The sequence below is a fragment of the Dreissena polymorpha genome, chromosome 2 (genome assembly GCF_020536995.1).
Source record: "Dreissena polymorpha isolate Duluth1 chromosome 2, UMN_Dpol_1.0, whole genome shotgun sequence".
NCBI classification, from domain to species: Eukaryota; Metazoa; Mollusca; class Bivalvia; order Myida; family Dreissenidae; genus Dreissena; species Dreissena polymorpha.
The window spans coordinates 73433992-73498914 of record NC_068356.1 but is presented as its reverse complement, the minus strand read 5'-3'; the positions used below and the strand labels follow the sequence as shown (position 1 = coordinate 73498914).

Sequence of the window (64923 nt, the reverse complement as noted above, 5' to 3'; positions counted from 1 at the left end):
CAGCCTATTGAACACTTTCAGTTACTGTGTGTGAACATTATAAGTAAATAAAGTTTAATGATGGGTAGGAGTTTATTTTTTAGATATTTAGTAAGCTTTCGTGTATTTTTTGTTCTTTCTTTTAAGTGAGAAGTGTAATTTTCATTGAAGTCCTGCTCTGGGAAAATAGGGCTTAATTGTGTGCTGAAAGTGTCTTCCCAGATTATCCTGTGCATAGGCTAAACAGAGACACACTTTCCGTTTGACTTGTTTCCTTGTTAAGAAAGAAATTCTTTAACCGAAAAATTCCATAAAAGCAGGAAGTTTCATACCTGATTATTCTGCACCATACTTTGCACACGTGCATTTAGCCCCATTTCCCAGAGTGCAATTCATTAAGATGGCAGCCATCCAGAAATAGAAAGCCAAAGAGACCTAATAAGACAAAAGAATAAAGTAAGTGGAGAAACATTACAAAAACCAGTGTACAACCATGTTTGCATGTTAGACCAAGATGCGTTGTTAGGGTAGCTTTGTAAGTTAGAACAAACTTCTTGTAAGAAGTGCTAAATCAAGCCAAAGAAATTGTTAAATACTTGTATTACATAAACACACTCCGAATAAGTTTAAACTGTACTGCAGTTAGGATGTGAAGTTACTAATTTTTAATGAATAATGGGTATATAGTAGTTGGGCATTATTATGATATTAGTAAGATATGAAGATATGATCTTTATAGTTGTATTGAAGAAGATAGTTCTCTGTGATTAAAAAATCTCTCTGTTATTTGTATGGAAACACAATTTTTGTTTTTTCGTTTTCTATTAAATTGTTAAGAAAAATACTCAATAGTGAATTTAATTTAATGGTTTATGTTTCCGAAGTGTTTAAACATTTTTCTTAAACAAAAGCCTTATTTCGGTACTTCAGAATCACAAAAGATAACGTTTGTTGTTATAATTCTGTATTTGTTGATAACAGGGTTTGCTTACATTTTTGTTAAGCTTGCCAGTGATTTCGAGTTACCATACCCCCAACAACATGTTATTAAGTGTAGATGGGAACGATGTTGACACTTTTGATAAGTTGTGTCTTTCAATAGAAATGAGTCTGGGAAAACTGAGTATCATACATGTGCGTAAAGTGTCATCTCAGATACGCCAGTGCGGATTTTAAGAATTTAGAAAAGACTTCCTTCATACGTAAATTGCATAAAAGCAGGAAGTGTTGCTCCTGATTAGTCTGTGCGAACTGCACGAGGTACAATAGTGGCGACACTTGACGAACATGCATTAAGCCATGTTTTCTCAGAGCGCAACTTATTGATTTCGGCAGTTTAAAATGGTCATCTCTGGTGAGGTCCACTACATGAGTCGCAGTTAATAGGTCTTCCCAACATAGCCTAGTACTTCCAAGGATGCTGACGCGATACCGCCTCTGTACGCTGGCCGCTTTTAAGCTAAAACGAATAGGGTAAAGGCGATTATTTTCCACGTTGAAAAATTGACTGTTTTTTTTACCTCTAGGATCTTTGTGGAAACTGAACTAAAGTATATTCACGATTCAAGAAAGACACTCCTAAATAGCATGCAAATTTGCTTCGTTGGTTACCTAAATTTTCTTTTTATTTCTGAAACAACATTTTAAAAGTTTTAAAGAATTAACGTGTATAGAATAAATGAGTATATTTCATCGGGATTCACAGACACTTGAATAATGAAAGCGACTGATTCACTGGTTTGCAAATTTAAAAAAAATGTGTCAAATTCAAAAAAAACATTTTCTGATTGATAAACGTGTCGTTTGTTTTTCGTGTTTAGAGATGACCGTTAAATACTAGTATATTCTATTGCAAGATTGCGGAAAACAAATGGGTTGCTCTATGTAAACATGGGTTTTAATGCAGACTAACCACAGACAACACTAATTCCGCTTTCTATTTTTCGTGTAAGTAAAGAGATTCTCTTTTTGTGCAAAAAATCCGGTGCATGCGGTAAGTGCCGTCGCTGATTAGGCCATTGTGGACTGCACAGGCTAATCAGGGACGACACTTTACGCACTTGCCATTAAACTCCCTTTTCACAGAGCGTTGCTCAATGCACCGTGCTTACAACTTGAAGATCATGAAAATTATCTCACGAATGTAAGGAATTCCAAATGAAGATTCTGTTTGAAATTTTGGTTATTATAATTGATAATGATATTTTTCATTTCATTTTCATTTTGAACACACTGATGACATGAGACGCGTTCTAGGGGAACTGTGCTTCATGTATATGACTAAAGTGCCGACCCAGATAAGACTGTGCAGTTCGCATACGCTACCGTAATTACTCTAAATTTTCGGATGCTAAATTTTCAAGAAACCCCTTTTTGGGGGCAAAATATTTTCTTTTCGTGACTTAATTTTTGAACATACGGGTTTTCGTCCAAAACTAAGTACTCTTTATTTCAGACAAGTATATTTTCAGCGCTATTTGACCAGATTTCTGCCCTGTTTTCGCTTACTTCTATCATGCGTTTTTATGACCGGCTAGGCTGAAAAAAAAACCTCACATTACATTGCGTTATTGTGTAATAACCATGTTTACCGGTTATACACACTTGTTTCACCTTAAGAAATATTATGTGACAAATACTAAACGCTCCAAACGTAGTGCAGCCCTATTCCGAGTCATGAACAACTGAAGGCCTTAGACAACGACCGATGAAAACAAAGAATTCATAGTTTGTAGAATTGTATTTTTATTGTGTTAATTACAGGTTCACACTAGAGTATCGGTAAGTCAAATGTTTCATCTTTTAAGCTTTATGTAAAAAAAAAATAATGCATGGGATTTGTTTTTAATAAATTGAAAATATACATAAACGTTATTTATACTATACGACTTGGTATTTTACAATCACGTGATATTATTAGTCGTTGATACAATGAACGCTATAAGCATAGTGCAATACCCTAATCCGATCGCCTATGCAATACCTTTAGAGTGTGTCTTAATGTTCTGACACCTAAGTATTTGTATCTAGATTTTCGGACAACTGTATTTTTTTATTTATTTTTCTGTAATTAAAATATTCGAACACGACAAAAGTAATTAATTTAAGTGTCCCAAAACTTAGAGTAATTACGGTAGTCTGCGACAGCACTTTCCGCGTAGACATGATTTTTGTTTACAACATAGTTCCTTTAAACGAGAAATTTCGTAAAGGCGACAAGTGCCTTCTCTGATTAGTCCGTGCGTACTGCACATTTCAGTCTGGGACGGTACATGCATTTAGCCCAAATAAAATCACCATTGTGCCTGTGCGACTTTGCTTGATCTTTTTTTGTCAAAAGGCTAGTTTCGTCTTATTCCGATCTTGATGGTAATGACAACATACGCTGATGACATATGTACATTTTCAAGTACATGAGTGATGCCTTCTGTGTTATTACCATTGGATTTTGTTCACCATGCTCGGTTGGAATCCAACACTTGAGCATTGCTCAATTGCAACCGTGCTTACAACGTGAATATTCTGTTTGAATGTATGGTCATTATAATTGATAATGAATTTTCATTTCATTTGAACACGCTAATGATATGAGACGCTTTTTGGGGGAACTGTGCTTCATGCGTATGCCTGAAGTGCCGTCCCAGATTAGACTGTGTAGTTCGCATCCGCTTGCCGTAATAACTCAAAGCCGTCGAATGCCATCAACCCGCTCCAAGGTGACTCCGACTTAAATCTGTTGTTTTTGTTTCGGATAATCTTACGGCAAAATAAGAAGACACCAAAAAATGCTTAATGGCAATATTTTGTTGTCAATTAAGGAATTACATTTTATCGGAAATCGGACATGAACAGTATCGATCGGAATTTATATGTACAAATGAGTCGTGTTCTGAGAAAACTGGGCTTAATGCATGTGCGTAAAGTGTCGTCCCAGATTGGCCTGTGCAGTCCGCACAGGCCTATCAGGGACGACACTCCGCTTTTATGGTATTTTTCGTTTTAAAGGAAGTCTCGTCTACAAGAAAATCCAGTTAGGCGGAAAGTGTTGTCACTGATTAGCCTGTACGGACTGCACAGGCTTATCTAGGACGACACTCTACGCACATGCATTAAGCCCAATTTTCTCAGAACAAGCCACATATGTATAGGCTAATAACTTCTAAAGAACATAGAAAGCACCAACACAAGTATTGCTATGCTGACGTTTTATTAAAGGGAAGTAGAATACATAAAATGTAAATACATTTCTATACTTAATCATGGTGACAGAACTAAGCTAATGATCAACAGAGAATTTCTACACTTTTAATATTTGTATCAGAGAATACTTTTTGATGTTTACATGCCCACGTATTAAAAACTCCAATGCCGCATACAGTTCAAATTAATTGATGTATGTACATATGTATGCACAGTATTTAAGCAGAATTTTGGCTAAGGACGACTGTTTTTTATCTTTGTTGTTCATGCGGTCTTTATGTACAAGTTATATTAGTACAAGAACGGGCAGATTAGATATGGTCGGGTATAAATTAGTTTTTTTAGAGTATTTTAAATGACAATTTACGTGGCTTTTATCGTGTATTCTCTGATGTCCCAATACTGTGAAACCCTAATACAATTGGTTAAATAAACATTATTTTTGAGATTGTCATTACCAAATTTTTAAGAAATATAGAGCACGTGCAAAGGTGTCGGCATAACGTTGTAAGATGCAATTTGGACAGACGAATCGAAACTATATGTTGGCTACCGTCGAGGTCATCGGTAGCTCGCAACTCGTCGTTTACGGGGGAGTTAGAAGGTAGACGTATTAATATAAAGATGGGGGGGTGGTACGAGTAGGAGTAGGGTACGTAGTAGTAGTAGTAGTAGTAGTAGTAGTAGTAGTAGTAGAAGTAGTAGTAGGTGAGCCGAAATCATCAGGGGCGTCCAGACATAGCTTTTTTATCGGCCGGCCTCCCACGAATTTGCAGGGAACGGTTGCGTTGTTGTACACCCAGCCCTGAGGGGTTTCACACAGGCAGTACTTGTCGCGGCACTCGATATTACTTTCTTGCCCACAGCAGTCGTACGTGTGACATTTGATGCCCGCCTTTCGGTCGCATGCGTTTGAAGAGCGGACACCGTCCTCGACGCATTTATCGCCAAACGCAACTACGAGAGAACAATTGGCATGAAATGAAAATCATAGGAGCCTCGTTCTGAGAAAACTGGGCATAATGCATGTGCGTAAAGTGTCGTCCCAGATTAGCCTGTGCAGTGCGCAGAGGCTAATCAAAGACGACACTTTCCGCTTTACGCACATGCATTATGCCCAGTTTTCTCAGAACGAGGCTCATATGTCAATAGGACGTTTTAAGAATTTGATAAAACACATACAACTATACAACCAGAATATATCGCGTAAAAACGATATCCCTTAATAAGTAACACTAATAAGAAACAGAGAAAGTGTTGATCTTATTATGAAAGGATCCAGACTTTTGAACAAAGAACGAATTTGTCGGTATAAACTATGCTGACCTATATAAAATACATTCTTAATAACGTGATATATGAACTACATGTTTCAGTATTTGAATGAAACTTCCATCGGTGCATAAAATAGACCGGCGTTGTGCTTACATTTCGAGTCCATGTTTTTTTGTTTTGTTCAAAGATATATATATAGTTTATAGTGTTATGTTGTCGACCTGTTGTCAGGTCTTAATCAAGGCAACATAGATGTTTTTAGTGTTTGAGATTTTTAGTCTTTAATATTGATTTCAGAAATGCCGTGTCATGTGATATCGGTGTTTTGTAAGTATGTGGTCCTCGCTGCCATTGCGGTAAGTAGCAACTGATACATACAAACTGTTGGTTTTAACCCAGTTTAGGAATTTTGTTAGTAAGCGAACGCTTAAAAGTATATTACACATGTCTAAGATAAAAACGTATGTAATGGTTATGCTACATGGGAAACAGCTAGGGTATGGCATGTGATAAACCTTATTATCGAACGCTTACCGTACGACACGTGTACTATTTTGTTAAAGCATCATAGTGTAAAACATATAGCGCTTACTGGTTGGTACGCAAAATCCTTCTTCGTTGCACGCCTCTCCCTCCGGGCACTCAGTAGCACCTTAAAAAAAAGTATAAATCAGAGTAATCCAGGGCCCGTATTCACCAACCACCTAAGGGAAAAAAAATTACCTAAGGTTGTCATTTTGCCTTAGGTTTTTGCTGTTTTTCCCTTAAATTTAAGGAAATGCCTTAAGTCATATTCATCATAACGCGTAGTGATGTAAACTTGAATTATAATACAGTTGTAACTGTCGCGGCCGCATCATGCGGCGTCTCATCAGGGTCTGCGCTGTTTGCTTAAATTAATTTCTGTAAGAAATATTTTAAATAAAGAAATAAATATACTATACATCCCTAAATTTGGAAATAAATTGATCCAATTATGAAGGATGGGGAGTTCACTAGGCTTAAATGGGTTAAGTAAATTTACTCAAGATGACGACGTAAGCAACGTTATAAGTGTACATACAGGCCCGGCCCAGCTCAGCCGTGTATTATCCTCTAAGTAATACATACATCCATCGCTACATGGCGTGTCCTCCTGACATGGTTTTGCGGCACACTGGCACACAAGTGCAAGGAGAATGCAGTTTACCTGTAAAAGCCGAGAGAAACTGTCGCGTGATTTCGTTCTAGAACCATTTTTCAACTTAAACTTCAAGTTAAACTTAAATATCAAGACATATAATTCAACTTTGTTACAATGGAAAATCCAAATTTGACATATACTTGGACACAGTTTTTTGTATTGTATACATTTGTTTTCTCCTTGATGTATTGAACAATAATGTCTTCCTCAATATCAAATGGGATTGCAGAAATACATAGATTATGACCTGTTAGATTTTTTTGTTTGAATATTGGCCTAGTTACATGGCAACCGAAATGAAATATAGCAATATTACTATTGTGAATCAAGTCAGTGTTTTTAAATAGCAATAATAAGTACTTTTAGGACTAGTTCTCAAATACCAATTAGTATGCCTGGTTTTGTGGCAGAGACGCCGCGTTTCTGCTGTCAGTAATACAAAACATGTAGACGGTTGTCTACGAACGAAAACAAAGTGGCATTTGTAAACAAGCGACTTTTTATAAAGAATATAATCTCAAATAAGCATTTTTAAAATACACGTTTATCACAAAATTATGTTTTAATATTGAGTTCGTTGCTGCTGAATGGTTTGTGTCAAATATAATTATGTGTATGGTGTTTGCTTATGCGTGTAACAAGATATGGTCTTGCAAGTTGTGACAGTAAAAGCGGAATGTAAGTCGAATCCAATTAGATGGGAGAATATATGTGATTGCCTGGTATATTATCTGGTTGTTGACCTGTTGTCCCGTGGTAAGGACATTGTAAGGAATGTACCTGTTCAGACAGCTGGTAGCGAGTCATGGTAGTTAAATTGCATGGTCACTCTATATAGGGATTCCGACGATTCGGGGACAGGAATAAAGAGGAAATGTATGTCGTTTTTAATCGAAAAAAGCTCTCATATAGTTATTTCTGAGACCAAATAATTGTGCGATGCTGCACAGATGTTTCCTGTTTGTGTTTCTGAGTATCACTTATATAAAATAAATTGTTTTACTATGCTGTCCAGGTACAAGTTAATGCGCTACTAGCATGAAGATGCAAACAACAGACACAGAACACGTCGTGGTTTGTGAAACAAACAACTAGAGCTAGTCGTACTTGCGCCAAAAAATGTAATTTATGATGCTGACTTAGATAAGTTTTATACTCCAACGGCTACTCAAACCTATATAGCATTCGCTTTCAGTGTTATAGTTATATTCAAGGATAATGTAATTCTGATCAAAATTTGTGAATCGTGACACATACTGAGATGTAAACCACTATACAAGTTATAATAACAATAAGAAGCATTTTAGGCAAATATGTTAAATGTCCAAACGAGTTCGTTTACGACTTTTTAGTATGTACATAGAGAACAATTTTGGAAGCTTTCGGGATTATATCTTTACATATAGTTGTCAGCAATAGAGTGAGAAAGACCCAAAATCGTGCGAGTGAAAATGGCTTATACCAAAAGTAATGTTTTCAAATGTATGCTTACATCTTATTATCGTTTGTGAGCAGTTACGATACTATTAACATTTCCTATTATTTATCTTAACTTCATGCTGTACTAAGAGGAATGGTGACAAACCATAACTGTATTTATAACATAAACACACCCAAAATTAAATTCTAAAAAGTATTCGATAGGATAGTCTTTGTAGTGAGTAAAAATATTTCCTACATTATTTACATCATCACTTAGCGTTAAATAAAAGGATTTATATGATTAAAAAATCTGTAAAAACAGTTTTCAATGTGCGTTTAATGAAAATAGTCGACTCCCTTAAGTGTTCAATGAACACAAAACCATGCATTCACTTGTGAATGTCGGTGTCCATTAATACGTTACCCTTAAGTCATTCAATGCTACAGTTTTATCGGTCCAACAAATGAAAAATATTATAAGCGCTTAATGTTTTCTATCAAATCATGCCTATCTACAATTAAAACAAAAAGAACCCTTGCGTTATATTAAAGCAATCATCTTATTAATGAAAAAAGATGACTTACGATAAGTAGCCTCATGATGTTCATCATATCCTCTTATTATTTGAAGTTTAATTCAAACGCAGAAGTGGAATAAATAAAACACCAAACTATCGCCCTTTTATATATTTTATAGACACGCCTCTCTAAATTGTCACAGATGCCAACATACATTGTAACCACGCAAACAAGATAACAACAATATGTTTCCTTAATTTACATGTAACATACTGTTTTGAACGCCTACGTTATCTCACCTAGTTTTTAATGTTTTTTCAAGAAGTTTTGTTGAAAAAAACAACAACAGGTAACACTAAAATATTGCGTATGATCGTATCTTCATGTTGGTAGTCTGAAAAAATAAATAAAATAAACATATATTATATTATATATATTCAAACACTCAAGTTGATTAATACATTGAAGAATTTATTCCGTCAAGATTTTCTAGTCGTCTTAAAAGATAGTACTTGCAAATGTAGCCAACTACGAAGACTATACTATTTTGCTTTCAACTACTTATTGCGTTGTTTTCTAATGTTTATTTTATATTACATATATTCAGACAATGTAATATTTTCGCTAGGGTTACAGTTATGCGTTCGTTAATTAATGTTAGTTGTTGTTGATTTTATTTCTATATTTTCTTTTTAAAGCTTTACTTGAAGGACAACACAGGATTATATGCGTTGTTAAAACACGCTTTATGTCGCTTTGCAATTTTGTGTTTCTCTTGCTCAACGTTGTTATTGTGTCTTTTCACAACAAAAACATGCGCCACGTGTAAGTGCATAACTTTTCGCACTGTAATATTTAAACTTAAAAATGGTAATTGCAAAAAGATATTATACGGTACCGTTTTACAGAAAAACCCAGAATCCAGCAATTTTGATTTTAGTTATCGGTTGAGCAGATGTGGCAGTATCATATCAAAATTTATGTGAAAATTATGAATGCAGGTAGTGTCGGTTTAAATGTCGTGCTGACCCAATGCTAAAGACTCAGTTTTTGCCCAAGCTGTTGATGTGTATGGTAGCTTCCTACGCACAGCCAACCAGTAGCAGTAAGTCTCAGCTGGATCTGCGTTGTTCAAACTGCTTGAATCAGCATTGCCTTAACCATACTCAGAGATAAGTCCTTACCAATGTTATGTAAATTAATGCCAGAGCGGTGTTGATGATGTATATTGTCTATTCCCACGTAAGGCCAACCAGTCCCAACCTGTCACAGTCAGTCACTCCTACACAAATACATGCTAATACGGCATTATGCAGTTTCACTCATAGACCCAGCAAGACCCAATCAGAGAGGTGTTCTACGAGTTGCTTCCAGCGATACTGTCTAAACCGTACCCTAGTCATCATCAGTCAGGAGAACTTAGACAGCATGTTAATGCCCGTGTTCTGCATGTTTTGGAGGGCCGAAATGGCGTATTCATTAAAAAGAATTATTAAGTGGCTTACTGGGTAATTACAATACACAATTCTCTTTTACGATAAACATCAAAACGACGCCATTTTGACGGTGAGTTCAAACTCACATCACTTAAACGCAGTAAGTTGTCGTATAAGCATTCCCACTGGATATTTTTTAACTAGGAAGGACATATTTGCACGGATAGCACATATAATTTATACCGCTCTGAAGTTCTTTAAGAGAGAGCAATGTGAAGAAATTCCGCTAACATAAAAAAACACAAACGAAGCGGAATACAAAGTAGACGGACGAAAGAGAGGTCGGCATGCCTTTAGAAAGGGCAAACACAAATGGCTTGATAAAGATGGTATAAATATGTGTTTCTTCATTCATTTCCAATACAGGGGAATCAATAGGATTTGAAAGTCAGTCAGGGTAGTAAGAGTAAAAATGTCGGACAAGAGGAAAACCAGCCGTTGAAATTAAAAAAAATTATTGTTTAAATATCAATGTATTTCAGCTGTTTCTTGCAATCGATGATTTGAATAATCAAACCCACGCGGTATCCGTGGGCGGAAAATCGAAGTCGCGGCCTTGGCTTGTACAAAATAACATAATAAAACTACGTGATTCAATTCATTCCACATCACCATGGACGCGTTCTGGTGCCTGGCGTTATTTTAAAAACCAAAAAATGATAGAAACATTATCTCGCAATTGCGACTTTTTAAAATCTAGAATAATTTCAAAGTACCTCATAATAAGGGAGTTAATCTATGCATTACGAATAATTACACTGACAGGAAAATGCTTTTGTCCAGAAATGACCAACATAAATACATTTACCATTAAAGGTGCATGTCCTGTTTGTCCAGTTTCAATTTGTAATTTTTATTTACAGAGAATAACAAGTTGTTGTCCTACCGTTTTCGAATGTTATACTTAAAATAAAAGAACGTAAGCCTTGTCGAGCATTTATTGCCGAAGGTCGTGTGGAATTATGTTAGATATGATTTATATATTGTCTGCGTGACACATATTTCACAATTGATATGTACAAAACCATTTATTCGGAATGGTGACTGAATGCTTTTTTAACTATGATTCAGCTAATTTTAGGGGAACAGGTATTTTCATATACAATATGACTGATTATAAAATACATAACTCTGTTGTTCATTCTCTCGGTATGTTTATTTGCAAGTGATATTTGTGTTAGTGAATATCGCTTTTCGTTGAAAGACTTGAAAATCATTCTTTATTCATATGTGGTGATTTCAGCCTTGTTATTGATTCTTTAGTCTGCATTTACAGACTGTATTCCCGCTGTTATGTATTATTAATATAGTAGTTAAAGATAGTAGCATTTTGACTTCGTTGTGTTAATGCTCTTCTAACTGTTAAAAGCTTATGAATAAGAAACAATGTGATACTTGACAAGTAGCAGAGGCTAGTCAATTGAGCCGCGTTCTGAGAAAACTGGGCTTAATGCATGTGCTTAAAATGTCGTCCCAAATAAGCATGTGCAGTCCGCAAAGGCTAATCAGGTACGACACTTTCCGCTTTTATGGTATTTTTAGTTTCAATGAAGTCCCTCCTTATCGAAAATCAATTTTAGGCGGAAAGTGTTAGTCACAAGCTAATCTGGGATGACACTTTACGCACATGCATTAAGCCCAGTTTTATAAGAACAAGGCTCAATTAAAGTTCAGCCACTTCATCGGGTGAGAAACTGTCGAAATCATCCGATGGTCATCCGGGTCCGTATTTACCAAACAATTATTAGACTTAAGTCTACGAATAAAGAATATTCTTTTAATTGATATATTCAAGAATTGCTTAAATTTTGAGTCAGACTTGGCATTAAACACACCTATCTATATCCTTCTTCATGTAGAACATTTTGTTAATGACATAATCACCAGTGGAGGCCTGTATATATGTGTAGCGTTCTGAGAAAACTGGGCATTATGCATGTGCGTAAAGTGTAGTCCTTGATAAGTCTGTGCAGTCCGCAAAGGCTAATCAGGGACGACACTTTCCGCTTTTATGGCATTTTTCGTTTAAAGGAAGTCCCTTCTTACCGAAAATCTTAAGGCGAAAAGTGTCGTCCCTGATTAGCCTGTGCGGACTGCACAGGCTAATCTGGGACGACACTTTACGCACAGGCATTATGCCCAGTTTTCTGAGAACGCGACACATATTCAAACACTGAACGCATTTGTCTTGGTTCCATGTCTATTCTTTATTCCTAAGTCTCAGAATTGGCTGGTGAATACTGGATCTGATGGTCATATATTTTGTCAAATGATCAATAAAACAAAACTGTAAATGACAAGCCACAACTATTCCATCAATAACCATTCTTTGAAACTGGTATTCCCTCAAATTTATAGAAGTTTAAGAGACAGTATCCATCCAGCGCGTCTGGCGTATCTACAGATGTCTGTTCAGATACACAAACAATAATTTTGACTAGCACAAAGTGCCGTGATAACTTTGCCTAAGTCAGTATACACTGTCAAAAAACAAAATCAAAATTACAATACATGTAACATCTTTTGATGACAGTTTAATTAGGCGGTCGATGTCATCATCATCTTCCAAAGTCAACATGCAAAGCAACAGTCATCCGATTTTGAATACCACTTATATATCTTTAACACGTTGCATACAAACAACTCGATATTTTGTTTTGCTTATGATGGTGTCAGAGGTCAAGATAAGATGCGTATTTGCGTATAATACTCATGGAAAATTTCCAAAAACGCATAATTATACTTTTGATGAGTGAAAGAAATCATCATAAAAATTGACACACATTTTTTGCAATTAAAAGTTGGACCAACAGTGCCCCAATTCAGATTATATATATGATAAGCCATTTAAAAATGCATGTTTATGTAAACAAGAGTAGATGTTCTTTATTATTAGTACGTGTTTTCTGCATGTTCATGTATATATTTGTTATAAAATACAAAATCAAAGACTTTGCGGGAGTAATACTCCCGCAAAAGTCTTTGATTTTGTATTTTACTCATCAGCTAAAAAAGTCATGAGTGAAATACTCTTTATCTTAAAAAATTATCTGGAGCTCTGGATTGTGTGCAGTGAAAGAATTGACAATATTAAACTATCGTCGCGGGAAATTCACCTGGAATACATTGTGACAAAAAAAATAACAAACAAGCATTTTGTATTTCGTTAAATGTTACCATACTACATCTAGCGTTGAAATTTTGGCTATTGCTATAAGGAACACTGGATTTTTTGGGTTATCATTATTTTAAGAAATTTCCATTGATTTTGAGAATTTATGTGGCTTTGTTCAAAAGAATAATATAAGTTCCCACACCTGTTAAACTTCACAGCATATTTGTCATAATAGGTCTGCTATTTAGCGGGTTTTATTCTATATATTCAGTAGTTATTAAACTGTTAGTACACAACTGAAAGCATATTGTTAATAAATAAGCAGCTATATTCTAAAAAATTGTTTTAAACAAAAGAAAATAAACAAGAGCTGTCTTTGTGAAACACAATACCCCTACTGCGCCACTTTGAAGCCATATATTTGACCTTTGACCTTAAAGAATGACCTTGACCTTAAGCTTTCACCACTCATAATGTGCAGCTCCATGAGATACACATGCATGCCAAATATCATCAATAATACAAAAGTTATGACCCAGGTTAAAGTTTTGGGACAGAATGACAGACATTATGACAGACAGGCCAAAAACAATATACCCCCGATCATTCGATATGGGTGCATACAAATACCTGATACCGAAACTATTCAGGGGTTCAGGCATTTCTATTACAAGTAGGTTGGTAGGTTCAACTAATATATTTTAGTCTGGAGATGATTTTATATCAGTTTTATTTAAAAGAAGAGTACTTGTACAGGATACAAAAGAAAATAGCTTCAGTAATATGTGAGGCATTGACAGAAATATATTACATATATTATAAGTCGGTATCACGCGGCGTGTAAAATACCTAACAAGAGCACCGCATAACGGGTGCCACGCTCGGCTGCGAAAGCGTGTCAGATTATTTTTTTTAGAGGTCATAGTGACCTTGACCTTTGACCTAGTGACCAAAAAATGGATGTGGCATGTAAAACTCATCAAGTTGCATCTACATGTGAAGTTTCAAAGTTGTAGGTGGAAGGACTTTGATTTTAGAGCCAATGTTAAAAAACTAAACAAACCTTGACACGGACAGCGGACAGGACGAGCTGGCTATGACAATACCTCGGGTTTTCTCCGAAAACAGCCGAGCTAAAAATCAGTTCAATTTATAACATGAAAAATTTGTAAGGATCAACACGATAATATAAAAGTGCTTTAACATTACATTTTAATGCATAGTTATTTACATGCTACTTGTTATTTATTTTAAGATTATTAGAAAATATGAGATCTGATCTTGGTAACACATAATAATTTTTAAATATTACAGGTATGTCATAGAACTAACGGGTGATTATTAGTATTAAAAAATGTAGTTAACGTATATGGTAAACATTCTGTTTATCAATAAATATTAAAGTTTTTCGAAGAATAAAACCGTAACTAGTATCACTTTAACTTTCACCTATAATGTACTTTTTTTTAATGTTATAAAGGTTCAAGATTTGTTAATTTAAAAACTGGTCTCTATAATAATTCATACACATTGAGTTTTGAAGCAAAGAAATGCATGTATACCTATTAAAAAACCTGCAATCAAAATAGAAATATAATAGTTGTCATTATTTACAATTGGCACACATAGGTTATGCAATAATCTGACAAAAACATGCAATAGAAAAACAATAACATAAGAACAAAATTGTAAACAAAGAAAAAAGGAAGAATCAAAAGATCAGATACCACTGACATCAGTTACAAAATGATGTGATTCTTGAACAAGAGCACCGCATAACGGGTGCCAACGCTCGGCTGTGGGTGCTTTTGTGAATAAATGAAAACTTTTCAGATTAAAAAATATTTTTTTTAGAGGTCAAAGTGACCTTGACCTTTGACCCAAAATGGGTGTGGCCTGTAGAACTCATCAAGGTGCATCTACATATGATGTTTCAAAGTTGCAGGTGGACGCACTTTGATTTTAGAGCCAATGTTAAGGTTTTAGCACGGCGGACGGCAGACGACAAGCTGGCTATGACAATACCTCGGGTTTTTTCCGAAAACAGCCAAGCTTAAAAATGCTTCTTGCACAATTAAAATGGGGAGCTACTTCATAATATTCTATTTGGAACTTAACTTGCAAACACACAGTTGTGCCTTGCTCTTCATTAAATGTCCACTATTCAGCAGTGCCTCATCAGGTTGACAATTCATAATTAAACCAATCAGAATGACAACTACTAAGGCACTGACAGATTCATACTTGGCAATCCATGGCAACAGCAACACAGGTCTGCACTACAATATGGCCATGACACATCAACTCAGCACCAATAATCTTTGCAATCATACAATACGCTTTTTACGTATTTCATATATTCACATTCAGTTTTGTTAATGCATATGTTTTATGAGTTTATCCATTCTTTCACTGTATACTATTTAAAGAAATAAACTTTCTCTGACTGTATAAAATGCCAGTTATCAAAACTAAGATGTTCATTAAAATTATTGGTGCATTGTAACAGTTATACTAGTATTTGGATGTATTAAAAAATCTATGTCTTCTGACCATATTTCATCAAGATTGGACAATAAATGTGGCCTCTAGAGTGTTAACAAGGTTATACTATATATATAGCCATATACATGTAAGGAAAAATGACCCGTCCCCTGGCGGCCATGTTTTTCAACCAAATGGCATCATTTTCGAACTCTCCCAAGATATTATTAGGATGAATCTTCTGACCAAGTTTCATGAAGATTGGAAATAAATGTGGCCTCTAGAGTGTTAACAAGATTTTACTATAGCCATATAAGGAAAAATGTCCCGCCACTTGGCAGCCATGTTTTTCAAGCAAAGGTTACCATTTTTGAACTCATCCAAGATATCAGTGGGACAAATCTTCTGAGCAAGTTTCATGAAGATTGGAAAATAAATGTGGCCTCTAGAGTGTTAACAAGGTTTTACTATAGCCATATAAGGAATAATGCCCCACCCCTTGCGGCCATGTTTTTCAACCAACCAGCATCATTTTCGAACTCGTCCAAGATATTTTTGGGATGAATCTTCTGACCAAGTTTTATGAAGATCAGACAATAAATGTGGCCTCTAGAGTGTTAACATGATTTTACTATAGCCATATATAGCCATAAAAGAAAAAATGCCCCGCCCCTTGGCAGCCATGTTTTTCAAGCAAACATAACCATTTTCAAATTCATCCAAGATATCATCGAAACCAATCTTCTGACCAAATTTCATGAAAATCGGACAATAAATGTGGCCTCTAGAGAGTTAACAAGGCAAATGTTGAAGCCGCACAACGGACGACGGACAAAAAGCGATCACAAAAGCTCACCATGAGCACGTTGTGCTCAGGTGAGCTTAAAAGAATATTAATAGTTGACTTAATCTTAATTGCGCAAACAAAGAAATAGACATTAAGTTAACTCTAAGTTTAAATGGCTCGGTTTTCTTACAAATCCCTTGACTTCCTGTCATCGGGAGGAGTTCACTGTATACCATACCATGGACATATGAGTTTATGATCAGCAATAATACAAAACGGAAAATAACCTAGCAACTACACTGGCCCAATATTTTCTTTTTTTTAAATCCCATCTCATTTCCTACCCCTAAGTAAAATTTAAAAACATTCTATTAACTGCAATAACATTGCTTTTTAATAGTTGTAACAAATGTTCTTATTAAAATGTATACATGCACAATTTGAGGTCTGCATGATACTCCTAACAATGTGTACACACCTACAATATGCAAGTGTATGCCTGCTTAAAGACATCAAAATTTATTATGCCATTTAACAAAAATTATTTAAAGAGATTCACTATCGTGTAGTAACATCTGTTATATTTAATAAACAAACATATCCGTTGTATCTGAAGTAATTAACATTAAAGCAAACTTTAAGCAGCGGAGTCTGTGAAGAAATCTTTCATGGATATGCCGATATGTTCCAATGAAATCTTCTGTGAATAAACAGTTTTATCTAAATAATATTCCATCACAAAATCCTGTCAAAAAATGAACTGAATAAGAAATATGCAGTTTTGCTTTAATAAGACAATACTATAAAACAATATTCAAACAAAATAAACAAAAATCAAAACTCAACATAAAAATAATAGGGAAATGATGGAACAAAAACACTCTCTTGACTGAACCCACTTGACACAGATTCATATACGGCCTTCATATGAGCCATAATCTGAGAAAACTGGGCTTAATGCATGTGCGTAAAATGTCGTCCCAGAATAGCCTGTGCAGTCTGCACAGGCTAATCAGGGACGAAACTTTCCGCTTTTATGGTGTTTTTAGTTTCAAGGAAGTCCCTTCTTACCAAAATCAAGTTTAGGCGGAAAGTGTCGTCACTGATTTGCCTGTGCGGACTGCACAGGCTAATCTGGGACGACACTTTACGCACATGCATTATGCCCAGATTTATAGAACGCAACACATATGACAGCTTAAATTTCATTAAGAAAGAGTCATACATGTAGCCTCTATTGTCGAAACAAGTTTTTTCTCAGACTTGACCAAGATTAAAACTTGGGATTCATATTGTCAAGATTTGCAATCTTTTATCAAGATTGACTTATAAATGTGGCGTTTTGAGTGGTAACAAGGTTTTCTTAGATTTGCATGGCTGACCTTGTTTTTGAATGCACTTGATCTACAATCAAACACAGCTAAGAAAGTGTAAAGATAAACAATCTAAAAAAAATCATTGAACATGTAGAATCTAAAGAAGTAAAGCATTTCATTCCTAAGATTTGACCTAGTAACCCAGTTTTTGGAAGCTTGTGACCAAGTTAAACTCAGTCTTGATAATGTCAAGATAAAATTCTCATCTACAATGTGGACCCTGGAATGGTAACAATTTTTTCTAGGATTTTATTACCTTTTTTTTTGGATGCCCATTACCCACACTCCAGCTCCACCTTGTTATAGCCCAGATAACTTTTCTGAGCAAGTGTTATTCAGATTTGATAAACAAAATTTGGCTCTAGAGAGCTATTAGCTATATATTTACAAGGCACATTGCAGGCAGATGCAAATCAGACAAGGGGTGATCAAAATAGCCCATCTTCAGCAATTCATGCTATGGTGAGCCAGTAATCATTTGACCATGCCATTATTTTTTGCCAATACTTGACACCTGTATGCATTTTTTAAGAGAGCAAAATTTAACATACATGCACAAAAGAATCCAGCCTTGAAGATAATTCTACATACATGTTCATGCAAGTAGTTTGATTAATTGCAATTGTTAAAGAAAAAATTAAATTAGTCATCTTCTGAGAAAACTGGGCATAATGCATGTGCGTAAAGTGTCGTCCCAAATTAGCCTGTGCAGTCTGCACAGGCTAATCAGGGACGACATTTTCCGCTTTTATGACATTTTTTGTTTAAATGAAGTCTCTTCATAGCAAAAATCCAATTTAGGCAGAAAGTGTTGTCTCTGATAAGCCTGTGCAGACTGCACAGTCAAATCTGGGACGACACTTTACGCACATGCATTAAGCCCAGTTTTCTCAGAACGTGACTCAAATATTAACAGACATCCCTAATGAACACAACAATCCAGGCAATTCTGTTGATCTGAGGCATGCCCAGTGACAACCCGAAGCATGGGAACAGGTATCCAACATTGGCAAATGAAGCCGCAATTATTGTGCTTAAACATTATAACAAAATATGTATGCACAAAAGGGGCATTTCCATGGTTTGCTTTCAACATTTATCCCTTTCCCCCATCAGAAGCAAAGTGAAAATGACTTTTGCAACCAGCATAAAACCAGAACAGCCTCTAAGTTACTCGTAGTCTGTTCAGGTTTTATGCTGTTTGCTGCTCATCAGTATCGAAGGGTTAGAAATGAAGCCTTAAAAACTTGAATCTAGTAAGAAAGGTCTTAAATGAAATATAACTTTGTTACGGACTTCAAATGAATGACAATACTTATCTAAATGGTAAAGGGTTTAACTACACCCAAGCTTTTTGAAATGGACTTTTTCCATTACATATCACAGCTTATTTATTGAGACTTATGTGCCAGGTACACAGATTTGCATCATCACTAGATACATAGAGGATATTTGTTGGATTCGGTGGATTATCGATTTTAATTCACAAGTGATCATAGAAAATAATATTTTCACGAGTGGCACAGCCACGAGTGAAAATATATGTTTTTTTATGATCACGAGTGAATTAAAATCGATATTCCACCGAATCCAACAATTTTTTTTTTTATTTTATGCCTTTTTTAACAGTTTATATACATTGTTAAAGAGTTTAACTAAAGAATTATCAGGGATAATGACGTCATTTCGTCAAAGAAATGACGTCATTTCACAGTGAACAGTGAAAATTATCGATAATTTTCACTGATAATTTTCATTGTTTGAACAGTGAAATTATCAGTTTTAAATCACTGATATTTCCCTATAAACCACCGGAAAGCATAAAATAAATGTTATCAATTGAGCCATGCTGGCTGAAAAATGCATGTGCATAAAGTGACGTCCCAGATGAGCCTGTGAAATTCCTTTCAGGCTAATATGGGACAACACTTTCAGCTTTGATGTTATTTTTTGTTTCAAGAAAGTCTCTTTTTAGCAAAAAAAACAAGTTAAGGCGGAAAGTTCTGCAGAACATTACAAAATGTGCAAACGAGAATTGCATAACCTTATTCTTTTAGGGCTTCGGTGTTTCTGTTGCTATCTGTTGCAGTAAGTAATATTTTTGAGCATGTTAATAATTTTAATTGTAAAGAATTCTTGCAAAGATGATACAAGATTCCCATGTTGGGCCATATATTAATGAGACAATCGTTAAGCGTCTACCGGTAGTAACAAGTATATATTTATGTATATATAATAACAACTGATGTATCATTCATCTTTGCTCTCAGTGACAGATCTTTTCAGTCATTTCTTTCAGTAAATAAAAATAAACAGAGACCACTAAAATAGTGGTAAAACAAGACTATTGCCAAGCAAAAAATAGTGTTTAAACAAGACTATTGCCAAGCAATATATGTCCCCTCCACCATTGTCAGAATATTTTTTTTTTGGTTGCCATTGCAACCAGAATTTTTGACGTAGGAACAACATGAAATGACGTGCATAATGTCCATATTGCCATCTATTCATGTTTCAAGTTTCATGAAAAAATATGAAGAACTTTAAAAGTTTTCGCAGGATTCAGAAAAGTGTGACAGACTGACAGACTCACAGAACGCAAACCATAAGTCCCCTCCGGTGAAACCGGTAGGAGAAAAACAAATAAGCAGTGCTCTATCAGCTACTTTCAAATAAGCCAGCGACTTCAAGTCAGCAAATATAACTAAAGAAAATTGTATTGTACTAAAAAAAAGATTGACTCCATAAAACCCTTTTGAAATATCCAAAATATCTGGTGTAAGATGGTTAATTTTGATAAAACAAGGTGAGTGTATTCAGCTAGACTTTAAAAACATCAATCAAAATTTTGAAACATGACTTAATTACTGTTTGTCTGTAACATATTGGGTTCATTACCATTTAATTATTTTATCAACTTATTTTAATTCAATCGAAAGTTATCCAAAGCACTACTGACCAGTGGTTCTAATTCCTTCTTGTCAACAAGGCTGAATTCGGTATCAAAGTAGTAGAAATGTTTGTAGCAGGTGTTAACATGGGCTTCCTGAAACAGAGCAAATCAGCATCAAACACCTGAAAAAAGTTCAACTGATATGCAGTTTAGTCATCTGGATCTATCAATACCTTATTTGTTTAAATAGTTCATGTGAGTATGTACGCAAACATTCAAAATTAGTCATTTTACTTATTAAACATAGTTACAACGTTCACATCATGAACTTCAATGAAACTTAAAATGGGCTGTGCTCTATGAAAAGGGGATTATTTTATGCATGTAGGTAAAGTACTGTCTGTGCGGTTTGCGCAGGCTAATCAGGGACAACACTTTCTGATTCTTGATATTTTTCGTTTAAAGAAAGTGTGTCCTTTGTAAAAATGATAGTTGACCTACTAAATCAAATGAATTAATTTTAACAATTTTCAACATCCTAGAAAGACTTCAAAGAACAATGTCAACTAGAGCTGTGTCACAGCCGTGACGAATACCCCCACATGCCGCATTGACACATAATATTTTGCATGTCGTCTTCACAAAAAACAGTGGACACCATGCACAATTTTTAAAACACACTAAGTGACCCCTTGACCTAGTTTTTGACCCAGAAAGGCCCATGTTCAAACTTGGCCTTAAGATCATCTCCATAAAACTTCTGACCAAGTTTGGTGAAGATCGGATGTAAACTACTTGAATTAGAGAATGGACACCATGCTGAATGTAAAAAACGCACTAAGTGACCCCGTGACCTAGTTTTAGGCCCAGAATGGCCCATGTTCAAACTTGTCCTAGAGAACATTTAGATAAAACTTGTGACCAAGTTTGGTGAGGATTGGATGAAAACTACTTGAATTAGAGAGCGGACAACATGGTGAGGTTAAAAACACACTAAGATACCCTGTGACCTAGTTTTTGACCCGGCATGACCCATATTCAAACTTGACCTAGACATTATCAAGATACAACTTCTGACCAATTTTGGTTAAGATTGGATAACAAGAGGGCCATGATGGCCCTGTATCTCTCCACTGTTTTTTATGCGAAAAAAGCGTGCAATGCGCATGGGTTGAAATGTCCTCAAGCATGTGACTTTCTCTTTCTCTTTCTATCCCTCGTCCCACTGGGCGCTTAAAGTTGGAAGGGTGAGGTGAGCATTTTATATATAAATTTGGCCCCAGGGGCATATTTTGAACAAACTTGGAACTACAATTCCAAATTTGGTAGCCCTAGGCCCATTGGTTATGGACAGGAAGATTTTTAAAGTTTGCACAAAAGAGGCTTTATATAAGCATATGTTAAGTGACCCCTGAGGCAGAGTCAAATTTGAGCCCAGTGGAATAATTTGAACAAAATTTGGTAGATGACTATTCGACGTCACTACATACCAAATTTAGTAGCCCTAGGCTCTATAATTATGAACAAGAAGATTTTTAAAGATTGCACAAAATAGGCCTTATTTAAGCATATGTTCATCTTTGTGACCCCCGGGACAGGGTCAAATTTGACCCCAGGGGCATTATTTGAAAAAACTTGGTAGAGAACTTTAAGATTTCAATACAAAATTTGGTAGAAATAGGCCCAATGGTTATGGACAGAATATTTTTAAAATTTGCACAAAATAGGCCCAATATAAGCATAGGTTCATTTTTGTGACCCCTGGGGAACGGTCAAATTTGATCCCAGGGGGTTAATTTGAACAAACTTGGTAGAGGACTATAAGATGTCACTACATACCAAATTTGGTAGCCCTATGCCATACAGTTATGGACAAGTAGATTTTTAAAGTTTGCACAAAATAGGCCTTATATAAGCATATGTTCATTTTTGTGACCCCCGGGGCAGGGTCAAATTTTACCCCAGGGGCATAATTTGAACAAACTAAGTAGAAAACTATTAGATGTCACTACATACCAAATGTTCATTTTTGTGACCCCCGGGGCAGGGTCAAATTTGACCCCAGGGGCATAATTTGAACAAATTTGGTAGAGGACTATTGGATGTCACTAAATACCAAAATTGGTAGCCCTATGCCATACAGTTATGGACAAGTAGATTTTTAAAGTTTGCACAAAATAGGCATAATTTGAACAAACTAAGAAGAGAACTATTACATATCACTACATACCACATTTGGTAGCCCTATGCCATACAGCTATGGACAGAAAGATTTTTAAAGTTTTCACAAAATAGGCCTTATATAAGCATATGTTCAATTTTGTGACCCCATGGCAGGGTCAAATGTGACCTCAGAGGCATAATGTAAAGAAATTTGGTAGAGGACTGTTAGATGTCTCTACGTACCAAATTTGATAGCCCTAGGCCCAATGGTTATGGACGAAAGATTTTGAAAGTTTTCACAAAATAGGCCTTATATAAGCATATGTTCAATTTTGTGACCCCCGGGGCAGGGTCAAATTTGATCCCAGGGGCATAATTTGATGAAATTTGGTAGAGGACTATTTAATGTCTCTACATACCAAATTTGAGAGCCCTAGGCCCAATGGTTATGGACGAGAAGATTTTGAAAGATTTCACAAAAAAGGCCTTATATAAGCAAATTTTCATTTTTTGTGACCCCCGGGGCAGGGTCAAATTTGACCCCAGGGACATAATTTGAACAAATTTGAAATAGGTTCACCCCAGGAACATTCCTGAGAAATTTCATCAGAATTGGACCAGTAGTTTAGGAGAAGAAGATGTTTTAAGGAAAAGTTAACGCATGCACGCACAGACGCACGCACGTCGGACACAGCACCATGACATTAGCCATGCTGGCCTTTGGCCAGTGGAGCTAAAAACTACTTGAATTAGAGAGCCAACAACATGGTGAGGTTTAAAACACACTAAGTGACCCCATGACCTAGTTTTTGACCCGGCATGGCCCATGTTCGAACATGACCAACACATCATCTAGTTACAACTTCTGACCAAGTGTGGTGAAGATCGGATTTTAACAACTTGATATAGAGAGCGGACACCATGCTCAATGTGTAAAACGTACTAAGTGACCCTGTGACCTAGTTTTTGATCTGGCATGGCCCATGTTCTAACATGGCCTTCAGATCATCTAAATAAAACTTCTGACCAAGTTTGGTGAAGATTGGATGAAAACTACTTGAATAAGAGAGAGGACACCCTGCTGAATGTTAAACAACGCACTTAGTGACCCCGTGACCTAGTTTTTGACATGGCAAGGCCCATGTTCGAACTTGGCCTTAAGACCATCTAGATACAACTTTTGACCAAGTTTGGTGAAGATCGGATGAAAACTACTTGAATTAGAGAGCGGACAACATGCTGTATGTTTAAAACGCACTAAGTGTCCCTGTGACCTAGTTTTTGACCCGGCAAGGCCCATGTTCGAACTTGGCCTAGACATCATGTAAATACAACTTCTGACCAAGTTTGGTGAAGATCGGATGACTACTTTTATTAGAGAGCGGACACTTAATACGGACCAACAGACAGACCGACAGACAAGTTCACTGCTATATCCCCCCCTTAACTTTGTTTGTGGGGGTATAATTATATAATGAAGCTGAATTAAGAAAGCACATTGATCAAATGTTTTTATCTTTTTTTTTCTTCCACAAATAATGTTAACTTTAAGGCTCGTAAAGATTGGTCTTCAACAAAATTCTAAACTAAGCTTTAAAAAAAAACGAGATGAATTCTTCAATACATACTAGTCTAATGAAAGCATTGTCAGAATTGATTCATTGGCCAATATGAATAAGTCTGAGATGTAAACCCTTTCCCACTCAGAAGCAAAGTGAAAAGGGCTATGTGCAAATAGCATAAAACCAGAACAGCCTTTAAAGAGTAACTTGCAGTCTGTTGAAGTTTTATGCTGTTTGCTGCTCATCTGTATCTAAGGCTTGTAAATGAGACCTCTAACTTGAATCTAGTAAAAAAAAGTATTGCATTAAATTTAATTTTCTAAGAGACTTCAAATGCGTAAAAATTTGTATCTAAGTGGTAAAGATCAATTTGGTTGATCTAAGAATTTAGACCATCTGAAATAGTTTAAGTCCAAAAAGTTTCAGTCTTTTATTTGGATGGGGGGGGGGGGCTGATAAAAAAGCCATTATTCTGTCGTATTCCAAATGGCAATACGTATCTCTTTTCCTAAATCAAGTCTCAAAATATGTGTTTAATTAATCAACTTTCAGTAGTTTTGAAATAGCTCTAGACTTTGAGATATTTGGAAAGGTCTGTTATGTGTAGAACTAAAGCATTTGGAAGTTTTTATATCCATTAAATATTTATGTTTAAGATTTTCAGTTTGTGCCACTTTAAGAAATAATTTATCTAACATTTAAAATCAAACAAAAACTCACTGTCTCCATTTCAAGTAAATTGAGGCTAAAATTCCCTAATTTTCAGGGATAGATTATTTCCGTAATAGTAAGAACAAGCTCTGGTAGGTAAATGTCAAGGTCTAAATGAGGTATGGATGATGTAGGTCTGTTGAGAGTGGGCAAACATAACATCCATGCAAGAACAATGCAGAAACTATAATTAATCAAGTTATACAAAAATACCTCATATTTGGTTAACCTTATATGAACATACGTACAAATAAACAGGCAAATCAGTACAGACCTTCATGTATCAATAGATGTCAGGGGTATAAGCAAGTTTTCAAGAAAACAAAACATAAGAAAGCTTTTTTTTTCGAGTAAACAGAGATCCCTTTGGTTTACTTACAGCTCCAATGGCAACTAATTTGTCGAAGTGGTGAATGTAAACATGAACAAATACTCTGAACAGCCGTGTCACAATCTTCTTCACAGTTTGCAGGAAGTTCTTGGGAAACGGCACTCCTGAATGTAATGCATGATCTTAGTCTGCATCTTTATGGCTTAATTTAATAATAATATAAAACTTGTTAATATTGTATGATCTCCCTTTGCTTATGCTTCAATCATTTAAAGGGGCCTTTTCACGTTTGGGTAAAAATTGCAAAATTGACAAAAGTTGTATCAGATTCGCAAATTTTCGTTTTAGTTATAATATTTTAAAGGAAACAGTAAAACTGAACATTTACCATGCTCTAAAATAGCCATTATATGCATCTTTTGACGAATTAAAAACCCGAAAATTATAAAGCGTTGCAACGCGAAACGAATTTATAATTTGGAGTTCTGTTGTTGTCATGATATTTTGTGAAACTACGAGGATTGGTTATATAAAGTATAAAATACACCTGACATTGTATCCGGAAAGATGGCCGAGTGGCCTAAGTGGGAGATTTTTCACTCCAGGACTCCAGGGGTCAGTGGTTCGAGCCCTACTGAGGGTTACCTTTTTTCTTTTTTAAAATTTTATTCTTGATTTTTTACTGGAGCTTTTAATCTCCAATGTTAACATTTATAATTATGAGGCATTTAATGACAAACTTAAAAACATGCCAAAATCTGTGAATAGGCCCCTTTAATATGCGAGTTGTTTATACCAATATTTGTTACATCAGTCTGAGTAATTTTTTCACTTAAATATGGAAGTAAAAATTATATTAATAAAAGATGTAGTATTAAGATAGACCCATGGTGCAGCTTATTATGAAAGTGCTTGCATTTAAATATTTAGCAAAGTGTAGCTGTTATTTAACTTATTTTCTTAATAAAATGAAAATAAATAAACACACTAGCTACCATTCATATAGTTATTGCAAAACCACCAGCAGTTATGAATTTTCAATGACTACTCAAGGGTCCAGCAATGTAAGACCAATCTAAAGACCAGCCAACGTACCAACTTTGATAGGAAAGATGGTTTCGTCGTTGATCTGTGACTCCACCAACTTTGATAGGAAAGATGGTTTCGTCGTTGATCTGTGACTCCACCAACTTTGATAGGAAAGATGGTTTCGTCGTTGATCTGTGACTCCACCAACTTTGATAGGAAAGATGGTTTCGTCGTTGATCTGTGACTCCACCAACTTTGATAGGAAAGATGGTTTCGTCGTTGATCTGAGACTCCACCAACTTTGATAGGAAAGATGGTTTCGTTGTTGATCTGTGACTCCACCAACTTTGATAGGAAAGATGGTATCGTCGTTGATCTGTGACTCCACCAACTTTGATAGGAAAGATGGTTTCGTCGTTGATCTGTGACTCCACCAACTTTGATAGGAAAGATGGTTTCGTCGTTGATCTGTGACTCCACCCACTCCATCAGCAAGGTGATGTACTGAGGTGCTGGCAGTGCCGTGGGCTTCTTGTAGTGGTGGCCATCACACCACATGTACTCATACCTGGAACACAGTGGAGAAAAGCTAGTCAACAATGTCTTTAAACTTGATATGTTTACTTTCATGTTCTTATGGCTTACATGTAGCTGTCTGTGGATTCAATTTTATCTGACGGGACAACAAAAAACACATGTCAAATTTGAAATTGTGTTTGATATAGGGTTTTCATGATGGAGTTCTGTCTAAAAAGGTGTCTCAATTTGTAGAAAATCTTATATATGTTTTATATCAATGTATTGTCATTTTAAACATATAACTGGCAAAAAACTATTATAAGTACTAAAATTACTTGTTTAAAAACAAAAAAATAAAAATCTGACCAATGAGAGTGCCAATGTGTCAGTGCCCACTATAATATATAACTAGTTTCAGTGATTTCTAACACAAAGACACCAAACATTCAGCAAGAAACTGATTTTAAAGCTTACCGTGGCCTACCAGACATTGTTGGGCATGTTTGGTCTGTACAGTATTCACAGATTGTACCATGCAAGAGGTTGATCCTGTTGAAGAAGTCCACCACTGAAACACACTCAGTTTATCCAATTCAAATGGTTATAATGACAATGAATACAAACCATTTACCATTTTGTATGTTTGTATGTTTAACTTAAGAAACTTGAGCAAACGCTATTTTTAATCAAAGATTGAGTTGAGAATTTATGGGTTTACATTGAAAGTGTAAATAATAGAAAATGGTTGAAACATACAATCAATGTATTTTATTACAATGGAAAAAACTACATTAGAACAAGCAAATTTGTTGAATTGATATAGCCCGCCATTAAACTTCTGGAAACAAAAGTTTTCTGGACGGATGGACAATGCCAACGTACATCATCCTCTTATCCATATATATACTTATACTAAGTTTCAATGAAATCCGTCAAAGCACTTCCAAGATATGGCTCCAGACACACACAAAAAGCATTTGTTCAAGATACAAAGGGCCATAACTACGTTATTATCTGATGGTGTACAATGCCACTTGGCGTGCTTCATCCTCTTTTCCATATATATACTCATACCATGTTTCAATGAAATCCGCCAAAGCACGTCCAAGATATGGCTCCAGACACAAAAGTGCTGGACGGACGGAAGGACAGACAACGCCAAAACAATATACATCGGCCTATGGCGGGAGATAATAACATATAGGCAGAGAAATCTTTGAATTTGATACTTCTGGTTTATAATCAATACCTGCTTTTCTTAACAGTCTACGAATATGTTAAATCTGTATGTTTTAAAGTAAAACTGCCCTATTAAGTTAAGCATTACATATAATCAACATGGGCGACCATTGAAAAAGATTATATCTTTCAGAATTTTGTGAATAAGTTATTCATGAATATAATAAAAACTTGCAGCTTACCATGAACAGCAACTCAATCATTTTGATCTTCCCCTGAGGGCAACTTTACAACCTCCTTTAGATCTATCCCTATTCAGCGAAGCAATTACTTGCTTGTGTAGGTTAAATTTAAGTGTGCTTTAAGGCTCAAACTTTTTCTTTGGTCTAAAAGTCTGAAAAACATAATATTAAGGTGCTTGTAAACTGCCTTCTTCAAAGTGTGAGGTTATAAATAAAAGAGTTTAAAGTGACATTAATGTGATGGCTGTATGGGAGAAATTTATTTGGTAAACTAAATAAATACACTTGAATTTACTGACAGAAAGCAAAGTAAAGAAGTGGTAAAGAGTTATCAACCGGAAACCATCTTACTGGTTAGTCACTGTGACCTTGACCTTTGACCTAGTGACCTGAAAATCAATAGGGGTCATCTGCGAGTCATGATCAATGTTCCTATGAAGTTTCATGATCCTAGGCCTAAGCGTTCTTGAGTTATCATCCAGAAACCATCTGGTGGACGGACATACGGACAAAGTGTAGTCTCTGGTTAACTTGTGCAAACTGCTTAGGCTAAACTCAAATGACACATCAAGCACATGCATTAAGCCCACTTTTTCCAGAATGTATGCTCATAAAGTCAGGCATTTTGCGCCATATCCATGCTAATAATAAACATAAACCTACCAATACAGGATGGGGAAAAACCATTCCACAGTGCAGTACTTGCGCTGAAATTAGCCTCTGAACCAGTTGACCTCTTCTTCATGTGACTTTTTCCAGAATTTAAAACAGCTTGTGTACTATATGACCTCTTGTTCAGGTTGTGGTTTCCAGAGCTTAAAATAGCCTTTATTCCAGTTGAGCTCTTCTTCAGATGGTCTCTTCCTGTGCTAAAAATAGCCTGCCAACCAAAAGACCTCTTTTTACGACGGCCTTTCCCACCAAAATCAAGCTTGGTAATTTGTTTGTTGCACTCAGCTGTTGAACAACAGTAATGGCACTCTGGACTCGGTACAGATGCTGTGCAAAAGGTGTTTGAGTACATCAAACGTTCACATGCAGTCCGGTCCATGCAACCCTTATCAATCTTTGATATCTGGCGTGATGCATAATTAACTTTAGTGTAACACACTGGCTGAAATAGGAAAGAAGGATACTGACAAAGTCATTTTTAAAGTTGTATTAACAATTTGCATTTGATGATATTTGAGATGTATAAAACACTCACAATAAATTTATACTAAAATAATCTACAGAATAAACATGATAGGTATATGATCCATATTTGTTCATTTTTATACTTCCTTTTATTAAAATCACATAAAAATGAGCCTTTTTCTAGGAAAATTGGCCTTTAAACATTTGCCTAAAGTGTTGTCCCAGATTATCCTGTTTTCCAACAGCGAAGTTCAAATACTCCAGGTTACCTATTACTTCCATCATGAATTGGATTCACGAACCACCACAACCAACAGAAACCCAGGCTTGGCGAAATTGGAAAAACTATGCCGGTCATCCGGATAGGCATTTCAGAAAATGTGCCCGTCCGGAGAAAATTTAGCCGGACCGAAAAAAACAACAACATAACTATGTACATTAACATAAACCCTTAATTTAAGCTCAACAAACCACTGCCAGTGCTTTATCCTAATAAGATAACAGTTTTTCGGTGTTCATCAATTCGTCTTGATAGTCTGGACAATCTTCTTCAATTACCATATCTTCTTCAGTGTCACACAGTTAAGCAATCTCCTTTTCGAATAAAATTGCAGTTAACGGAAACTAACTTGTACAATGACATTTTTGGAGACCTATGACAGGGGTTTTTCTGCCTATTTTGGGAAAAGGAGTCTGACCAAATTGGGAATTTTTTATCGACAAAATTGGTCATTTTGGGAATTTTTGCTTCGATGAAACGGCTCATTTGGGAAAAAATTGTGAATTAATCATGCTTAAATAATTCAGTGGTTTAACAAATAAATTTGTTTTTATTTGGTTATTTTGTCTTCTTTATGTAAACAGATGCAATATTGGGCATGTTCAATGTTAATTCAAGTACTGCAGTGTTTTTTTTCAGTTACAGTTACACTCTGTGATAAGAACTGAACAGTCAAAACCTTATAGCAAATATTTTTGACCAAAACAAACACTGGTTAGTCACACAAGTTATAAGACATTTCATTCTTAAAAAAAAAAAAAAAAAAAAAAAAAAAAATTTTTTTTTTTTTTTTTTTTGGAAATTGGGAATTTTTTTTATAATTTCGGTTTGGGATCGGGTCCGTTTGCTTTGGGAGTACCTCCGTTGTCCGGAGGCGCAGACAGTGCTGAAAAACCCCTGTATGACGAGTGCATGTTATAAAGATATCACTAGAACATTGTTTATATTTTTATAAACAACCTTTTAAAGCCATGCTTTATAAAGAAATTCACATTTTAATGTCCTTATCTACTCGAAAAATATGTCAAAGCTATCAAGATCTTTTTTGTTAGAATGCAGTTGCCAATTTTGCAACTGAGTTTGAAGTAGGTGTTGTGTAACCAGTTGGATTTGCTAATTGTACGTAACAAACTTATCGCTAACTTCAAAACAATGAGTGATTTCATTTTCATGATGTAGTAAGGCTGGATTGGTCATTGTCGGCTCGGGTACTACAGTAACTACTTACATGTACCCCGAGTACTCTTAAGTATACTTACGTGTACCCTGGGTATGGTAAATACCGGTATACTTAATCGTACACAGTCGATTTTAGAATGTACCCGAGTTATATTCCCGCCCAAAATCTGATGTCGTAAAACGCGCTACCGATCATCTTAAACAAACTTCTCTTAAAAAAAAAACTGCATCAACATGCTTTTTAAAATGGGTTTCGATAATATAGAGGCCATTTTACAGAAAATTGACATAAATGTGAATACATGTATAACAATTTTAAAAAAAATAGCCGACAATGACCGATTTAGCGTTTAATAAACCGGGTGCGTTTAGTATATTTACCGTACCCGGGGTAAATGAAAGTATACTTAAGAGTACCCGTGGTACATGTAAGTAGTACATGAGCCGACAATGACCAATTGAGCTGTAGTAAGGGGTTCGCTCTTCGAATTTTCAACTTTGAAAAAAATATGATTTGTTTGCGTTCATTTCACATTTTGCCCGTCGCCAGGACCGACACTCTTGTTAAACCTGCCGGACCAAATGGAAATCTGCCGGTCAGGACCAGCGGACCGGCAATTTCGCCACGCCTGGAAACCCATTCTAGATTATGAAACAGTAACCATTAATGTCTTCTCAACTAACTTGTATAATTGGTACCAGAGTGTCTTGAGAAGACCAGGTTTAATGCATTTGCGTAAATTATTGTCACAGATTAGCCAGAGCAGTCAATGTCCTTGCATAAACGAGCCATCAAGGTAAGTGGATATGCTGTTTGTGTCGCTTCACAAGCTTGCCCACAAGCAACTTTCAACACAAGACACCATGAACTGGTTCAACCCGAAGGACTGGAAGGACTCTCAGTAATCCTTAGGTCTTGTAAGCAATGAAGATAATTTAGCGAAGTATACAGCTTATGTAAATTAATGGCTTTCGATATGGCTTGATCCATTCTGTTTGCATAAAATCTTGTTTAAAAGTGTATTACCCTGTGTACCTCAGTGACTGAGGAGTTAGCCTTAACCAGTAGTCAATATAAATTGCCGCCATAGAGTCTTTTGATGATTTTTACTTTGGCAGACTCTTTCAGATTTATTCTGAACGCGACTTATTTCAGCTACCTTAACCAGTTAACGTCGATGCAGTATCTCTGGACTAGCTGCATGTCGAAGGCGATGGGCTCGATGTTGTAACGGTGATTGCCCCACTCACACTTGATCAGGCCGGCGGATGAGAGAAATTACTGGGCTTTCGTCAATTTTTGAATTTGAAAAAAAAAGACGTTAGAAAATCCTCATTTCCTGGGCTCAGATTTTTGAAATTTTCACATTTTTGTGTTACCGTACCAAGTATTCCGTGCAGAAGTATGCCCCGAAATGGTAATTTTACAAGTTGGTGTGCGTTATAGATTGATACAACGCTAGTCTGGCTGCTAATTTGAGAAAAATTCATTTTTTTGTGCAATCGTAAATATTCATGATTGGCGCCATGCTTGTTGTTGTTGTATTATGTTAAAGGGGCTATTGTCGACATACCGAATAGCGGGTACGACTACGAGGGGAGTTTGTGCTAATGATTTTTTCGAACACTATGATCGTCTTTTTTATGTTTGCTTAGTATGTGTGACCTACAGCATCTATTTGCTGATTGTGCAAATAAACTGAAACTGCAACCATCATACTGAAAGCGGTCCATACAATAACCGAAAAGCACCGAAAAGCACCGAAAAGCACTCAATTTCTCTATATATATATGCAATATATCGTTTTTAGTGTATGTTAACGAGTTTAATTAGTAAGAAATGGTTATATGATTGTATGTTTATACTACATTGTGCCCAAAATGGTAAATATCGGCAATTACCGACCGAAAAGCACTTCATGTGGAAACCGAAAAGCACTCAATTTCTCGCTATATATATGAATATTTGCGTTTCTATTGTGTGTAAACGGATTAAATTAGTTATAAATGGTTATATTTCATGCATATTTATACTACCTTGGGTTTATTATGAGGTATTAAGCCCCAAAATTGGATAAATATCGGCAATATACCGACCGAAAAGCACTTCATGTGAAGACCGAAAAGCACTCAATTTCTCGCTATATATATGAATATTTGCGTTTCTATTGGGTGTAAACGGATTGAATTAATTATAAATGGTTATATTTCATGCACATTTATACTACCTTGGATTTATAACGAGGTATTAATGCCCGAAATTGGATAAATATCGGCAATATACCGACCGAAAAGCACTTCATGTGAAGACCGAAAAGCACTCAATTTCTCGCTCTATATATATAATATTTGCGTTCCTATTATGTGTAAACGGTTTAAATTAGTTATAAATGGTATATTGCATGCATATTTATACTACATTGTGTTTATAACGAGGTATTAATGCCCGAAATTGGATAAATATCGGCAATATACCGACCGAAAAGCACTTCATGTGAAGACCGAAAAGCACTCAATTTCTCGCTATATATGTGAATATTTGCGTTTCTATTGGGTGTAAACGGATTGAATTAGTTATAAATGGTTATATTTCATGCATATTTATACTACATTGTGTTTATAACGAGGTATTAATGCCCAAAATTGGTTAAATATCGGCAATATACCGACCGAAAAGCACTCCCGCGACAGCAGAGAATCACCGAAAAGCACTCAAGTTCTCTATATATACATGCAAGTTAACTATAAGGGCCGATTTTAATGGATTGAAAAGATGTACCGGTACATATTTATTTAGTCAAAGTCTGTCCATATTGAAACTTAATTTTAATGTCTGAAGTCATCATTAACAACTTGTGAACGAACGGCCGGTACGCTTCTTTAATCAGCACAAAGCAGTTTGGAAATAGATTTTCGCACCTTCAATTAATTATATTCCAGATAATGATGAGAAGTTGTGTTATGATCGGCGCCTTTCATTCATGTCCGAACAGTGCGGCTCGTGTGAATTAATGTACAGTTTTGTTGATTTACATGTGCTCAATTATTTATTCGATGTACGATGTGAATCTAATCTTAGTTTTAGTGCAGATTCGTTCATACGACACAAAGACACTATTTTATGTTACGGATCTTTTCGGTTTAGAGGACTGAGACATTCATGTTAAAAATCGAATATAATATATATTTTTTATAAAAAACAGGTAGCAAGTTATAAATATATCGGCAATGTACCAACCGAAAAGCATTTCATGGTGTTTATCATCTTATACGTAAATTGATGTATATGTTTTAAGTATTTCTAATTGACGTGAAACTCTTGAATAGAAATTGCAGCATGACTTTAGTTAATGTGCTTTGTATTAATAATAGCGATTTTAATCGTTCCATTAAAACCATTCATTGCGCGAGTATCTAGTGTACGATGGTAACTTAACACGCATTTTATTATGACTATTAATTAACAGCTCAAACACAAATTTAAAAAGGGGCGTGTGCGTTAAATCAATTACAATGGATTATTGAAGATACAAAAAAATCAACAAGTTGTAGATTCCTATTACTGTTTTCAAAAAACAAAAAATGAAATAATGCAATGCTTAGATCCAAGATTTATTACATGTTATAATAAAAATAATAATAATACATATCACCAATATTACATAAACATTATTGTAATGGAACTTAGCGTTTGACACTACATATGAGTCTTTGTAGTCGACACTGATACTTGCGCATGCCGTTGTTTCCCGGGGTACGGCTCTCCAAATGAACCAGATCTTTGGCATAGTCGGCAGGGAATTTAATATCAGGAAATTTTAGTAAATTGTTCTTAAATGTTTTGGCTAAGCACTTGTTTATTTTGATTCTCTGTCTGTCGAAGACTATTTTCTGCAAGCCCGGACATTTTGAGAAATTTCCACGTGTCAGTATTTCTGTGATGTACACGTGCTCACATCCATTTCGTGATATGTCATTCACGATTTCGGTGATTCTTCTCACTATCTCTTTCGGTTGTGATGTAGGGGTAATGTCATTACCGCCGACAGCTACGATGACGATGTCCCCTTTTTCCTTTAACATCTTGCCGTACAGATCTGTGTTCATTCTGTCTGTTCTCAAACCGCCTTGGCCGTACCATTTTACATTATAAGGCACGTGTAGCCCTTTTCTCTCGTCGCAAAAGCAACATAGACGTTTGATGTCACTATCGCCGAACAATACTACTTTAGCCATTGTAGAAAAATATTCTGCCAGTTAGATTGTGTTGTTCTTTTTAGAATAGCTAGTGCTTTTAGAATAGCTAGTGTATAAATGTATTTCTTTAAATTCACATGTTGTTTTATGGTATTTAATCTATCTTATATATATGTGACTACGTGCTAATTTTTGGAGAAATGAAAGATTCAAATGTGTCTTATATATATTTTATCCATGTATCATGTGTATTCAGTTTTCATGCGAAAATATATATTATTTCTTAATTTCCACCATCACACTTTATTAGCGCAGCGCCGACTCAGTAAATTAATTAATGTATTAAAAAAAAGTGCAACGGTGAGGTGGATCAATTGTTAGTGCACACCACTTCAGCAATAAATGAAAGTTATTTTGGCTGTAAATCCGATATTTCCAATACAGTAGCCATGTTCCTGTGTATTGAGATGATAAGATCACCACAGCAGGTTGCTAATACACAGTGTAGACTGAAATGAAAACAGTTATTTTGGCTGTAAATCCAATTCCAGTACAGTAGCCATGTTCCTGTGTATTGAACTGATAAGATCACCACAGCAGGTTGCTAATACACCGTGTAGACTTCCACTGTTTTATTATAGTAATTGTTATTTACCTGCTTGGGATAAATGGTGTATTCATTCGGGTCTGATGGTGTATTGTAATATATATAATTCTGATAAGAAACAGTAGCACACAACAGGAATTTGGTTGATAAAAATAACTGATGTATTTATTGAAAGTGAAATTTGCCCAGAATAGTTGTATAAAATTTTTCGTCTAGCGGCCAAGTGCATTAATCCCGATCGCTGTTAGGTATTTTACTGTTAAGTAACACCTTAATACCATCATTTTTAAACTGATAACGGAAATAAAGAAATTTTTTTTTTTGTTAAGTATACGTGCTTGAATTCATGTTACATCTTTCATTGGACATACATTGCGGCAGAGTTCTAGTTCGCAGCGTAATCAAGCTCCGTGTAATCGGTATCCTACAATAAATAAGTTTTTAATTATGTGTAATTTAATTCGCAACATTGCTTATCTCAACGTTCAATGGCCCGCGCACGTCACAAAATTTTAAAACATCATTATTGTTAAGTGTACATGCTTGATATATTCATAAAATAGCAGTTTTTTAAAAACAATCGGACTCTAACCTTTAATTTGATGCAAATAAACAGAAGAACTGATGTATTTATTTAACGTGAATAACATTTTGAACTAAAAATGTTTTGAATTAATGTTAATGCAAAAATAAATCTATAACATTATACCGCTGTTGGGTATTTTACTGTTAGTAACGCTCGATTGGTCATTGTCGGCTCGGGTAAAACTTACATGTACCCCGGGTACTCTTCAGTAACTCATACTCATGTTGCTGCAGTTTTTCTTAACAGAAGTTTGTTTAAGATAATCGTTAGCGCGTTTTACGACATCGGATTTTGGGCGGGAAATACAACTGGGGTACAGTCTAATATCGACCGGGTACATGTAGGTAGTACCCGAGCCGACAATGACCAATCGAGCGTTTGTAAGCCATTAATACATACATTTTTAAAATGTGAACGGAAATAGGGAAATATCGTTTTTTGAGAAGTTTACGCGCTTGATTAAATGTTAGCTGTAGAAATTTAGTCAACTCTTCGGGACACCCTCTTTTTACAGACTTCGGGCCGCATTACAGTCAAAAAGAAAAAAGAAAAATGCATTGATAAATGCTGCTAAGTCCGAAAGGAAACTATTAGATGCGTATAATGTGGGATTACAGCAGACTGATGTTACGTTCCCGTCTTCAGACGCGGACAAGATGGCGATCAATATTCTGCACAAATTTCATCCTGCAATGATAGGGCATTACACACCTATAAAAACAATCGGTGACTACCAAATTTCTGGAATAGATTTCTGTGAGAATTACGATATCACATTGTGATCATCAGGCTACAGTATAGCCCTCATAAAATCGAAACCAGACATGTACATATTAGCTGAACTAAATTCAACTGACAATAAAGAATTGACATAGAAAATAAAATACAAAGCATTGCTAGCTATTATAGCTGTCGTGATTGTCAAATGTAAACATCGGCGAGGAACTGATCAACAACATCTGTATATATACAATTTGAATATATTATATTCTCGTAATTCCAAAAAAAAAATAGAAAAAGAAAACAATAAAAAATATCATTTTAAATAATAGCAGTTGTACATAGAAATAAGAAGTGTTACAATGATTCATTGATAAAGCATTCATATACTTGTATATATGTACTATTTATTATGTATAGTTGTAATTCTTTATGTTATGAATGTTTATTCACTTGACAAAACCAGGTATGATACATGAAGCAAAAGCATTTCTATCGGTACCCCATTTCTATCATAATGACGCGTGTGCGCAGCGGGTAATCAGATTGCGCGCTGCGTGTATTAAGACTATCGCACCTTCAATCGGATGCTATTTAATTAACACCCCGCTGATAAGATAACAGTATTAACACCTTCGATCAGTTGTGTTGTAATTAAAACTCACTGATAGTTTACCTGTGCATTCCGTTGATATTTATATCTGAAAATAAATGAAACACGATTTAAATGCCCCGTCGTATAGATTTCTTTACAAATCTTAATGATAATCATACCTGGTTTTTTATCATTGTTCACATTTGTTATTATAATCATGATCTTGAATTTTATAACCTTTGTACCTTCTTTGCATATGTCTATGTAACATAGTTGTATCTTTGTTTATTTTGTTTAATCTATCTTTTATTCTAACTTTACTACCTTCTTTGCATGTGTATATGTAACATAGTTGTATGTATAGTTTATCAATTTTTATTCTATGTTTTTTATATTATGTACCACTTATTAGTTAGTATGTACCATATATTTATATACACATTGCGTCCCATATGCCGGTGTATGTCCTGGATTTTTTTTACATATCATTACTTTCTATAATCATAATCTGATTTGAACTTGAGGGTAACATAATCATTGACAGACAAGCTTATCTTAAGCTGTGCAGTTTTATTTCATTACAAACAGCTGCAAATATTTAATTTCTTGTTTATACAAATGGGACTATTTCCGTTTTTTTTTTATTTCTTGCATAAATTTTCGGGAATATTTCGGCCTTTTTTTCAAAATTTGGCTCTTACAATAGGTGGCCTCCACGTGGCAAGAGCTGGGCAACATATTCATTATGTTGGCAAACTATCTCATGTATATATGAGTCGTGTTCTGGGAAGAAAAAGGAGCTTAATGCATGTTCGTAAAATGTCATCCCAGATTAGCCTACGCAGTCCGCACAGGCTAATCAGGGACGACACTTTCCGCTTTTATGGTATTTTTAGTTTCAAGGAAGTCACTCCTCACCGAAAATCACGTTTGGGCGAATAGTGTCGTCCCTGATTAGCAGTGCGGACTGCACAGGCTAATCAGTGACGACACTTTAAGCACATGCATTAAGCCCACTTTTCTCAGAACGCGCCTCATATATATATATAGTGCTTTATTTTCAAACTTAAATCAATATTTAACGAAGTCATCATTGATTATATTAAATATAGAGAGAAATTGAGTGCTTGTGCTTTATCTTTAAACTTAAATCAATATTTAACGAAGTCATTATTGACTAAATAAATCTGTACATCTTTTCAATCCATTATAAACGGCAATTATAGCTTAGTTTCGTTTATATCTAGAGAAATTGAGTGCTTTTCGGTGATTTGCTTTTACCAAAAATAGTAATGAGCTTTATATTTAAACTTTTTATTTAATGAAGTCATTATTGACTAAATAAATATGTACATCTTTTCAATCCATTAAAATCGGCCCTTATAGTTAACTTGCATGTATATATAGAGAACTTGAGTGCTTTTCGGTGATTCTCTGCTGTCGCGGGAGTGCTTTTCGGTCGGTATATTGCCGATATTTAACCAATTTTGGGCATTAATACCTCATAATAAACACAAGGTAGTATAAATATGCATGCAATATAACAATTTATAACTAATTTAAACCGTTTACACACAATAGGAACGCAAATATTATATATATTGCGAGAAATTGAGTGCTTTTCGGTCTTCACATCAAGTGCTTTTCGGTCGGTATATTGCCGATATTTATCCAATTTTGGGGCTTAATACCTCATAATAAACACAAGGTAGTATAAATATGCATGAAATATAACCATTTATATCTAATTTAAACCGTTTACACACAATAGAAACGCAAATATTCATATATATAGCGAGAAATTGAGTGCTTTTCGGTCTTCACTTGAAGTGCTTTTCGGTCGGTATATTGCCGATATTTATCCAATTTTGGGGCTTAATACCTCATAATAAACACAAGGTAGTATAAATATGCATGAAATATAACCATTTATAACTAATTTAAACCGTTTACACACAATAGGAACGCAAATATTATATATATAGCGAGAAATTGAGTGCTTTTCGGTCTTCACATCAAGTGCTTTTCGGTCGGTATATTGCCGATATATATCCAATTTTGGGGCTTAATACCTCATATAAAACACAAGGTAGTATAAATATGCATGAAATATAACCATTTATAACTAATTTAAACCGTTTACACACAATAGAAACGCAAATATTCATATATATAGCGAGAAATTGAGTGCTTTTCGGTCTTCACTTGAAGTGCTTTTCGGTCGGTATATTGCCGATATTTATCCAATTTTTGGGCTTAATACCTCATAATAAACCCAAGGTAGTATAAATATGCATGAAATATAACCATTTATAACTAATTCAATCCGTTTACACACAATAGAAACGCAAATATTCATATATATAGCGAGAAATTGAGTGCTTTTCGGTCTTCACATCAAGTGCTTTTCGGTCGGTATATTGCCGATATTTATCCAATTTTGGGGCTTAATACCTCATATAAAACACAAGGTAGTATAAATATGCATGAAATATAACCATTTATAACTAATTTAAACCGTTTACACACAATAGAAACGCAAATATTCATATATATAGCGAGAAATTGAGTGCTTTTCGGTTTCCACATGAAGTGCTTTTCGGTCGGTTATTGCCGATATTTACCATTTTGGACACAATGTAGTATAAACATACAATCATATAACCATTTCTTACTAATTAAACTCGTTAACATACACTAAAAACGATATATTGCATATATATATATAGAAATTGAGTGCTTTTCGGTGCTTTTCGGTGCTTTTCGGTTATTGTATGGACCCTACTGAAAGTCGTCTTTCACACTGTATGCGAGTCCGGGAAACCCTTTCTTCTTCTGATACAGCACTCCTTCTCAATAGAAGAGTTTGTGCTGGTGCCTGTTGGTTAAGGGGTGAAAACTATACAAAGGTGCTCAGTTGTTAGTTAGTTTAAAATTTTTTCCTGTGTGCTCCTGATATTGGAAAGACATGTTTGTTGTGAGGACTCCAGAAGAATACGAGTGGATTGCGCTTGCCTTCATCAGTTGATTGGCCGTGATGAGAAACGTGGGAGACGTTGTGTGCTCTTATTATGCGCCTGAGGAGTTTACATTAAAGATTTATACATAGAAATCTTGGCAATAGTTTGTTGGAAAACAAATGCAAATATACTAGACTTTACTGGGATCCAACATATCTGATTAAAGTGACACTGTACCTGATATCCACGACTGAGTCATTGTTCCCAGCTGACTGGGAATCATTGCCATCTGTTGTTTGCTTTTAGTTCAGAAACGTCTCTCGTGTAAACTGTTTACGCTAAATTTTAGAGGATGTTTCAAATATCTGTAGGAATTTCTGATCGCTTTTAGTCAAGTTTGAGTTAAAGTGATATTATGGGCATTTTTCACTGTTAAATTGAGCTGACCAATTATCTGCAACTCATCATGCTACCAGTTGTTTACAAAAAATATATATTATATTCGATATTTTGCATGAATGGACAGCCCTCTAAGCCGAAATGATCCGTAAAACAAAATAGTGTCTTTGTGTCGTATGAACGAATCTGCACTAAAACGTCATTTAGATTCACATCGTAAATCAAATCATTTCTTACGTCAGTTGTCAAAACGAACGTATGATTGATATACCAATGTATTATTTTTCTCTTTCCGGGATATTGTTTTAGTATGGTGATGCTGCATTAACAAATATAAGTGTATTTGAAGTGAAAACACCAAAAATAAGCAACGATTGCGATAGACACCTATAAACTGTTAGATGCCCATAATATCGCTTTAAGGTAGTGCACCTCTAATGATTTCCCGCGATTTCTTCGAAGGTTGAAGAGCCAACTATTAGGTGCCGTAGCCTAGTGGTTAAGGCGATAGACTAGAAATCTTTTGGGATATTCCCGCGCAGGTTCGAATCCTGCCGACGACGCATACTTTTTTGCGACGCGTTTTATTTATTTTCTAACGTAATTTGATTTAATATGGCATATAAGCTATATTTATTGTTAAATATGTTGCAATTTTTATGCACATTTTTCAATTATTAAAATTAAAACAACGTTATGGCGAAATTGGGTGATTTACTGTTGAAAATACGAACCATGCATGTTGAATTTTTATTTTTATTTCAAAAAGTAAACGGTAAATCTGTCTAGTTCTTGGTATTTTTGCTGTATATAGTGTTTCTATAAAAACTAAGTTTAAAATATGACTTAAATGATACTATTTTGAATTTTATGACACTTTGTTTTTAACCGACCCAATTTTTACTTGGCTGAAATCACTTACGTTTCATGGTGCTCTTCCATAGATAAAAATTTGTAAAAAATAAATGTCTGTAAAAGAATACTTATTTCATCTTGTTTAAACTTTAAACACCTTTACAGCATCTGTACACACCAACTGCATGCCCATATTTGGAAATTTGAATGAATTATGGAACTTTTATATACCCCAGGGGTGAAATAAACTGGACAAAAGCCGAGCGTGGGGGTGGTTTTGAAAAAAATCGGTATATTTTTTTAAAAAGCATGGAAAGCCTACCTACAAATTTGCATGTAGTTCAGTGAAATGATGCTGATTAAGAAAATAATTAATTAGATTATATTTGGATATGTGCCCATTAGAGGTGCACTACCTTAAATAAATAAAAGATTTGCAATGTTTTGTATACACGTGTATTTGTTGCAAATAATTCAACTCACAGGCATCTACTGACCCAGCGGTAAACTAATGTCTAATAAAAGCATTCAAGAAGAACTAGCATGTGTATAAGTGCATCCGTTTGAGTAACAATAGTTGGCAATAATTGGTCACCTTCAGCGATAAACTATAGTATGCCAGCAATTGAAGAAGATGGGAGAAAGGCGTTTACCGGCACAAATGAATGTCGATTATCCGTATCACCTCTTTAATTTCTTTAAACATCACATCTTTTTCCACAAATGATGAAAGTCCGCAATTTTCATGCAAACGCCTACAGGCTCTTGTAACAGTTGCTGCCATTGGCTCCTTTTTAGGTGAAAACACGGGATTGGATTGCCTGTGTTTTGTTAGGTACCCGGCAGAGATCCGAATGAATTGAAATTAGAAATGAAAGTGAAAGTGGAACTTTAAGCAAAAGGAAAGCAATTATGGAAAGTAGTTCCAACATGAGTTAGTGTTGCCTGTTTAATTATTGGTAACTGAAAGGAGACAATAATGTGCATAAAATAAGTAAATTTATGTTAAATGCAATATAATGTAAAATGCGAAATCTAGTTGCACCATTAAAATGCAGCGTACGCCGACTGTCTGGGCATGCGTGTATGGTCCGTTTATTATGTAAATTTTGGTAAAAAACACAGACACACACACACACACAGACACAGACACAGACACACACACACACACACACACACACACACACACGCGCACACACACAAACACACACACACACACACACACACACACACACGCACGCACGCACGCACGCACGCACGCACACACACACACACACACACACACACACACACACATACACACGCGCGCGCACACACGCAAACACACTCGCACACACGCACACACACAATACTTTTCTTAAAAATAAATTTTAATACGTGATTTATGCATTTCGCACAGACAATTTATATGAAGTTATTTTTTTATGAATAGTGTTCATTGATTTAAATTTAAAATGCTTGACAAAGGCATTACAATAAATATATCGCGAATCGATATTGGCTTATGAGAAATCAAATGTTCAAAGTCTAAAATTGTAGTAAATGCGTACCTATTAGGAAGAAATATGAACGTTCATTATAAAATAACTTCTAATATTCAAAAGACGGCACATTAAAATGAATTATGTAACGCTGGCTTTGAGATACTTGTATTTGGTGATAAGTTACTGTATTAAAACTCGTACGTTTACAGGTCGGGCTTGTTAGGGAATGCGTTTGATACGCAATTCGTTCGTCCATGCATCCGTCAGAACATAGTGCATGACACATCTGTCTGTTACCGTGCTTATCGTTGAAATGTTTATAGAAAAGTTCAATTTAAAACGTAAATGCATCTGTCATTTTTCGCTTCCATCCTTCTAAACGATTGAATGGATATTAAGACTAGGATTTCTCATTTCCAGCCAACGTGTCAAGCACGTGATGTATGTTTGTCTGTCAAAGGTCAAGGTTTAATGTAGAGATAATCTTTCAAGTCTGTGCCTTGAGAATATTAAATATAAAGAAGTGAAACTCCAGAAGCTGCAGCAGTATTGCATTTCTATCATACACACCTTCGTGGTCTTTTATTTATAGCAAGTGACCAATTGCCAAACAGTACAGTATGGCACAAAACACACGGTATTAAAGCCCTATAACACTCAAAATCAACAAAAATTTCGTAATATATTTCGTTAAATAAAGTGAACATATAAATAATCAGTGATTCTTATAGCAAAAGCCAAAATTTCAACGTTAGATATGCTCTGGTAACATTGATTAAACACGATACAAAATGCTTTTTTGTACAAAATCTTCAACACATGTTCATGTACCAATTGAGTTTTCATGCATTGTATGAATAGATATCGTTGCGGGAAATTATAATGGAATTTATTGTGCCACACAAAAATAAATAAGAACATTTTGTATCGTGTTAAATCTATGTTACCAGAGCACATCTAACGTTCAAAGATTTGCCATTGCTATTAGGAACACCTATTTGTTATATGTTAACTTTATTTTACGAAATATATTACGAAATGTTCGTTGATTTTGTGCGTTATATATATATATATATATATATATATATATATATATATATATATATATATATATATATATATATATATATATGAAGATAAAGCAAAACAGACCTCAAACTTGAAAGTCAGTTAAAACATTTTTTTCAGTGTGGTTTTGTTAACTGACACACACAAAAATGATTTGTCAACGCTATATCTGAAGAAAATTTATAATATTCAGCTATATCGTCGGTTTTTTTGAAATTTAAGTGTAAACGTGTGTATGGTTTAATAGATTTAACAAGATGCAAAATGATCTTTTTTATTTTATTTTTGTTGTACAATAATATTCAAGACATGTTGTGGTACCAATTAAGTGTTCGTGTGTCGGTCGTGAATAGATATCGTTGCGGGAAATTATGACATGAATATATATATGTAATGGGTTTACTTTATTTTTTACGAAATATTTTACGAAATCTTACGTTGATTTTGAGTTTTATTTGGGCTTTAAACCGTCGTGTCAGACATACCCCATAAATATTCTAGAAAATGGTTGGAAAATCAGTTCGAGATTTGAATTACGATGCGTACGTTATTCCGAGTGGTTTAATAAGTGCATGTACGCATTAAACAGTCGACGAAACGATAATGGGAAATTATTCCTGCATGGTTTGACATAAGATTCCTATCGGGACAAGAACTGTATTGACCGTTTATTGGGTAGTTTTTCACCGAAGACGATTCTTAGAAAGTCTGAAAGATCGGCGAGTATATAATGTTATAACGAAATACCACTGTTAAACAATTACTTGAAATCGGCGTACATAACAAATGATTATTTCAGTTCAGTCGAGTTTTTGGCATAAATCAACATGACTTATTCATACAACATTCACCACATTTTCGAGCGAATCAGACACGTAAGTATTATATTTCAGTCGAGTTTCCTGTTATTAATCAAAGTGCATAATTCACAACGTTTTCTTATTGAAAGTAGCTGTTTTTTATCGCACATTCTCACATTGATAGAGTCGGTTAAAATTAAGGTATGTTAATTTATGGATATATATGGTTACATGCAAACGCAGTTATGTGTGCACCAATAAATATATCGAGTACTCGTTTCAAAGAATGATCAAATAGTGATCCGTTGTAACCATTAAAGCGTATAGGCATTGCGGTTTACTGAATGTGGTTGCAAGTTACTGCCAACCTAAAAAGTAGCTTTGCGACGATACATAAAGGCATGAAATTTCCAAAAGGACAGTAACAGACCAGAAAGAACGGTTGAAAACCGATGTTAGCGTAATGTTAATCATTTTTAGTGCTACATATCACACACCAACAGACATTACGAACTTTTAATTAATCTATATACTACAATATGCTACCCATTGGGAGGTGCAAGTTTTAACCTTAGCTGTATAGTTTATAATCATACTAGACGTGAAAGCAAAAGTGCTCTTGTTTAGCTTAACTAATGCAAACTGTAAGCCTTTTTGGTCGCCTTTTGTCCGCCGTGCGTTGTTCGTCGCTCGTGTACTGTCCAAACGAAAACTACTGCTCAACCGCTGTGCATATTTTCATGAAACTTTCCAGGCATGATCATTTGGATATGATTTCCTTCAACGTAGATACATGTTTACTTCCTGGTGCTCGAGGTTTACTTCCTGACCAGCGTTTCTGGTTTTCTTCCAGACCGGCATTCTATGTTAACTTCCTGAATGGTACTCAATGTAACATTTCTGACCATTGTTACATTTCGGTCGTCAGGTCTATTCGACAGTTGTATTATCAGAGTTTTATTATTTTCTAACTTTAACAAATCCCTTAGACCATCTAATTTTACGCAGAGAAAGTTGCATGTCAATATGAAAAAAACCCAACAACAACTGCTATTTAAAATAGCAAACAAAAATATGTTTGGTGTGTTTGAATATCTGTTGTCATTGTGTTTGTATATTACGCCCTATAGAATTGACCAAACAAATGCTGATAGATCTAAAAGTTGTTTACTATCGTGACGTCATTTCATGTTGACGAGGTCATTCACCAAAATAAAGCCATGCGATTGGTTAGTTATTGATTCTGTAGCCAATGAAAACGCTTAAAAATGTTGTATAACACATGTGTAATATAAAAAATACGTAATGCCTGTATTACATTGAAAACAAAAATAGCATGTGATAAAGGTTGTTATTGTGTGATGGAGGTTATTAGTGTATGATAGAGGTTATTATTGTGTGATAGAGGTTATTATTGTGTAATATAGCTTATTAGTGTGTGATAGAGGTTATAAGGGTGTTATAGAGGTTATTATTGTGTGATATAGGTTATTTGTGTGTGATAGAGGTTATTAGCGTTTGTTAGAAGTTATTAATGTGTGATAGAGATTATTATGTGATAAGAGGTTATTATTGTGTGATTGACGTTATTATGGTGTGATAGAGGTTATTATCATGTGATATAGGTTATTTTTGTGTGATACAGGTTTTTATTGTGTTATAGTTTATTAGTGTGTGAACTAAGTTATTAGTGTGTGATAGAGGTAATTAGTGTGTTTTGGAGATTATAATTGTGTGATAGAGGTTATTATTGTGATAGAGATAATAATTGTTTGATGGATGCAATTATTGTGTAATAAGGTAAATTATTGTTTGATATTGTATATTATTGTGCAATAGAGAGCAAATTATTGTTTGAACACTATTATGTGAATTTGGAATGAGACATCAAACTTGGAATGGGCATCATGTAGGGGATTTTCTTAAACAAAACTATTTACCGTATTTTCATGGTCTGGATCTACTTTTAAGCTCACCTGAGCACAAAGTTAAGTTTAAACAAAACTTTGATGTCTTTTGTACAAAATATTATAGAACAAATTCATGTTTGGTTTGGACATTTGTTTTCCAGGTGGAGCAGCTATTAAACATTCCAGAACCTGTGCTTAGGGGACTACTGGATAAGTTCAGCAAAGTTGAAGATTAGACGCTTAAAAACATGTAGGTGTCCACCTTTAGCTGTCTGCGACTGCACACTGTCACCCTTAAAGAAATGCAAGCTTTATATACCCTACAATATCTCATATTCATGATGATATTTTTTGTTGTTGAAAGTTTTGTCTTTTAATCTCGAAAATAATACCACTTCTTATTTAATGTGATGTAAAACATATTTATGCATATATGTGTAAATGGAGATTTACTTTAAAATATGTTGTTGTTTTTTTCCAATTATTGTAGTTTATGTTACATGATATTTTCCCCTTAATGTAAGAAAAGTATTTTAATTTATCTAGTTTGTGCATGTTCATTTAAACTTACGATTTAATTTCTACGAACATGTGCTTAATACTGTGGGTTTTTATGCCCCCTTCTTCGAAGAAGATGGGGTATATTGTGTTTTGGCCTGTCTGTCTGTCTGTCTGTAATTCGTCTGTCCAAAAATTTAGCCTTTGTGAAAGTTTTTGTCATAACGTTTGCAATATTGAACATAGCAACTTCATATTTGGCATGCATGTGCATCTCATGGAGCTGCACATTTTAAGTGGTAAAAGGTCAAGGTCAAGGTCACCCTTCAAGGTCAAAGGTCAAAAAGTACAATTTGAGGGAAATAATAAGCTTTAAAGGGAGATAATTTCTATACCTGCCAAATGATAAATAGAAATTTTATTTCAAAGCAGCACAGTAGGGGGCATTGTGTTTCTGACAAACACATCTCTTGTTAGTATTCGAAAATCAACTATGCTAGAAATATATTATTAAAGTAAACAGATTTTTGATAATCATATTATAACCTCGTAACAAAGTAAAGGAGGGATATATTGGAATCACTGTTGACTTTTATCTTTCTGTCAGTCGCTGTCCTGTCCGTCTTTTTGTCTGTCCATAGACACAAACTTGCAGAGGGTGTTCTCCTACTTTGCATTTGCGATTTTAATCATAGTATATTTTAAAATAAATTTTTCAATGCAAATATTTCTACATATTTTGATATGACATGCATCAGCAGGGGGTTTCTTTGTCACTGTTGTAACAAACTCCTCTTAAATGCTGAATGAGTTTGTTGTTTGCTTTCAGATATGAAAGAATCAGGACCAGAGTTAAACAGATAATAACGGAGAAAAAGGCGAGCTTGTCACGTCGCTAGCTGCATGCTTTCTTAACACTGTCTCGTCGGTTTGTTAGAGCTGTGTTATGTACAAGCAGGGTGTGCTAAACGTGTTTCTTGTGCGGCTTCCAGATGATGTGAAAATACAGATGTAACAGAGTATTTTCCTTCCTAATGTTAAAGTCTTTGAACAATGTTTCATCGCATCTTTGAAATGCATTGACAAGAATGGATGATTGGTGCATATTCCAAAAGAGCATTACATGTTCTGTACTTAAATTTACATACTGGACTTCTAAAATTCATGTTTACAATATTTGGCCTAAATCTCCGCCTAGTACAACGAAGTGTGAATCATGTGCTGGTAATAATGGACAATCAAAAAGAAACTTGGCCTTTTTTGTTATCAAACTGTTATCAACACATGCCAACATTCCAGTTACCTTTGCATGAAATTTATTGACTATTAAGTTTCATAATTTGTTTTTCTTGGTATTGAACGACAAGGCAACAGTTGTTAACAGCATTATGTCTTCTTTAACCTCATGCTTTCTGTGTGTAAAGGTGTTCTATCAAATAGAAGAAAACCACAAATATGAAAACATAAAACTGAAACTTGATTTGATGCAAGGTTATTTGTTTTTCCTGTTTTGGTTTGCCTCAAATGAATACTGTTTAACAATTTTGTTTCATATCTTAATTAATTGTTGAAAATTAAAAATATCATCAAATATGTATTCATTGTTAAATGTATGCACATAATATCATTGTATTTATACTAAGACAAGACTTAAGAAACTGTCTCCCAATTCAGAATACACATAAAAAATGTTTACATTCTATGAAAAAGTTGTGTTTCTTTGAAATATTTGCAACAATTAGTGAACGGGAATTATATGTTTTATATCCTACCCTTTGTAAACAGCTATCACTGGATTTTGTATTTGGAACATATTAAGCTATCTGAAATATTAACCAAAAGAAAATTGAGTTAAAAAAATGTAATATATTAAATCAGAATGGTATACACTATTTTCAAACAAGCAAAATAACACTTCTTTTTCAGATTTATACTTTATAGATAATCATTAATTGAAAAAGGCACAAAATAAATGCAATTGAATCACTATCAGTCGATGATTTTGAAAAATTCCTGTATTATTATTTTTTTTTAATTATTAAAGTCTGAATGATGCAGTGGTAGTGCGTTAGGATGTCCAGAGGTCCCAAGTTTGAGACCTTGTGTAGGTCATATTTTTCATTCAACTTGTTTCTGGCTGTTATAATTATTTAAGACTACCAGTATTGTTATTACATACACTTATTTACATTTTTTTTTAAATATGGAAATCTTTCCCTTTATGTGCAGGGCTTAAGTGACTACTGGAAATAAGTTCAAAATTACCATTTGAATTGCGCTGTGGGAAAAAATATACTTAATACATGTGTGTAAAAAAATGTCACAGATTTAGGGAAGACACTTTCCACCTGTGTGGAATTAATCTTATTAAGGGAGTTTGTTCTTCAAGAAAAAGGAACAATACCTGAAGCATATGCATTAAGCCTGGTTCTCCAATTGAGCTGCTAGTTTGTAGTGAATCTGTTTACCAGATTCTTATAGGTTAGACATTAAGTGCATCTTTTTTAATTACTGTCATTAGGTTTGATAATTAAATTTAATCTCACATGATATACATTATCATAACATTGGATTGCAACTGATTCCATGTATTTGTTATATAAAAACATGAATTTTGAATAAAAATACTAGTTTTTTCAATTATATGTTTTAAGCGTTGTGTGTTCAAATGTCAAACCTTTATTAAGAAAAAAAAAATCAACATAATAACGGCATAAGTGGCATACTCAGTTGAAGAAATAAAATAATATAGCATTAAACGAAAACAAATAAGGCAAAACGATATGTTAACATAGAACAGATGTGCGCAAGAAAACATTTCCAATATTCAAGGACAAAATAGCAAAAACTGTTTTCCACCGTTTCCAATAGTTCAGTACAAATAGCAAATGCTGTTTACTACCATTTCCAATATTCCAGTACAAACAAGCAAATGCTGTTTACAACCATTTTCCAATATTCCAGTACAAACAAGCAAATGCTGTTTACTACCATTTCAAATATTCCAGTACAAACAAGCAAATGCTGTTTACTACCATTTCCAATATTCCAGTACAAACAAGCAAATGTTGTTTACTACCATTTCCAATGTTCCAGTACAAACAAGCAAATACTGTTTTGCACCAGTGCTATGTTAACTAAACACTTCCTATGCTATGTATTTTAATGACACAATCTTTAAATCTTCCATGGTTTTGAATGCGTATGTCTAAGTTCTTAGTAGGCAACAGTTTACGATGTTTGAGTCGATTATATCAATCAGGTTCTCTAACGTGTTATCACGATATTCCTCCGACAGTTTAATAAGTTCCAACGATATAACTTCAGCCTATAATTATACGTATTTCCAAATTCTTCGTAAAACGGATCTAAATAGAAAACAGCTGGTTTGTATCTGGCTTGTAATCGCAATAGGGAGACTTTAATCGTCCCACTTAACAAATCATAATTCACACCATTTGCTTACAAACACTTAAAGCAGCGATTTAAAACGATCGTACAAATAGCTTTATGATCCGAATTCAGCAGACCACACCGGAATAATTTCAATAATAACGTAAACTTACATCTGAAAGTTGTCTTATATATTAACTGGTTTTGACTATTGCGGTGATGTTTACTGTATATTAGTATACATTTTCCGTCTTCATTCGTATTGAAACAAGTTATACAATACAAAGGTTGCCGGTGAAATAAATGTCATATCTGTCCGAACCATTGAACAAGTGTTCAATTTGCTCTCTTGATTTAAATAGGACATTCAAATAATTAAAAGCTTCAGAACCATATTTCATTTTCACTCTGTTGAAGAATAACTCGTGTGTCTATGGAATGCTTGTTATCGTTCGCGTAAGTAGATGATAACATAGCACTTTCATATTTCCCGAATAAGATACTTATTCCGTTTTAGTAATTAATATTATAAGATTTAAGCATGTATGTGCAGGAATGGAACCTTTATCTGGACAATTACCTTAAGTTAACCCAATTACAATGTATGCCTACAGCGTCGTAGCCACGCTGAGGCACAACGAGGCAGTTGCCTCGGCTAAAAGTTTTTGAGCAATTTTGAGATTTCAAGGGGAAAAAAAGGAAAATTTATGTCAAAGAATAAAATCTATATAAGATATTGAGGTAATTTAATGAGTTTTAGGCACTATGATATTCACAAACAAATATCAATATAATATTTGAATTAATATTAAGCTTGCCCGTTGATTCTTGTACATATGAGCGGAGTTTTAGCGCATTGCGAAGGCTTAAGACGTGGACACGTTCTACTATGAAAGAGAAACGGCTTAATGGCATCGCTTTAATGTTTGTGCATTAACACATTCCAGTTGATCGAAAACAAATTCTTCATATGTGGGATTCGACTGGAGACATGAGAGTTGAATTAGTGTTTAATAAGATTGATATATAAATGTTGAAGAATAATAAAACATGTTAAGACAGTGAACTAGTTTTTCACAATTCATGAAACATTATTCGCTAAAATGATTGATAGATCTGTGTTCTTCATATTATAAGGTAGATCTACATTATTTTAGTATTTCAATAATAAATATATAAAGCACATTCTATTATCAATATACATATTATGGCTTGTATGAGAGAGCTGCGTCTCATTTTTTTCTTTTTCTATCTGACTTCAAATGAATATGTTGACTATTTTTTCTGTAATTAAGGTTGTTACATAATTGTCACTTCAAACACCGTTTATGGTAACAGAATCTAAAATTGACAATAAACTTGTAGCACATTTTTGTGTTAACTTTATTGATACTAAACGTTCATATGTAGCGCCAACAATTCCGATAATTTAGGTATAATATAATATAAAATGTGGTTTAAATGGCCTTTAAAACGCACCAGAGACGTTCTAGGTATAAAAAAACGGGGTCGGGGGGGGGGGGAGGCATGTTTCCGGACCATCCTAGAATGACCTAAGATACTGCCTCGGCTAAAATTTGGGTCTGGCTACGCCACTGGCCTAGCGTCTAGAAAAAGGGCCTTGACAAACAGCGTAGACCCAGATGAGACGCCGCATGATGTTAAATATTCTTAATAAGGCCGAAAAAAAATTGGTCCGTTTCCGGTCTCCTTGAGAAAAAAAAACAGGGTCGGTAGGTAGGGTTTTTTTTTGTTTATTGTTTGTCTTTTTTTTGTCTTTCGGGTACAAGAATGGAAAGCTTCTAAAGCTTATAATACGAAATACATGTATATATATGCTTTGTTTGCTTGATTTAACATCTTATATTAAGAAATCATACACGCCATACGTCTCGGTTCGTCCGGGATTGTCCCGGAAATGAAGAACGTGTCCCGCAGTCCCGAAAATCTGTCAAATGTCCCGGATTTTACAAAATCCATATATACATGTACCTTATCTTAGGAGTATTCCCACAAATCCGCAACGTCTCCATGGCAATGCCTAGCGAATAGGTGACTACGCTACGTGTCAAAATCGATCAATTAACAGGGGTCCTGTTATCAGTGTAAATCGCATCAGCCAATCAGCGCTAAGGCAGTCGAATACAAACCAACCCCATATGAAGGTCTCAACGACTTAATAGAATTGTCGCGAAAATTTTCCGTCTATGCGAATGAACAGTTTGACGTCATAAGAGGAAGCCGCTTGCTGTCAAGGCAATAAAATTGACTTCCTTTGTCTTAAGCGATCAACACGCAAAACCAATCGTATAACAGCACGTGCATAGCCCCGCCTTTTTACGGAGAACAATGGTGGAATTAACGATTAAGTGCACAAATCAATGCGCTACCGCGTACAGCAATCACTATACATGTATGCCATGCGAAACCATTGTCTAAATAAAAGCGCAAAATTGTTAATGTCGCATGGAAAGAGTGCGTGTTGCAACAGACCATATGTGACTAAATATAGAGCAACTCGGTACATGTAGTATTTCAGAATGAAAATTGTTCATCGGAATCGATGCACACAACGAGAAAGTATTAACCCATTTGAAACAAAAAAAAAATACATCAAGTTACGTCGAATTTATGAAATTCTAGTCATGTACACAAAAGCAATTTGGTGCTCTTTTCTAACACGAAAAAAAAAACGTGGCTTGTATAGAGAAATGAACCGAAATAAACGAAAATGAACACATTTTTTTTTTTGGCGACCCCAATAAGAAGTTGAGGGTCGGCGCCGATTCTGGAGACACGGTCGGGAGACCGGAAACGGACCTATTTTTTATTTGGCCTAAAGAAATACATATACTAGACATTCCTAATTTTGGAAATAAATTGATCCAATTTAGAAGGATGGGAGAGTCCACTAGGCATAAATGGGTTAAGGTGTACAATACAAGCTCCTGAAAACACGCTATGTGATCGCTATTTCATTATCCGAAAGCAACGTTACTTTGCGATCTATTTGGGTAAACGCACTGGTGGTAGGCGATTGAATTAGGTTTCTATTTTCTTGAATCAATGGAGTAAAATAACCAAAGAAAATCTTAAGTCTTGATCCGCTTTTAATATTTGCTTTAAATTTTGTATTGAAATTAATAAATTAATATACTAGGGAGTTTTGAAGTTTAATTTTTCAACTAAGTTTTTTGCGACATATTAATTTTAATTGTGTTATAATTGATTCGAACTATTTTTGTCAGTTTTTTCGATTTGTGACAGAGATCTGCTTAAGAGACAATACATATTTTGTTTCCTTGTTTCTATATTCATATAAAGTACACGAAAACCTGTTATAGTATTTGTTTCAATAATAAGATTAGAATTGAGCATTAAGTTTCGTGTTGTCAAGATATAGCAGTGGTTGCTTTTTGTGTACAAGGAATATCGATGCTTTAAACGTGCATTTATATATAAATCTTGCTCCAGGAAAACAGACCGTAATGGCATGGAGACGTAGACTATCGCATTTTTGACGTGACATTTTAACACCGCTAGGTTCCGTTAAGTTTCGCGATTAAGAACTGTTGTCACCGTCCACAGTAAATTCGACATTTGAAGACAGCATATTACATTGAGATATGAAAGATTTCTGTCATTAAACAACCTTAATAAACTAGTTTTTTTTAATGCTTATAAGTTTGATGCGTGTCGTAATTAGGTGTGTAACGTTGTCTATGATTCCGTTTCGACGTCAGATGACGTTGTTTGCAACATTAATGCAACATAAATGCATTTGGACTCGAATGCCACGGATAAAATAAGCAATACAATCTGTATTAACCATCTGATTGTAACACGTTTATATGCTTTAGAAAGTTAGTTTTTTTTATATTTCAAAAGCAAGAATTGAAATCTTTTTCATTAAGCCCCGTTTTTCTGGAGCGGTAGCCTTATAGTTTTATTTTTAATAACCTGAATATGTTTAAAGGTCTGCAAGCTTTGTTAGAAATCACTTAGCCATTCTTCAAGAAGATACATATGTTTACAAATGAAACTTTGCAGACTTTTTCGTATTCAAATTCAAAATACAAACGTCTGCGCTTGAAACGGCATATTTGAATTATTAATCTATTTCTAAAACATAGTTTTGATTATTGCCATTATCATTTAATATTGACTTGCAGATTGCGAATTACAACGGTAACGAAAAATATAATCAGACCATTAGAGTATACATCAGCAAAATTCGAAATTCAATACTGCAATGCCAGCAATGCATCATAATTTTTAGTGTTAGCGCATGGTGCGAAAAAAGAACAAGGATATTGACGACCAAAAACAAATATCGTCGGAAAGTCATTCCAAACAGCGTGAAGCGTGTAACGTTGATTAATTATTATATTTAATTTGAACAAGGTATTTGACGACCCAATGCATACTTACAACGATATTTCACTCATTAAGTAAGTTATGTATCTAACACATGGTTTAACCTTTAAGTTGTTAATAATATACATTTATAATGGAAGAACATTATTTAGAAGAATTTCAAATAGCTATGGGAAAAACACGTATGGATGTTTCTTAACTTTTAAGGAAATTATACAGATGAAGATAGGCGGATATATTTCCGAAACCGGAAGGTTTGCAACACGTTTTACAATCTGTCAACTACAAATATGATACAACATTGTTTAAACTTTATATAACGTGATCATAAACCGCATGAACTTTTACAGATTACAGTTTAGATAAACATTTGTATGGATACAATTTTTAATGAAAATACATGTTAAACAACGAGCAATGCATGTTTTTAAACAAATCAGCGCCTCTTTCCGCACGAAACAAAGTTATCAGTATACTTTAATAGTGCTTGTTGAAACAATACCAGTAAATCAAGTGTTGGCATTTGTACAATCTAAATAATTGTCGTTCATGTTTCCAAGGCGACAGTAAAAACCTTCTCAAGCCCTACAGAACTGGTCAGTTATCACTATAAGATTTATCAGTTCAACATATAATAAAAAGTCATAATCAGATTATGAGACATCATGGCATCCAAACAAAATTATAAACAGGTAACAAACATCAATATTTAAAATAAAACTTTCAGCAAAGAAAACAAAATGACAACAATTGTACAACCACATGAATGGAAATGGGCTATACTAAATATTCCAAAAAAAAACTATCAAGATCAACACTTTAATAATATATTTTGCAGACACAAAATGCATGAGTTCACACTTTGGTATTTAAAATATTATTAACTTTAGCTTTGAAGTCCTCAAAAAAGGCGGTAAATTCATCTTCACTTCCGTAGCAAGGGTAATCGATGAACGCATCCCGTCGAAGGAGCTGTAAACCCTCCGGGAGTCCTCGTGTTGAGTTGGAATCGTAGAACATCGCCAAGGATATAGGTTTTCCTCTGTGGTTTGATTCTTCATTCGTCATATGTGCAGCTATCTTCCATTCTAAACTTTGTCTGGAACCCTTTGAAAGTAAAAACACAACAACGCGACTCGCATGGATAGATTTTGTCAGAACGTTGCAAAGCGGTAGTCCTTCTAGAATGTCGTCATGTACAAATACAACATATCCCAATTCTACGAGTTTTGGTCTCAGATTTTCCAACACAAATTCACGAGCGTTTTCCTCGTAAACCAGGTAGATATCGTATTTGAATCGTTGAAATCGTAACGAACCTTCGATAGATGTGTAGCCATTAAAACTAACCTCTTTGTTATTTTCAACATAGTACCAGTACCTTATCTTCCATCGAAACCGATGTATAATAGCACCAATGATGATATTGAAGATGAAAAAGAGTGAGACAATTAATGAAATAAGGAGGGGTGTGTATGACGGACAGAACTTTTGCAGGAAGGACACTTGGAAGAACAAATCAGCCTTGGTACTGATCAATACAGGTAAAGGATGAGTTGAGGAGACATTATGAGTGTAATAGCATGACGATATTATCACAATCAAACACTTTGCAGTTGGGAGTGTGTGTTCAAGGATCCACTCTAATACATCTAGGTTGTCACATGAACAGCTTATGGCATTATTAGTCAGATCCACTGTCAAAGTAATGTCTTTTCTGGATGATACAATGCCTTCAAGTTGAGAACGCAGCTGTTTACTAAGTGTCGTAATTCGATTATCTGATAGATTTAATACTTGCAGTAATAGCATGTGAGATATAGTATAATCAAAGCCCATTAAATTATTGGTTGATAAATTCATCCATTTCATTTTGGTCTGATTTGTAAAAAGTTTTTGATGGATTTTATTGATTCGGTTAATTGATAAGTCAATATATTCAAGTTCGCTGTTTGACTGAAAAATCTTTTTATATGCAACAACAAAATACAGGTAATTTCGTTGGAGATGTAAACGTTTCAGTTTCGGAGTGCTGGTAAAGAAATTTTCATTTACATTTGAACAAAAGTTGTTACTGAGATCAATAATTTCAATATGTTGTACACCATGCACTGGGCCTTCCCAGCAGTACAACAGCGAATAAGAAGCAATGACTGTTTTAAGTGAGTTGTTTGACTCGATATAGAAATCATATATTGGAAATCCTATCTTACTGTGACTAATATCGATGTATTCCAGTTTGGGTGGAAGAAAAGCTGTATTTACAACAGGTGGAACAAAGTATAACAGCGATTTTGGGCAGTCGGAGTCCTTAATTTGGACTGTATGGGTATTGTTTTCATTAGAATGAAATAAAGAATTTGCATATTTATGGGTCAATGTGTTATTATATAGATGCATTTGAGGATGTTCAAACTCTAAGTTGTCATTCAAAACAAAAAACTGGAGATCCATGTGGCTAAATGAAGCCTCAAGCTTTCTTAAATTTTTCATCCGATATGCATAGAGCAGATAATATCCTAGCTCAAATTTATTTCGTCTAGCTCTTAGATGTTCTAGGGTTTCTGGAATTATTTCAAACGCATCTTTGTCAATTTCTGATATCTTGTTATTATCTAATGAAACCATTTTGAGAGCTTTTATATGTTGAATTAATTCAACATTCGATTTCATAATTTTGGTTGGACATTCTAATTTGTTCGGGTTATGTAGACTGTCCATAATGAGAACTTCTAATACTGAATTAAGACTTCTCAAGCCGTCAAGATGGTCAATGTCCAACTCATTATTCATAGACAAATCTAGCATTCGAAGATGCTCCATGTTACTGAAGGCATTTCTCGAAATTTCGGTCACACCACAGTTAAGGATTGATAAATTTCTGACATACAGCAAGTTCGCAAATGTGTTGTCATTGATAGTTTGCATAGAACAGAAATCTCGGTCATGCCATATTGGCCTGATTAAGTCACCTGATATTCGAATAACTGTTAAGTTTGGCATATTCTGAAATTCCGTTCCAAAGGGAACAACCGAAAATCCATCAATCCATAATTCTTCTAATGTTGAAATCTGCTTCAAGATTTGACCTGGATAACTTATATTACCGCTTGGTATCAAATTGTTTTGATACACGAACAGTTTTGTCAGAGATGTTAAACGTACGAAAACGTTACTATCGGTTTCACTGGTGACTGGGAACTGTTCGTTATGGGCGATATTTAGAACCTCCAGCGTTTCCAGTTTTTTGAACGTTTCGCTGTTGACTGTTGCACTGTTGTTCTTCAACAGATTAATTGAAGTGTTGTACAAATCCAGTTCTTGTAAACTGCTGTAATTTTCAAAAGGTGTTTGTGTTTTATTCTTCAAATTATATAGGCTTGTTACCGACATGTTCAGAGATCTAATCTGGCTTTCCTTTATGTACTTGAACTGTGGCAATCTCCCTTCAAGTTTTGTATTAAATCTACAATCTACTCTGTACAAACCTCGTTCTTCGCTCGAAACACATACACATGGTGAGCACATGTCATCAATAGGTACGGCGAGAGAGGTCATGGAGAGTCCAAGCATCATCAGCATGGACAACATGTACGGTTTGAAACTCGCCATTATCTGAAATTTAATAACCATTTGATTGTGCATGCGATTGTTTAACGTGTTAAACCATCATCATTATTGATTAAAACTGAATTTTAACATATAAGGAATTCGCGTTATCGAAAACAAATTCTCGATGGCTTTCACTTGTATAGCCATTGTCAGAATATATTGTACGCATCGCTTTTAAATGACCTCACATAATTCACAAATGTTTTTTTATGTGTAGTTATATAAAACAGTTAAATTCTTTCACGACTAGAACGAATCAATGTTAACAGATATTTGTTTTTAAATGAATATCGATATTACAGTAAAGTGGTATTTAACTACAAAATTATCGACACCATTTCATAAGAACAAACCCATATAATATACACATCAATTGAGTGAACATCACATGCATTTACAAATTTTGGAAAACATTATATACACAATTCTTAACATTGTTTAAATATATTGAACACATTCATTAGGTACATACCTGTCTGCGGCGAACGTTCGAAATTGCATGTACGACTTTAACAATTTAATTTCTAGTAAAAAATTAAAAAAAGTATCAAGTTGAATGAGGAAATTATTGACTAAGATAAGTGGAGATTGTGAGATATGAATCAGGAACTTAATATGTTCCATTTATCACGTTATCTTTTAAGACTTTGCAATCAATAGTCATGTAATTATTACGTTTTTCTTCCAGTGTAAAAGGACCTTTTGGTTCTGCTAGTTGATGACTTTTATCATGTAGGTGTTTCATATTATTTAAAACACAAACTTTACTTCACACTAAATGTTTATATTTAAATGAGTGTTAAATGCACATTTGTACACTACATATGATACTTCAAAAGATAAAATTTTGTTTTTGAATAACATGCATAAGCTGAATAAGAAGTCGGGTAAATGTAACACAACACAACACGGTATATATAATGAAATGGCATTTACGTAAGTTATAAACATCTATTGATAAAACATGATTACGTTTAATATCATGCATATAATGAGTACACTTAACGACATGTTTCATTAAATTCGAGATAAACAACAGAGTCTAAGACTGAATGATCGTACTTCTTAGTTGTGAAAGCCTCTTTCAAAACAACATTCACATATTTTACACTGCAATATGGCTTAGCAGGAAGCTTAAGATACCTTCGAGACACGTTCATTTGTTACTTTTAAATAAAATTGGAAAAAGCACTGGTTAATTTTGCTCAATACGCTTAGTTACAATTTTAAGCTAACTGACAGTCTGTTAGAAAAGACACAAACTTGAAATGTGTTCGAAGGATATTTGGCCCAGCTAGATTTCACAAGTCTAGGTGAGTATTTAATACAGCATTCATGTACCAGGGATTAGGACCTGTTGCTATACATAAAGCCTATTTCACATATGTGACATATGAACAATGTACTCCTAGTCTCTCTCCTATACGAATCTTAAATATATTACAATGTATTTTCTTACTTATCGCAAATAAAGGTAAAGGCAAAGGTAAAGGCATGTGTTTATAGTCTGATTTCTATAAATATTCAATCGACTTTGACATTTACCCCCCGATCACCGGGATATAAGTCGTCCGTTTTACATTCGGCGCAGTTTGCAGCCACGGCACATTGGCTTATTTCCCATACAGGTGCCCATTTAAAGACCTGGGTGGAGAGGAGCAAGCGTGGGATTAATTTTTTGCTCAGAAAAATCCAGTGCCCTGAGCGGGATTAGAACCAGGGACCTTTCGATCCCTAGACCAGCAAACTACTACTAGACTACTGTCCCCTACAAATAAACAAAACAAGACATGTAATACATTTTCTGGATTTGGTAAAGCATCTGGTTAGTCTACTGTCTGCATCACACATGACAAATATCAAAATGATATACTTCTCCCAAAAATGCATATTACTACATTTAATGTTATATATATGAAAAGCATTCCATTTATACACATATACAATATCCGCCTATTTTTTTTTCATCGGTTAGTTAACCAATACCTAAATTTTTAATTATGTTCGCACATTTATTTACACTGCAATAGTTGTCAACATGCAAAAAAAAAACAAAAAAAAAACAAACTTTAACTATGTCTTTACAGTTCGACTGTCCAAAGCTGATTGACGGAAAACCACAATAGCATAACATAACGTATCTTTATTCTGGCATAAAATAGCACAATGCATACTTATAGCCAACAATAGAATTATAACGTGAAAAGTGAAAGACATGAAATATTACAAACATTAATCTGAAAAGGATTAACATAGATGTAAGTGCCGTGAAAGCAAAATTTGCATTGTACGTATTATATTTATTTACAACAATAACAACAAACATGTATTTCCATGTAGGTGACTTAGAATTTCAAACAAAATAGGCAATATTTATAATAGAGTACATTGCATTGCACCATGAGCGCAATGTTCTGTAAATTACATTTGTTTCTAATATCAAACCGAAGTTTGAAAGAGCTTAAACTGAAATCTATTCGGACAAAAAGCGATGTTATCCGTTTCTGACGATAATTTATAATTTTCAAGAGGCGAAAAACGGAGGCTAATAGCTACACATGATTCTTGCCAGATGAAAGATTAATGAATAAGGTATGTTAAGCTTACGTTCCTTAAGTCTATATACACTTTCATCTGTCGGAGATTTGTCTTGTTGAGTGTCCTCGCTTGTCGAATGTCCTCATGTGTCGAGTGTCCTCATATTCGGGCCGTTCACGAATGCGCTGGTTTTTTGAACGCGAGCGACTCTTCAAAGATTATCCACGGTGACGGTGGAGTATTTCAAGTATGTGATTCATATGAACGCATATATCATTTCGTTGACGTTCAATTGTTCAAAAAGTACCCATTAAAAGATCGACAAAATACTCTATCTTAATGCAAAATTTGTATAACGCCTTAGTGTTGCAAGCAATTAATCAAATATGAATTCTGAAACTGTCAAATCCAAACCATTTAAAGACGATTTATAACTCTTGTAAAAGCCTTGTGTAGATCACCAACACACACAAACACACTTGGCAACTTCAGTCGTTTAAAGATATGCATGATGTACAGGAATAAAAGTCGGCCAATGAACGACAGTCACGTGGCCATTTCCTGAAACTTAATGCACTTACAATAAAATATTAAGGCTATCTACGATTGCTTCTTAATGAATAACGTAGTTTAAATCAAATATTATAAAAATATAATTACACTGTATAGCATTGGTAATATGTTACCATTCATTTGATTAATTAAACTTTGACGGAATACTGTCTGAATCGTCTTTGGAGGATGGATTCTGGACTCAAATTGTCCCTCTTTGTGATTGGGGTAGTGATCTATTGGTGTACGACACCGGGGCAAACGCAGGAGCTTGTTTCACGTGAGTAATTGTCGGGAGTGATATGACCAAAATATAATGTTTTAGGGAAAGCCATCATAGTTTCTACCTTTTAATAGTAGCAAGTACACATCAATAGTTAATTTTTAATATAAAAGGACCATAAACGACCTTTGTAAAATAATACAGCTCATAAACTGTGCTATTGAAATATGTACATTCATATTCAAGTATTTGCACTGGAATATTTATACAATGAACAGTCTGGTTTTAATTTCTAGAATTGCTATACCATGCTTTAATATATAAATTAAATGACAGTGTCACTTACTATTGCTAGGTAGATAAACGTGATTTTTTTCCATTTCAATGCCAAATATGTATTTCTATCGAATTCAAGTATTTCAGGCATTTATGTTTGTTTCAAAATAATATCACAATGTATTTTGTGCATATATTTTATAATATAAATAAATGTGTACTGTTTAAAAACAATAAGTTAGTGTTGTTTTTTTGCGATATCCACGTTCATTAGCTTTCTGTGTGAGTTGTTCATGTTGTTTTTCTTCTTATGATTAATCACTATTTTAATGTTGTGAATGTACTCAGAGGATATCAATTTGTATCGTATATCGTAATTTTAGTTTTTTTCCTTAGTTTGGAGAACGATTTCTATCATTGTAAATTTAATTTTGTTCAACACTATACCGTCAATTATAAGTTAATTTTAATAATTTAATGCGTCTAAAAGAACGTTGGCGCGCATTGTTTTTACAACAAATATGTGTTTTCAGATAAAACGTGTGCGGTAAAAGCAACATCGAACAGTGTTTGAGATAAAATTATCGTTAACCCATCATGAAAAGTTAGTTTTTTTTTCATACGTACGAATAATCGCCCGACTGCCGCAATAAACGTATCGCATTTTCCCTAAATTCGTGTTCCGTTTATTTTGTTTAGAAGGATGAGAATTCACAACAGTTTGGTATATCAGTTTCAGTTCAGTATTAATTCCATCAGTGAATCACATTAGATCGGTCAAATTACATCGATGTCATTGTTAAATTCAATGAAGATGGGAACAATGAAAAGGCAGTGGATTTCCGTAAGGTTTTAGGGGCATAGACTACACCAACATATAACAACGAAACAAACAACACAAACTAGAGAAACGCTCATAACATCATATAGTGTTTCGTTGTTGTAATCAAATGTTACATATCTTGTACTTTAAAAAATGCCGCTGAGCACATATCATCGATATTGCAATAATAACTTAGGTCTCGTTGCGGGTATTTAATTGAGATTCACATCAAAAGGGAGTTCATAAATGTGTATATCAGTCGAGAGGGATCACCTCGAGGACAACGGAGTTCCCGGCTCCATTAACATGCACTATGCGCACGATATTTCGATCGTAACCAAGTTCCTATTGTGTGCATTTCAGCCACGGGTGAGCACTTAGATGACTATCGGATTTCCGGCTCGATATACGTGCTGCACGTGCACGAGATTCCGGATTCGTTGACTGATATCTTCTAGACCACATAGAATCATACGGTCACGTGATAGTAAAATTCGCGGGTAGGTTGCAGCACGGTACTATGGGAAAAGTAATGAGACCCGGATTCTATATGTTTATATTGAAGAATAAATCAGCAGAATAATGTTATACATTACATGCAACGAGCGTCAACAACACCATTCAGCCAGGACTGCTGTGAAATGTCTAAACTAAAGGCTGCTAAAAGCTTATGACCACATAAAACTAATGCTGTTATTTAATTGACTTTTTTAACATCCTATAACCAATCGATGTGATTAAAACCTAATGGACTCACCGGTTAGTTAAATGTGTATTGTTTTCGGATGACCATGCATGGCCCCTAAAAGAAACCGCCAGAGCGAGGCTCAAATTAAAGGATAAATAAACCTGCTATGTATTTCAGGGAAGCCGATAAGCATTGTGCGGGATGCCGATGCACTGCACCACCTTCTACACGAGCCTGTACATAAATCCAACAATGTCAGCATCGCTCATGGCCTTCTGAATGGTTAGTTCAAATCCGCGCATTAACTGTTATACCGCCCTCTCAATGCGAGGGTTTCGCCGGAACATGTGGACTAGGACTGATAGACATCCACTTTGTCTGGGCTTTACGAAACGATTTTGTTAATCAAATTTAAAATAAAACGTACTTTTTTGTGACTGTTACGATTACTTTAATAGTTGTTCTCACCAATCATGCCACGTATATCAGTTGGATAACGACTGTAGTAGTAATAATACAGAGTGACAACTTGCTGAATATGTTGTTGAACGTATCATAAGATGCTTTCACCAAAGTATTCAACAATATATTCAACAAATATATAAAACAAATATATAATAAAATAATTATAAAAATTATATTATATATTAAATTATATAATATTCACAATCTGGATGATTACTTTTTACGTATATAAAATA

At 34.7% G+C, this 64923-nt stretch overlaps 3 protein-coding genes across 12 annotated transcripts in view; 1 reads left to right on the top strand and 2 right to left on the bottom strand.

The window, feature by feature from the left end:
• Window positions 1–4175: 4175 nt before the first annotated feature.
• LOC127867606 (MOB kinase activator 3B-like) lies at window positions 4176–32767 on the bottom strand. Of its 9 annotated transcripts, none has more exons than XM_052408893.1 (10): window positions 32447–32767; window positions 29129–29579; window positions 28466–28617; window positions 27519–27612; window positions 26918–27093; window positions 25545–25660; window positions 20796–20882; window positions 6565–6643; window positions 6047–6106; window positions 4176–5136 (listed from the first exon to the last, which is right to left on the bottom strand). In XM_052408893.1, the coding sequence occupies exons 4-10, from the start codon at window positions 27533–27535 to the stop codon at window positions 4793–4795; spliced, it is 879 nt and encodes a 292-aa protein (XP_052264853.1). In that variant the 5' UTR covers window positions 27536–27612; window positions 28466–28617; window positions 29129–29579; window positions 32447–32767; the 3' UTR covers window positions 4176–4792. The 9 variants fall into 9 exon arrangements, 6 of the variants coding, with proteins under 6 accessions (XP_052264853.1, XP_052264857.1, XP_052264855.1 ...); XM_052408897.1 differs by having other exon boundaries at window positions 26960–27093; XM_052408895.1 differs by lacking the exon at window positions 32447–32767 and adding an exon at window positions 32222–32419.
• A 23039-nt stretch (window positions 32768–55806) lies between these two features.
• Window positions 55807–59688, bottom strand: LOC127867604 (toll-like receptor 4). Its single transcript, XM_052408890.1, has 2 exons — window positions 59595–59688; window positions 55807–59125 (listed from the first exon to the last, which is right to left on the bottom strand). Exon 2 carries the CDS (start codon window positions 59120–59122, stop codon window positions 56366–56368), a length of 2757 nt encoding a protein of 918 aa, XP_052264850.1. The 5' UTR covers window positions 59123–59125; window positions 59595–59688; the 3' UTR covers window positions 55807–56365.
• A 2568-nt stretch (window positions 59689–62256) lies between these two features.
• Window positions 62257–64923, top strand: part of LOC127867603 (uncharacterized) — a 10014-nt gene continuing 7347 nt past the window's right edge. For both annotated transcript variants that reach the window (XM_052408885.1, XM_052408884.1), the window contains exons 1-3: window positions 62257–62492; window positions 63898–64034; window positions 64400–64504. The gene's annotated coding sequence lies outside the window, so the exon portion shown is untranslated. The remainder of the gene's footprint in view (window positions 62493–63897; window positions 64035–64399; window positions 64505–64923) is intronic.

What these genes read in the sequence shown, in the direction of transcription:
- LOC127867606 (XM_052408893.1), bottom strand. An exon ending in AAACCATCTTTCCTATCAAA is followed by an intron (nt 25,661 to 26,917) that starts GTTGGTGGAGTC and finishes CATTACATTCAG; the next exon opens with GAGTGCCGTTTCCCAAGAAC. An exon ending in AATTAGTTGCCATTGGAGCT is followed by an intron (nt 20,883 to 25,544) that starts GTAAGTAAACCA and finishes GCTCTGTTTCAG; the next exon opens with GAAGCCCATGTTAACACCTG.
- LOC127867604 (XM_052408890.1), bottom strand. Translation starts at nt 59,122, where the DNA reads ATGGCGAGTTTCAAACCGTACATGTTGTCCATGCTGATGATGCTTGGA.